Source organism: Vicia villosa, linkage group LG1 (assembly GCF_029867415.1).
Source record: "Vicia villosa cultivar HV-30 ecotype Madison, WI linkage group LG1, Vvil1.0, whole genome shotgun sequence".
NCBI lineage: Eukaryota > Viridiplantae > Streptophyta > Magnoliopsida > Fabales > Fabaceae > Vicia > Vicia villosa.
This window is the reverse complement of record NC_081180.1, coordinates 188,617,568-188,689,656: the sequence shown is the minus strand read 5'-3', so window position 1 is coordinate 188,689,656 and position 72,089 is coordinate 188,617,568. Positions and strand designations below refer to the sequence as shown.

Genomic DNA, 72,089 nt, shown 5'->3' with positions numbered 1-72,089 from the left:
ATAACTATTGTTGTAGGTAAACTCAACCAAAGGTAAATAACTATCCCAAGCACCACCTTTTTCTAATACACAAGCTCGTAGCAAATCCTCTAACGATTGAATCGTCCTCTCCGTCTGACCATCTGTCTGCGGATGATAAGCAGAACTCAACCTCAACTTAGTACCCAAGGCTTCCTGCAATCCTGTCCAGAACTTAGAAGTAAATCTCAGATCTCTATCCGATACAATACTAGCCGGAACACCATGCAAACTCACTATCTTCTCAACATACAACTGAGCCAACTTCACCATCGGATAATCCATTGTTATTGGAATAAAGTGAGCAGATTTCGTCAACCGATCTACAATAACCCAGATAGATTCACAATTCTTGCTCGTTCTAGGTAAACCAGATACAAAGTCCATAGAAATTCCATCCCACTTCCAATCCGGAACAAACAACGGTTCCATCAATCCAGACGGTTTCTGATGCTCAATTTTCGACTTTTGACAAATTAAGCAAGCATAAACAAACTCAGCAATTTCCTTCTTCATTCCAGGCCACCAAAATAATTTCTTCAAATCATGATACATCTTAGTAGCACCAGGATGAATGCTCAACCCACTCTGGTGTCCTTCTTCCAGAATACTCTTCCTGATCTCAGCAACATCGGGTACACACACTCGGTCTCCAAACCTTATAACACCATTCTCGTCAATTCGGAATTCACCTCCTCGACCTTGGTTATTCAATGTAAACTTGTCTACCAAGCCAATGTCAGATTTCTGTCTGTTTCTAATTTCTTCAAGGATACTATTAGTCAACTTTAACATCCCCAACTTGACGCTATTAGAAGTACTTTCGCATACCAAACTCAAATCTCAGAATTGCTCAATTAAATCCAATTCTCGCACCATTAGCATAGACATATGCAAAGACTTCCTGCTCAATGCATCAGCAACAACATTTGCTTTACCGGGATGGTAATTCAAACCGAAATCATAGTCCTTCAGAAATTCTAACCATCTTCTCTGCCTCATATTGAGTTCTTTCTGATCGAAGAGATACTTCAGACTCTTATGATCGCTGAATACCTCAAATCGAGAACCATAGAGATAATGTCTCCACAACTTCAACACAAACACCACAGCCGCCAATTCCAAATCATGAGTCGGATAATTCTTCTCATGAATTTTCAACTGTCTTGAAGCATAGGCCACTACCTGCTTATCTTGCATCAAAACACCACCTAAACCCATTAGTGAAGCATCACAGTACACGTTAAAAGACTTCGCTGGATTAGGCAAAATTAAGATCGGAGCACTTGTCAATCTTTTCTTCAACTCTTGAAAACCTTTTTCACATTCTGAATCCCATACAAATACTTGTCCTTTTCTTGTTAACTTAGTCATTGGTAATGCCAACTTCGAAAATCCTTCAATGAACTTTCTATAGTGTCGCTACCGCGAAAAATGGATCAGAGTCGCCACTAATATATTCATCCCATCGCGGGAAAGGAATATCAGAAACCTAACTCAGAACAAGAACAAGGTCTTTCGACCAGAGAACAGGGCACGGGAGTCGGTTACGCAAGGGGAAGGTGCTAGCACCCCTCACGCCCATCGTACTCGATGGTATCCACCTATGTTTGTTTCTATCTAAAGGGTGTCTAATGTCTAAACCTAAATGCAAATGAATGCAAAAGAAATACGGGGGAAAAGAAAGAATTATTTACAAGTGTGCTTGCTTAGGCCCCGCGACCCAATGCCTACGTATCCCATTAAAGGAATCAGAGCGACCGTAGTTCGGCTCCATAGTTTCCATTTGTTTTGTGTTTTTTAGTCGAACAGCGGTTAAGGTCACAATCCACGATGCTCGACCTTTGGAGACTTATACGCCTACTTTTGGAAAGGACTTAACTTGTTCTTAGGTGCCTAACAAGGCAAAAGAAAATGAACTTGGGTTTGTGTTTTTTATGTAACTACATGATGAACAAAACCAAATACAAGGTTTCGCACCACTTCGTCACTTTGTTTTAATTCGAGCCTTTATTAAGTGTTTTAAAATTATTTGGTGCCCACCCCCTTCGTGATGTTCTCCACTCCTAAGTTCAATTAACTCAACATGAGTGCTCATCCCTCACAAGGAATTTTTGAAATGGTTGAGGAATCAATGAGGTTTTTCGGACATGGCAGTCGCTCGCCTTTTATTCTTTTGATTCATTATCACACGACTATGTTCTTTCTTTATTTTCACCATCATTTTTCTTTTTATTGCTATATTCTTTTCTTTCATCACTTTTTTTCATTTTTTCATTTTTTTGTATTTATTTTTTTTGACTAAGTCGTGTGACCTCGCGTTGTCTTTGATTCGTTGGAAGTGATTGCGACTGCCTCATTCCATGATTGATGAAGGATCACCATTGTGGTATCGTCATCTCTTGTCCTCTTGGTAGGTGAAGGATAACTATCACAGTTTTAACTTTCCTCAACCTTTTGAAGGATAACCATTGTTGTATCCTTAGATGCATATCATTTGTGAGTTTTGAACACTTGATCAAGTTAAATGAACACTACCCTGCCCTAGGGTCAAAAATAAGGGTTTTTCTGATCAGAAAGGAAACTCCTACTTCAAGGCTCAAAGGGGTTTAACGAGGGTCTATCTCCCTTATATCTCCGGTGTTTGTGGATTTGAAACAATGCCTGTACATCATCAGCAGGGTTTTATTCAAAAACACATGATTAGGGATTTTGCATTTTTTTTCATCATTCTCCCTCCGCTCGTTGCCTAAGCAAGATATTAGTAAAGTTGGTATCGTAATGCCAAAACTTTTTTTTTGAGTGAAAACGAATGGATTACTTCAAGACAAACATAAACAATGTATTATGATTTTCATTCGAAAATTAACAAGTTTTTACATGCTAGCAATGCTTAAACAATGGAATGTTACCAATGAGAATGCAATAAAGACTAAAGGAATGCCCTTGTTGAGGAGACTTGACTCCGTATGGACTTATTGCTCTTGAATGCTCTTTTGCAGTTTTGATACCCCATTGAGACTTCAGTATAAGCACAAACCCCTTGGAGTGAATGTGGTTGTTCTAAAATCAGCGAGGACTTGAATTCTGCCTTTGAATGTCCTACTACCTTCAGTTGAATGGCTAGGTGCCCTAGCATGGTAGCCACTTAGCATTATCATATGTTCCTTCCACACATTTTAGATTACTTCCCAGAAGAAAATTCCAACAAAGGCGTACAAGAGTGGTGCAATTTGCCTTACTTTGGGGATTCGAGCAATGCAAATGATGCAATACTCAAGATAGACAATGTCTTGCTTATCCCTCGGTCGGGAGCCCCAAATATAGATGCTAGAACGGTAATCACCATCATGACCTACAGAATATTGCATTATCATCGAACTCAAGAGAACCATCTGTGGTGAGGAAGACCCAAAACACCAACTGAAATGCCAACAATCAGGGATATAACTGAGCACAAGGTATTGAAATTACATCGGTTCATTTCTCATATTCTTTCTTTCTTTATTGACGACCAAAGGCCACTGAGAAGAAAATTCCGGGAAGAGATGACACATGACATGAAGCAAAAGCTTGAGAATGAGAAATGCCTCTACAAAACACTCTTGATTATCACATGGCAACATATTCTGACGAAGTCATAAGAATTTGTAGTGCTTTAAGGGATTCGAGCAATGCAAATGGTGCAGTGCTCAAGACCAGAATATGTCTTGCTTATCCCTCGGTCGGGAGCCCCAAGCAACTTCCACATATGTACAAGAGATGATTACCACTTTGGCTTCAATATCCAAATCATTTGGCGTGAGAGTAAGTCACCCTTGCATTTTTTTTTTATATCAGGCACTAGGTACAAACACACAATGTCTAACTCAACGGAGTCACGACCTTTTATGATTTTCAACCTTTTCTCCAAGAGGTGGAACCTTTTTTCATTTCAATGATCGAAAACTTGAAGACTTCAATTTCTAAATTATTCTCATGATGTGTTTCCTCCTTACCAAGAATAGGAATCTCAACATTATTTCAGACATTCTGATTCGTAAGACCTTCTCATGGGTGAGATTAACATTTCCATCTGGCCTTTAAGGACCTTGCCTCAATTCTTCTTGTCTAAGAGAGAAACCTTGGATAGTCTCCATACACTGATTCATGTTAATCCCCATTTCTGTCCTCATCTCAGTCAGAAACCTCACGGAGTTGTTCCATTATTAACTTTCAAGCACGTAGCGGTGAGAAGTCAATTTTGTTGTTGAAATTAGAATCTGATGTAGAAAGGGCCCCCATAAGCTTCTGATAGAACCATGAAATGCATGATAGCATGAATGCATGTTTCATTTCTAAGGGATCCTAAAGTCTTTTCATCAACTTTTTTCTTTTACTTTCCTTTTTTTTTTTTGCATATAGTATCTTTTCTTTTTTTCTTTTCCATCTTTTCTACTTTTTTTGGTTTCCTCTTTTTTTGGAAATAGACCTTAGGATCCCCCACAAATGAGGTGGATAAAGCAATGATGTTATGCAATGCAAAAGCATGGGATCAAGGTCCATATGATCTTAGTAACCATTGTACAATCCTCTGAATAACTGATGTAGTTCAGATGTCATGAGATCAAAGGTCCGACACCTTTTTGAATACCAGGAGAACCAATAGTCACCAACAGAATATGAATAGTCACCAACGGTACCTGTCATGTATATCCCACCCCACTCACATGTGAATCTAGGTCAAGGTAGGTCAAAAGGTCTCCAGCGTTAGCAACTCTCCTGAAACACCATCATTGTTGCAAATACATGCCAACAATGGTATCCCATTCGAGTCTCGACTGGTCGTGGGTCTCATGATCGCAATCAACAGAACCTGACATTCTGTTGGCGTCATGACTATCCACTCTATCCTAGGTATCCTATGTGTCAACTCTGGCCTGGGTATTGGGCCTTTTACCTCATATAACATCCCACCCAACCTGCAAAACAAAGCAGAAAAATATGTGGCCCCCACGGGGACCCATAATATAGTCCAGATGCATGATATGCAAGCGGAAAATAAACATGATATGCAAGCATATATACAACATGTAAACAAATAAACAAACAAACAAAGAAACACCCAATAAACAAACAAACAAAGGCTAGGATCGACTCGCTAAGAACGGACCAGCACAGGTCTAGCAACGTCGCCAGCTGTCGCTACCGCGAAAAATGGATCAGAGTCGCCACTAATATATTCATCCCATCGCGGGAAAGGAATATCAGAAACCTAACTCAGAACAAGAACAAGGTCTTTCGACCAGAGAACAGGGCACGGGAGTCGGTTACGCAAGGGGAAGGTGCTAGCACCCCTCACGCCCATCGTACTCGATGGTATCCACCTATGTTTGTTTCTATCTAAATGGTGTCTAATGTCTAAACCTAAATGCAAATGAATGCAAAAGAAATACGGGGGAAAAGAAAGAATTATTTACAAGTGTGCTTGCTTAGGCCCCGCGACCCAATGCCTACGTATCCCATTAAAGGAATCAGAGCGACCGTAGTTCGGCTCCATAGTTTCCATTTGTTTTGTGTTTTTTAGTTGAACAGCGGTTAAGGTCACAATCCACGATGCTCGACCTTTGGAGACTTATACGCCTACTTTTGGAAAGGACTTAACTTGTTCTTAGGTGCCTAACAAGGCAAAAGAAAATGAACTTGGGTTTGTGTTTTTTATGTAACTACATGATGAACAAAACCCAATACAAGGTTTCGCACCACTTCGTCACTTTGTTTTAATTCGAGCCTTTATTAAGTGTTTTAAATGTTTTTGGTTGAGTATTTTTTAAGGGAATTTACTTTGCGATTTGAATCACATAAAAATGTATAATGATCGAGAAGCAGATTAGGGAATGAATCCCACTCACTTCCATCCCATTATATAATGTTCAAGAAACAGATTAGGGAATGAATCCCACTCATTTCTATCCCATTAATTAATGTTCGAGAAACAGATTAGGGAATGAATCCCACTCATTTCTCTCCCATTAAGTAGCGACCGAGAAACAGATTAAGGAATGAATCCCACTCATTTCTATGCCACTAAGTGATTGAGAAACAGATTAGGGAATGAATCCCACTCATTTCTCTATCACTTTCTTAATGTGATTCGCATCTTTATTTATTAGTGTTTTAATGTTGAAAAAGAAAAAGAATGAACAAGGGGACTAACCTATTCTCTAATCTAAGTTATTCTAAGCTACAAGACTAATGTTAACATGGTGACTAAATTCTAAAAGGAGCATTAAAATGGTATTAACAAAATAGGCCAAAATTATGGCCAAAAACAAGTAACAAAATCACACAACAATTATACAAAAAAATAGCATGAAAATGATACAAAAACAATTCAAGCATTAGCACAAAGTTAACCTAAAAAATACTACTATTTTTATGAGTTTTTTATTGTCAACAAGGGAAATCTAATTCAAGTCTAAATTGTACTAAAAATCTATTACCTAAAACTAACATCTTTATGTCATTTTTTTATGGGAAAATTCTAAAGTAAAATAATCCTAAAATCACCTAATTAAAACTAACAAATTTTATGATTGATTTTTATGTCTTTCATTATCTAAAAGAAAGTAGAAAAAAAACTAAGTAAAAATTAAAATCTACCAATTTTATGTGAACCAGGGGGGTTTAATCAGAATAGTGGTGCTGAGAGCAAAGGGGGCGCAGGCCCAGAGATAGAAGTCCAGAGTGGAATTTTTGTTAGAAAGGCTTTCAGCCAAAAAGAGTGGTAATGGGCCTTAGGGGAGGTGCACGAAGTAAATTCGTATGGCCCATGATCTGATCCAATGATTATTGTTTTACTCTGGTGAATTTTGTGGAATCAGTTTTAGTCAAACTTTATACCATTAATTCTAATTAATATCAAATTGAAACCTAATTAACCACATTCAACTTTATAAACTGAACCTAATTAATTTCCTATATTCAATTAACCTAAAGTTTAAAATAAAAATAAGTTAAAAAGGAATAGAAAAGAAAGATTTAGGGTTCACCTGGTTATGACGCATTGGCTTCCAAACACAAACTTCATCTCCTTCCTTCAGACTCAGAAGCGCGACGGCGTAGATAACCTCCTCCGGCGAAATACTCCGTCCGATTCCACCGCCGCAAGCTAAAACGCTCTCACCTCTCGAGTTCAAACCCTCTCTCTATTTCAGTTATTCGCACATTATCTCTCTTCTCGTCTCTTATCTCTCCGATCCAACAAAATCACCGCGAATCGCTTACAACAGCCGAACAACAAATGCGAGAAAGGATAAGGAAGATTACTCGGAACGAAGACCGAAGATGGAGTCACAGAATACCAGAGAAAGGAGATTCCACTTGAGACATTGGCGAAATAAACGCAATTGAATACCAGAGAAAATTCCAGGTATGAACGTCTCCTTAGCCTTTAAACTCGATCTCTTCTTTCTTCTCTTCTTGCTTTTGTATTTTGTTCTTTATGATGCAGAGTTTGTGAATTTCTTGCAGGATTCGAGATGAACAATCGATGGAAGGCTATTGAGGGTCGATTGAAGATGAAGAGGTGACGGTTCAGGATTGGAAGAGGACTGAACTGAAGGAGAATTGAATCATGAATTCCATGGAGAAAGAATGAAGTTTTTCTGGTTTTCCTTTCCTGGTGATTGAATGGAGATGATGAAGGTGAGGAGTGGTGTTTGATTGTTCATAGGTGAAGAAGAATGGCTTAAGGTTTGTGGTGATTTTCTGTTAGGGTGAATGGTTGAAGATGAAGATGAAGATGATGAAGGAGTGAAGATTGGAAGAAGATGAGGAGAAGATGAGGAGAAGATGATGATGGGTGAAGAATGAAGAATGGTGGAGAGTGGTTCAGAGATGAAGATTGTTATGAATGAATGGAGGAGTGAAGTGAAGATGAAGGAAAAAATGGAGAATGGAGGAGTGAAGTGAAGATGAAGGAAAAAATGGAGAATGGAGGAGAGGTTCTGAATGATGGTGATTCTGATTTATAGAAGCTCCTCAGGTTAGTTACTCTTCTGATTTTTCTGAATTTCAGTTATAGAATCAGTTTGAGTCTGGTTAGAATTCTGTTTCTTACAGTTATGTGAGCTGGCCTAGTTAGTTATAGGTTGTTTGAATCTGTTAGGAATGGTTAGTAACTATACTAGGTTGTTAGAGGTTGTTAGAAGTTTGTTAGGATCTGTTATGAACTGATTTTTTTGGTAGTTAGAAGTTGGGTGTCGTTATGTAAAAGAATTTGAAACTCGAACGGATGGTATATTGGTCTGAATGAATTTACTTTCTATGCAGAGCTGATTTGTGACTTTCCATCATTTTTCTTAGTATGGCTCCCAGAAGACAAACCTCCTCGAAGAATTAAAGGACTAGATGCAAGGTCACTGCTATTCACGTCCATTGATGGATGCCGTAATTTTCTTCCAGCAGAATCATCAAGCATCCGCAATTTAACCGAGCGCCTGTCCCGAGCATGATACAAGTCCATTCTATGTTTCTCGACAGCACCAATGTCCTCCTTTATGAACTGGAGATCGGTTTGCACCTCCTTCAACTCATCAACTTTTTGCTTGCGTAAACAGAATGCAAGAAATCTAACAATATTTGCATATTTCTCTAAGCTTCTTCTTGTTCCATTTTTTTTTGGTTCTATCCTGGAAATTCTATTTCTATTGTGTGATTCATGTGATTTGCTAGGCTGAGCTGATTATCTTTCTGAACCGAATATGCTACCGTTAGAGGATACATTTTCATTCTTTTATGACCTGATGCGGGTTTTCTCGTACTATGCAGAACTTGGAAGATAACATCTACAAATGTTGGATTGTCACTGTTTGCTGCTGACTGATCTTAAATTGGCGAGTGTAGGAAGATGAAATGGCATGCTGGTTTGAATGGACTTCCCTTGGCAGGGATGGAATTATGCCGGGATGCTTCGACATGTTGCAGCTGACTTGAAGCTGTTAGAAGCAGCTAGGTATATTTCTGTTTTTTTTTGTCTGTTAATAGCTAGTTAAAACAGCTAGGGAATGCTAATTTGAATGGATGTTGATGAATGGGGCTGTTTGGGTTTAGTGGAATTGTGCAGGTTTTTTTTTTAACTATGCAGGATTTACAATTAGTTCCTTTTTCTTTTTACTGATGCTGAACTTGAATGTGGCAGGGGTATATGGTGCTGATGTTGAACTTGAATGTGGCAGGGGTATTTGGACATGAAGAAGGATGGACACCAAGTGGGGAACAATGTAGACCTTTTTGAAGTGGTCTTAGGAAAATCATTAGCTTTCTTGTTTCTTTATAATATTTCTGGTTATTGACTTGGAACGGCTTGGGCTTAGAAATTCAATTCATTGAGATGTAATTTGGATAATGTGGATATCAGTTGAATCGAATGATGTAATGAATTTGTGTTTTGAAATTGGTTTTTGAACTTTGTAAAGGGTTTTCTCTTGATGAATTATGTAGAACCCTTGAACTTGGACATTTTGTAATGAATATTTTGAATGGGTGTATGAATTGGAATTTGATAGTATGATACAAACACTTGAATGATGATTGTTGTTTACATGACTTAGGCTTAAAATTTGAATGATAATGAGCAGAAAAATGTATGGATCTTGAACGAATGGTTGAATGAATAGAATTGCACCAATGCTTAACAATTTTTTTTGATGAGTAATCATGCACGCCTTAGTCTTGTAACGGGAATACCAAGCAGTTCCGATTACTCTCTTTTTTATTTATCTACGCAAATCCTTTTCAAGTTTTAATGAATAATCCCAAGTCCACTTAATAAACCTTCACTTCCAAATCTCAACGACAAGTCTTGAATCATTAATTCTCGAAATCTTAATTAACCTGCAATAAATGAACAGGTTAACCTCTCTTGCCATTGCCCTTGTATTTCAAACCACCACAACAGTAATGCCTTGAGGAATTCTTGAAGAAGATAAGAATTGAAGCGCATAAGAACATATCGACATAAAATCCGATGAATCTCAGTCGAATTAATGATTGCAGACACTACATATAAAAACCATATTCCTCTTTCCCTTGGTGAATCTTCATAGAGGAAAACCTTGTAGCTTTAGGAGAAAGAAACCCACAATGACCATATAAAACCCTAGCTTCCAAGATCCTTGATCCAATGCAAAGTTATTGATTAATGATGCATGATGTTATGTTGATGCCCTAATGGAGGATGCATATGAAATGAGAAGTACAAGCCAGTTAGGAATAAATATGTGGGCAAATTTTGGGGTGCAACAGCTGCCCCTATTTAATCATCTTAAACCTGAAGGTGAGATTGGCATTAGCCTTTCGAACATTCGAGGTAGAAGAAGATTAAATACTAAAGTACCAGAAAATTTGCACTCTGAGTAACAAATGGATGCCATTTTTCCTTTTTTGGATGCCTCCACTAAACAAGCTTTAGCAAGTAACTGTATGATATTCCCGTAGGATTTCCTCGAAGGAAAGAAGAAGCATTGTAATGCCTATTTGCAACAGGCAGGTGCAAGAGATTGGTTTGCCAGGACCCTATAGGGGAGTGTATGACAAACGTCCACAACTCGAAGGTCGGGACACTCACGACTAAAAGTCGGAAACTCAGAGCTCACAACTCGATGGTTGGAAAACTCAAGACTAAAAGTCAGAAACTCAGAATTCACAACACGAGGGTTGGAAAACTGGCGACTCGAAGGTCGGAAAGCAAAGGATTCACAACTCGAGGGTTGAAAAGCTGACGACTCGAGGGTCGGAAAGCAAAGGATTCACAACTCGAGGGTTGAAAAGCTGACGACTCGAGGGTCGGAAAGCAAAGGATTCACAACTCGAGGGTTGAAAAGCTGACGACTCGAGGGTCAGGAAGCAAAGGATTCTCAACACGAGGGTTGAAAAGCTGACGACTCGAGGGTCGGAAAGCAAAGGATTCACAACTCGAGGGTTGAAAAGCTGACGACTCGAGGGTCGGAAAGCAAAGGATTCACAACTCGAGGGTTGAAAAGCTGACGACTCGAGGGTCAGGAAGCAAAGGATTCTCAACACGAGGGTTGAAAAGCTGACGACTCGAGAGTCGGAAAGCAAAGGATTCACAACACAAGGGTTGGAAAACTCACTAGATCTGAAGGGGTATGCCGATAACCACCGGACTTGAATGGGGAGGACTAATCAAAATTAGACCTGACCGAAGGATGCCCATAATCACGGGACTTGAAAGGGATGCCAATAATCATTGGACTTGACCGAAGACCAGCAGGGGATAGACTCTATTGGGGATGTTATTAAACACTGGGTTTGCAAGGAAACATTGATGCTCGCGAAGCATAAGAACTACATGGATCCCACAGGCCGAAAGGCGAGGTGTAATTCTACAAGAGTGACAACCATTCGAATTGCCACACACCAAGTATGGATCATCCAAACGATTGAACTTGACAAACGGGGAATAACCACAGATAATGATCTTGACGGAAAAAGACATCGTATCCAATCCACTCTAGAGAGAGAATGTGAGACTTCTTCTGGGAATATATTACCTTGTGCTTTTGGAGCACATACAAACTTGGCTTATGCATTGATGCATGTTTGAATTTTTCCATGGCGTAAGGTTCCATATTCATGGAAATGCTACGCATTTTTATAGATGCGATGTGAATGCAATGAAACTATATGCAAAACGCCAAATAAAGGCATTAGTGTGATAGAGAAGCAAAATCATTGGGGTCCCTTCAGGGAATATTCCATTATCTTTTTAATCGACTTTCATCTTTGACCTCGGGAGAGGTAAACACAAGGGAGAATCCCCTTAGTGTTATGAACTCTGTGGGGGTGCCAATAGACATTGGACTTTAACTTGCAAGATATACTTCTTTGTTGACTTGAAGAGTAATTTTTGACTTCTCACCATGTGCCATTGCTTGGAGAATTTTCAGCTTGAGGAGATTCCCTCTTTCCACCATGGTGGGGATTAGAAATCCAGATAAGGAACCACGGTTTGGAGAATTGGAACAACTCTGAGGAGAAATAAACTCTTATACTTGGGGAGAGAAAGAATTCTCAGGAGAAATAAACTCCTATGCTCGGGGAGAGACTTTTCAAGGAAAACTGAACTCCTATGCTTGAGGAGTGGAATTAACTCTCAGGGGAAATAAACTCCTATGCTTGGGGAGAGAGTAACTTGTTGGGGAAAAGCATTATGATGCTTATCAACTCCGTGATGGTCAACTGCACTTTACAAGTGAATGACGATTCCTTCAATACAAACCAAAAGGATCATGCCCCAGGCTGCCTGACCTACGAAGATATTTGTCTCGAAAGGATCCTTACACCATGCTTACTTGAGGTAATTCTGCCCCAGCATATTCGATTATTTGAAATATTCTTTCTCTTGATCAACAGATCCTCGAAGAGATTTTTTTTGAATCTCGACGTAACTGTCCCAGATTGAGTGAGCTTGAGAGATTCCTCGACGTCACTACCTCAGATTGATTGAAATCAAGAGAGAGATTCCTCGACTTGATTAACCCTGATTGGTCGAATTTGAGATGTCAAACCTTGACTTGCTTGCCCCAGATAGGATGAACTCACGAGAGAGATTCTTCGTCGTGACTGCCCCTGATTATGTACATCTTATCATGATCCTCAAGTCTACTTTCTTTGAAGTCAACCAAACTGTGGAAGCACCTTTATCATGCTCAATGGAGTCTTCAAACTCTTCCCCTCGGGGTACTTAATCGAAATGCATCTACTCCACCGAGTACTCAAACTTCCCCCCTCAGGGTAGTCAACCAAAGAAGGTATAAACTGATTATGCTCAATGGAGTCTTCAGGCAACATGCCCCTTGATATATTAGTCTCTGGAATGATTTCTTTTTACTCTAAGGAGTTCTCAAGTCCTTTTACTTTGACATGATCAAGATCTTCATGGATTCTCATCATACAAACTTCCTTGATGTTTAAGCAAATGTTTTGTATGCAAAAGAATGTTAATTATAAGAATGATAATTCTAATGCAAAGCCTATGCTAGTCTTGAAGTTTAAAAGCTTTTTATGCAATGAGGTGGCCACCTCTTGTGAATGAAATGTAAAGCGGACATACAATACCAACATAGATATGTGTTACGCTTCATTGGGAGTCAGTAAACACTATCTCATGGGAGTGCGTCTTCGAAATAAACCCTACTTCAATTAGGACTTTTAAGGGTTGTAACTTGGCATGGTTCAAGGTTTTCAGAAACAAAGGATTTTTAGGCTCAAAATTATTTGGTGCCCACCCCCTTCGTGATGTTCTCCACTCCTAAGTTCAATTAACTCAACATGAGTGCTCATCCCTCACAAGGAATTTTTGAAATGGTTGAGGAATCAATGAGGTTTTTCGGACATGGCAGTCGCTCGCCTTTTATTCTTTTGATTCATTATCACACGACTATGTTCTTTCTTTATTTTCACCATCATTTTTCTTTTTATTGCTATATTCTTTTCTTTCATCACTTTTTTTCATTTTTTCATTTTTTTGTATTTATTTTTTTTGACTAAGTCGTGTGACCTCGCGTTGTCTTTGATTCGTTGGAAGTGATTGCGACTGCCTCATTCCATGATTGATGAAGGATCACCATTGTGGTATCGTCATCTCTTGTGCTCTTGGTAGGTGAAGGATAACTATCACAGTTTTAACTTTCCTCAACCTTTTGAAGGATAACCATTGTTGTATCCTTAGATGCATATCATTTGTGAGTTTTGAACACTTGATCAAGTTAAATGAACACTACCCTGCCCTAGGGTCAAAAATAAGGGTTTTTCTGATCAGAAAGGAAACTCCTACTTCAAGGCTCAAAGGGGTTTAACGAGGGTCTATCTCCCTTATATCTCCGGTGTTTGTGGATTTGAAACAATGCCTGTACATCATCAGCAGGGTTTTATTCAAAAACACATGATTAGGGATTTTGCATTTTTTTTCATCATTCTCCCTCCGCTCGTTGCCTAAGCAAGATATTAGTAAAGTTGGTATCGTAATGCCAAAACTTTTTTTTGAGTGAAAACGAATGGATTACTTCAAGACAAACATAAACAATGTATTATGATTTTCATTCGAAAATTAACAAGTTTTTACATGCTAGCAATGCTTAAACAATGGAATGTTACCAATGAGAATGCAATAAAGACTAAAGGAATGCCCTTGTTGAGGAGACTTGACTCCGTATGGACTTATTGCTCTTGAATGCTCTTTTGCAGTTTTGATACCCCATTGAGACTTCAGTATAAGCACAAACCCCTTGGAGTGAATGTGGTTGTTCTAAAATCAGCGAGGACTTGAATTCTGCCTTTGAATGTCCTACTACCTTCAGTTGAATGGCTAGGTGCCCTAGCATGGCAGCCACTTAGCATTATCATATGTTCCTTCCACACATTTTAGATTACTTCCCAGAAGAAAATTCCAACAAAGGCGTACAAGAGTGGTGCAATTTGCCTTACTTTGGGGATTCGAGCAATGCAAATGATGCAATACTCAAGATAGACAATGTCTTGCTTATCCCTCGGTCGGGAGCCCCAAATATAGATGCTAGAACGGTAATCACCATCATGACCTACAGAATATTGCATTATCATCGAACTCAAGAGAACCATCTGTGGTGAGGAAGACCCAAAACACCAACTGAAATGCCAACAATCAGGGATATAACTGAGCACAAGGTATTGAAATTACATCGGTTCATTTCTCATATTCTTTCTTTCTTTATTGACGACCAAAGGCCACTGAGAAGAAAATTCCGGGAAGAGATGACACATGACATGAAGCAAAAGCTTGAGAATGAGAAATGCCTCTACAAAACACTCTTGATTATCACATGGCAACATATTCTGACGAAGTCATAAGAATTTGTAGTGCTTTAAGGGATTCGAGCAATGCAAATGGTGCAGTGCTCAAGACCAGAATATGTCTTGCTTATCCCTCGGTCGGGAGCCCCAAGCAACTTCCACATATGTACAAGAGATGATTACCACTTTGGCTTCAATATCCAAATCATTTGGCGTGAGAGTAAGTCACCCTTGCATTTTTTTTTTATATCAGGCACTAGGTACAAACACACAATGTCTAACTCAACGGAGTCACGACCTTTTATGATTTTCAACCTTTTCTCCAAGAGGTGGAACCTTTTTTCATTTCAATGATCGAAAACTTGAAGACTTCAATTTCTAAATTATTCTCATGATGTGTTTCCTCCTTACCAAGAATAGGAATCTCAACATTATTTCAGACATTCTGATTCGTAAGACCTTCTCATGGGTGAGATTAACATTTCCATCTGGCCTTTAAGGAACTTGCCTCAATTCTTCTTGTCTAAGAGAGAAACCTTGGATAGTCTCCATACACTGATTCATGTTAATCCCCATTTCTGTCCTCATCTCAGTCAGAAACCTCACGGAGTTGTTCCATTATTAACTTTCAAGCACGTAGCGGTGAGAAGTCAATTTTGTTGTTGAAATTAGAATCTGATGTAGAAAGGGCCCCCATAAGCTTCTGATAGAACCATGAAATGCATGATAGCATGAATGCATGTTTCATTTCTAAGGGATCCTAAAGTCTTTTCATCAACTTTTTTCTTTTACTTTCCTTTTTTTTTTTGCATATAGTATCTTTTCTTTTTTTCTTTTCCATCTTTTCTACTTTTTTTGGTTTCCTCTTTTTTTGGAAATAGACCTTAGGATCCCCCACAAATGAGGTGGATAAAGCAATGATGTTATGCAATGCAAAAGCATGGGATCAAGGTCCATATGATCTTAGTAACCATTGTACAATCCTCTGAATAACTGATGTAGTTCAGATGTCATGAGATCAAAGGTCCGACACCTTTTTGAATACCAGGAGAACCAATAGTCACCAACAGAATATGAATAGTCACCAACGGTACCTGTCATGTATATCCCACCCCACTCACAGGTGAATCTAGGTCAAGGTAGGTCAAAAGGTCTCCAGCGTTAGCAACTCTCCTGAAACACCATCATTGTTGCAAATACATGCCAACAATGGTATCCCATTCGAGTCTCGACTGGTCGTGGGTCTCATGATCGCAATCAACAGAACCTGACATTCTGTTGGCGTCATGACTATCCACTCTATCCTAGGTATCCTATGTGTCAACTCTGGCCTGGGTATTGGGCCTTTTACCTCATATAACATCCCACCCAACCTGCAAAACAAAGCAGAAAAATATGTGGCCCCCACGGGGACCCATAATATAGTCCAGATGCATGATATGCAAGCGGAAAATAAACATGATATGCAAGCATATATACAACATGTAAACAAATAAACAAACAAACAAAGAAACACCCAATAAACAAACAAACAAAGGCTAGGATCAACTCGCTAAGAACGGACCAGCACAGGTCTAGTAACATCCCCAGCAGAGTCGCCAGCTGTCGCTACCGCGAAAAATGGATCAGAGTCGCCACTAATATATTCATCCCATCGCGGGAAAGGAATATCAGAAACCTAACTCAGAACAAGAACAAGGTCTTTCGACCAGAGAACAGGGCACGGGAGTCGGTTACGCAAGGGGAAGGTGCTAGCACCCCTCACGCCCATCGTACTCGATGGTATCCACCTATGTTTGTTTCTATCTAAAGGGTGTCTAATGTCTAAACCTAAATGCAAATGAATGCAAAAGAAATACGGGGGAAAAGAAAGAATTATTTACAAGTGTGCTTGCTTAGGCCCCGCGACCCAATGCCTACGTATCCCATTAAAGGAATCAGAGCGACCGTAGTTCGGCTCCATAGTTTCCATTTGTTTTGTGTTTTTTAGTCGAACAGCGGTTAAGGTCACAATCCACGATGCTCGACCTTTGGAGACTTATACGCCTACTTTTGGAAAGGACTTAACTTGTTCTTAGGTGCCTAACAAGGCAAAAGAAAATGAACTTGGGTTTGTGTTTTTTATGTAACTACATGATGAACAAAACCCAATACAAGGTTTCGCACCACTTCGTCACTTTGTTTTAATTCGAGCCTTTATTAAGTGTTTTAAATGTTTTTGGTTGAGTATTTTTTAAGGGAATTTACTTTGCGATTTGAATCACATAAAAATGTATAATGATCGAGAAGCAGATTAGGGAATGAATCCCACTCACTTCCATCCCATTATATAATGTTCAAGAAACATATTAGGGAATGAATCCCACTCATTTCTATCCCATTAATTAATGTTCGAGAAACAGATTAGGGAATGAATCCCACTCATTTCTCTCCCATTAAGTAGCGACCGAGAAACAGATTAGGGAATGAATCCCACTCATTTCTATGCCACTAAGTGATTGAGAAACAGATTAGGGAATGAATCCCACTCATTTCTCTATCACTTTCTTAATGTGATTCGCATCTTTATTTATTAGTGTTTTAATGTTGAAAAAGAAAAAGAATGAACAAGGGGACTAACCTATTCTCTAATCTAAGTTATTCTAAGCTACAAGACTAATGTTAACATGGTGACTAAATTCTAAAAGGAGCATTAAAATGGTATTAACAAAATAGGCCAAAATTATGGCCAAAAACAAGTAACAAAATCACACAACAATTATACAAAAAAATAGCATGAAAATGATACAAAAACAATTCAAGCATTAGCACAAAGTTAACCTAAAAAATACTACTATTTTTATGAGTTTTTTATTGTCAACAAGGGAAATCTAATTCAAGTCTAAATTGTACTAAAAATCTATTACCTAAAACTAACATCTTTATGTCATTTTTTTATGGGAAAATTCTAAAGTAAAATAATCCTAAAATCACCTAATTAAAACTAACAAATTTTATGATTGATTTTTATGTCTTTCATTATCTAAAAGAAAGTAGAAAAAAAACTAAGTAAAAATTAAAATCTACCAATTTTATGTGAACCAGGGGGGTTTAATCAGAATAGTGGTGCTGAGAGCAAAGGGGGCGCAGGCCCAGAGATAGAAGTCCATAGTGGAATTTTTGTTAGAAAGGCTTTCAGCCAAAAAGAGTGGTAATGGGCCTTAGGGGAGGTGCACGAAGTAAATTCGTATGGCCCATGATCTGATCCAATGATTATTGTTTTACTCTGGTGAATTTTGTGGAATCAGTTTTAGTCAAACTTTATACCATTAATTCTAATTAATATCAAATTGAAACCTAATTAACCACATTCAACTTTATAAACTGAACCTAATTAATTTCCTATATTCAATTAACCTAAAGTTTAAAATAAAAATAAGTTAAAAAGGAATAGAAAAGAAAGATTTAGGGTTCACCTGGTTATGACGCATTGGCTTCCAAACACAAACTTCATCTCCTTCCTTCAGACTCAGAAGCGCGACGGCGTAGATAACCTCCTCCGGCGAAATACTCCGTCCGATTCCACCGCCGCAAGCTAAAACGCTCTCACCTCTCGAGTTCAAACCCTCTCTCTATTTCAGTTATTCGCACATTATCTCTCTTCTCGTCTCTTATCTCTCCGATCCAACAAAATCACCGCGAATCGCTTACAACAGCCGAACAACAAATGCGAGAAAGGATAAGGAAGATTACTCGGAACGAAGACCGAAGATGGAGTCACAGAATACCAGAGAAAGGAGATTCCACTTGAGACATTGGCGAAATAAACGCAATTGAATACCAGAGAAAATTCCAGGTATGAACGTCTCCTTAGCCTTTAAACTCGATCTCTTCTTTCTTCTCTTCTTGCTTTTGTATTTTGTTCTTTATGATGCAGAGTTTGTGAATTTCTTGCAGGATTCGAGATGAACAATCGATGGAAGGCTATTGAGGGTCGATTGAAGATGAAGAGGTGACGGTTCAGGATTGGAAGAGGACTGAACTGAAGGAGAATTGAATCATGAATTCCATGGAGAAAGAATGAAGTTTTTCTGGTTTTCCTTTCCTGGTGATTGAATGGAGATGATGAAGGTGAGGAGTGGTGTTTGATTGTTCATAGGTGAAGAAGAATGGCTTAAGGTTTGTGGTGATTTTCTGTTAGGGTGAATGGTTGAAGATGAAGATGAAGATGATGAAGGAGTGAAGATTGGAAGAAGATGAGGAGAAGATGAGGAGAAGATGATGATGGGTGAAGAATGAAGAATGGTGGAGAGTGGTTCAGAGATGAAGATTGTTATGAATGAATGGAGGAGTGAAGTGAAGATGAAGGAAAAAATGGAGAATGGAGGAGTGAAGTGAAGATGAAGGAAAAAATGGAGAATGGAGGAGAGGTTCTGAATGATGGTGATTCTGATTTATAGAAGCTCCTCAGGTTAGTTACTCTTCTGATTTTTCTGAATTTCAGTTATAGAATCAGTTTGAGTCTGGTTAGAATTCTGTTTCTTACAGTTATGTGAGCTGGCCTAGTTAGTTATAGGTTGTTTGAATCTGTTAGGAATGGTTAGTAACTATACTAGGTTGTTAGAGGTTGTTAGAAGTTAGTTAGGATCTATTATGAACTGATTTTTTTGGTAGTTAGAAGTTGGGTGTCGTTATGTAAAAGAATTTGAAACTCGAACGGATGGTATATTGGTCTGAATGAATTTACTTTCTATGCAGAGCTGATTTGTGACTTTCCATCATTTTTCTTAGTATGGCTCCCAGAAGACAAACCTCCTCGAAGAATTAAAGGACTAGATGCGAGGTCACTGCTATTCACGTCCATTGATGGATGCCGTAATTTTCTTCCAGCAGAATCATCAAGCATCCGCAATTTAACCGAGCGCCTGTCCCGAGCATGATACAAGTCCATTCTATGTTTCTCGACAGCACCAATGTCCTCCTTTATGAACTGGAGATCGGTTTGCACCTCCTTCAACTCATCAACTTTTTGCTTGCGTAAACAGAATGCAAGAAATCTAACAATATTTGCATATTTCTCTAAGCTTCTTCTTGTTCCATTTTTTTTTGGTTCTATCCTGGAAATTCTATTTCTATTGTGTGATTCATGTGATTTGCTAGGCTGAGCTGATTATCTTTCTGAACCGAATATGCTACCGTTAGAGGATACATTTTCATTCTTTTATGACCTGATGCGGGTTTTCTCGTACTATGCAGAACTTGGAAGATAACATCTACAAATGTTGGATTGTCACTGTTTGCTGCTGACTGATCTTAAATTGGCGAGTGTAGGAAGATGAAATGGCATGCTGGTTTGAATGGACTTCCCTTGGCAGGGATGGAATTATGCCGGGATGCTTCGACATGTTGCAGCTGACTTGAAGCTGTTAGAAGCAGCTAGGTATATTTCTGTTTTTTTTTGTCTGTTAATAGCTAGTTAAAACAGCTAGGGAATGCTAATTTGAATGGATGTTGATGAATGGGGCTGTTTGGGTTTAGTGGAATTGTGCAGGTTTTTTTTTAACTATGCAGGATTTACAATTAGTTCCTTTTTCTTTTTACTGATGCTGAACTTGAATGTGGCAGGGGTATATGGTGCTGATGTTGAACTTGAATGTGGCAGGGGTATTTGGACATGAAGAAGGATGGACACCAAGTGGGGAACAATGTAGACCTTTTTGAAGTGGTCTTAGGAAAATCATTAGCTTTCTTGTTTCTTTATAATATTTCTGGTTATTGACTTGGAACGGCTTGGGCTTAGAAATTCAATTCATTGAGATGTAATTTGGATAATGTGGATATCAGTTGAATCGAATGATGTAATGAATTTGTGTTTTGAAATTGGTTTTTGAACTTTGTAAAGGGTTTTCTCTTGATGAATTATGTAGAACCCTTGAACTTGGACATTTTGTAATGAATATTTTGAATGGGTGTATGAATTGGAATTTGATAGTATGATACAAACACTTGAATGATGATTGTTGTTTACATGACTTAGGCTTAAAATTTGAATGATAATGAGCAGAAAAATGTATGGATCTTGAACGAATGGTTGAATGAATAGAATTGCACCAATGCTTAACAATTTTTTTTGATGAGTAATCATGCACGCCTTAGTCTTGTAACGGGAATACCAAGCAGTTCCGATTACTCTCTTTTTTATTTATCTACGCAAATCCTTTTCAAGTTTTAATGAATAATCCCAAGTCCACTTAATAAACCTTCACTTCCAAATCTCAACGACAAGTCTTGAATCATTAATTCTCGAAATCTTAATTAACCTGCAATAAATGAACAGGTTAACCTCTCTTGCCATTGCCCTTGTATTTCAAACCACCACAACAGTAATGCCTTGAGGAATTCTTGAAGAAGATAAGAATTGAAGCGCATAAGAACATATCGACATAAAATCCGATGAATCTCAGTCGAATTAATGATTGCAGACACTACATATAAAAACCATATTCCTCTTGCCCTTGGTGAATCTTCATAGAGGAAAACCTTGTAGCTTTAGGAGAAAGAAACCCACAATGACCATATAAAACCCTAGCTTCCAAGATCCTTGATCCAATGCAAAGTTATTGATTAATGATGCATGATGTTATGTTGATGCCCTAATGGAGGATGCATATGAAATGAGAAGTACAAGCCAGTTAGGAATAAATATGTGGGCAAATTTTGGGGTGCAACATATAGTAACCTGCCAGACCAAGAAAACTACGAATCTCTAAAGCATTCTTCGGCGTCTCCCACTGAGATACTGCTTCTACCTTCATAGGATCCACTGCGATACCGTTCTTCGAAATTACGTGGCCAAGAAAACTTACTTCCTTCAACCAGAATTCACATTTAGATAATTTCGCATACAACTTCTTCTCCTTCAATAATTCCAACACCACTCTTAAATGATCTGCATGTTCTTCATCACTCTTCGAGTAAATCAGAATGTCGTCAATGAACACTACCACGAACTTGTCAAGATACGGGTGAAATATCCTGTTCATATACTCCATGAAAACACCAGGTGCATTAGTAACACCAAATGGCATAACAGAATATTCATAATGTCCATACCTCGTTCGGAATGCCGTCTTCTGAATATCTTCCGCCTTCACACGAATTTGGTGATATCCAGACCTCAGATCAATCTTGCTAAACACACAAGCTCCAACCAACTGGTCCATCAAATCATCAATCCTCGGCAAAGAATATCGATTTTTGATTGTCACTTTGTTCAGTTGTCTATAATAAACACATAGCCTCATTGAACCTTCTTTCTTCTTAACCAACAGTAGCGGCGCACCCCACGGTGACACACTGGGACGAATAAACCTCTTCTCCAACAATTCTTCTAACTGTTTCTTCAGTTCAGCCAATTCCGATGCCGACATGCGGTACGGTGCCATCGACACAGGATTAGTTCCAGGAATCAATTCTATAGCGAACTCCACTTCTCTTTCAGGTGGCAACTCACTGACATCTTCTGGAAACACTTCTGGATATTCATTCACTACCCGTAGCTCACCAGTGTTATCTCCCCCTTTTACTTCCATTGAAGAGCACAACATAAATACCACTGCTCCATCATTGACAGCTAAATTCATCTGTTTGACTGACATAGTCAAATCCTCAACACTAACCTCTTCAGGAAAGATAACTGTCTTCGTAAAACAATTGATATGAACTCGGTTAAATTGCAACCAGTTCATCCCTAAAATGACGTCAAGTCCTTCAAGGGGAAGGCACACTAAGTCCATTCCAAACTTCCTACCAAATATGTCAACAGGACAGTTCAAACAAGCAGAAGAAGTAGTTACTGAATCCGACGCAGGAGTGTCAATAATCATACTTCCATGAATAACAGATATTTCTAATCCCAATCGTTTAGCACAATCCATTGAAATGAACGAATGAGTCGCTCCAGTATCTATAATAGCAACTAAAGGTGTGTCATGGATAAAACACGTACCTTTAATTAGACGATCTTCTGAAGTAGTCTCTGACCCAGACAAGGCAAAGACTTTTCCACCAACCTGATCCTTCTTCGGTTTAGTGTAGTGCGGACTGATGTGACCCTCTTCGCCGCAATTGTAGCAAGTCACAATCTTCATCCTACAATCTGAAGCAATATGACCCGCCTTACCACACTTGAAGCATTTCTTCTCTCCGCCCTTGCACTCATTCCTTCTATGCCCAGTCTTTCCACAGTTGTAGCACCTAACGGGAGCACCAGAATCTCCCCCACTAGGCCTCTTCCAATCTCCAGTTCTAGGATTTCCTCTACCATATGGCTTACCTCTATCCATAGGCTTCTTACCTTTCTTGTCAACCAACTCGCGAGAGTGAGATGACTTCAGCTTAATGTTATCCTCCTCGAAGATCCTACTACAGTCCACCAAATCGACAATTCGCCGAATTCTCTGGTACCTAATTCCTTGCTTGATCTCATCACGAAGACCATTCTCAAACTTGATGCACTTTGAGAATTCACTAGCCTCGTCATTGTTGTAGTGAACGTAGTACTTCGCCAACTCGACAAATTTCGAAGCATACTCTGGTACCGTCATATTACCCTGAGTCAGCTCCAAAAATTCAATCTCTTTCCTTCCTCGAACATCTTCAGGAAAATACCTCCTCAGAAACTCCCTCTTGAACACAGCCTAGGAGATAGCTACACCATCAGCATCCAATTCAGCCCTGGTAGCCATCCACCAGTCATCAGCTTCTTCGGACAACATATGAGTACCATACCTCACTTTCAGGTTCTTAGCATAATCGATGACTCTGAAAATCCTCTCGATCTCCTTAAGCCATTTCAGAGCACCTTCAGGATCATGTGTGCCCTTGAACAACGGAGGATTGTTCCGCTGGAAACTGTTCAGCTGCCTGTCAGCACCAATACCAGCTCCATTGACATTCTCTCCCAGTACCCCAGCAATCATGCCCAGAGCCTCAGCAATTGCATCGTCATTTCTTCCTCCTCTTCCGGCCATTGTTCTGCTAAATATTAAACAATATTCATTAGAACAAGAAGTATCGATAGTGTCAACCTTACACTATTCGCATACGAGGGATTAACTGACACTAAGACTCTGACTCAAACGACCGACTATGCTCTGATACCACTATTGTAACACCCTTCTAGACCCCGCGGCAATTTTAATAATTAATCAGAGTAAAAACATATGCACAAGGGTGCCACAATTATTCAAAACAATTAAATCAACTAAGGTCAAAGTCATGCTTTATTAGGAAACGATTCACCAAAACACAATCATGTATAACACAGCGGAATACGAAACATCATCAAATACAACCAAAATGGGATCATAATCCAACACCAAATAAATTAGATAATTTCATAAAAACTCTATAACTATTGTTCCCCAGTGTTACAGATCAGAGCATGACCGACACGACCCAACATAAACGGATAAACTCTACGAGTCATCCTCACCGAGCACTAATGCCGCTACTCTTCAATCTGAAAATGACAAAATGTAAGGGTGAGTCTCATTCTCAATTAGTAAATATTATGCAATTCATAAGCAACAAGCATCATAATATACCGTTCAACCAATTATACATATTCAGATTCACATCCATTATTAATTCACACAATAATAGATTACAACACATATTACAGAAATCCATACAATCATATTATGACAAAATGCATATGACACAACTGACACTATGCATGTGCTACCAATAAACCGTGGAATCAATCCACCTAACCGATCTACGCCTCATCGAGATACGGCCCACAGACACAATTTCCACACAATGGGAAATATGTCCACCAACGATCCAAACATCACCGGGATCCAACATCAATGCACATGAATGAATGAAACACATATAACATACTTAAAACACACTAAATCACGATGAGCAACTCATCTCAACACCACATCACCGAACAAGTATGTACATGTTTTCAACATCATTCAAATAGTCATGCATCCTTCACAATCATAATAACAAATCACACCAATTCATCATCACATCAAACACATTGTCACACCTATCTCATATGCACACAATGTTCAATTCTCATCAAGTAATTAAATCTAGTTTTTAAGGAAATAAAGTCGGATAATACCAATATTCATCATCCATCTTATAAAACACTTAATTACTTGCACAACGCCCAAAACGGCACTAAGAAATGATTCACGGATCAAAAGATACGTTATTTTGAAGTTTGGAAAAATTCACACACAGCAAGGTTCGCTCAGCGGAGCAAGGCAGAAGCGAAACCCTTCCAACCCCCGCTCAGCGGACCTCAAGCGACGTCAAACAGAAGCGAACTACGTTGGGACCTCCGCTCAGCGGACCCCCTTCCGCTCAGCGGACCTGCGATTTCAGCAAACCCCAAGTCTGCGACAGACCCTGCGATTTCACTCCCCTTTCACCCAAAAACGATTCCAGACATCACATACAGGCATACGATTATCATATATTCAATTACACACCTCAAAAACATCATTTAACGCATTATTAACCAAATAGTTCACACAATCATCATCAAATCAATCCAAATTAGAACACCCTAACCTAACAATCCCAATGTCTAATTGAACCAAACCATACAGCAATCTACCTATCACCTAAGATCACATAAGAGATACTAAAAGGAAGAGTCCCCCCTTACCTCGATGAATCTCTTGAATGCTCTCCTTCCGGTTTCACGTTCTTGCCCCTTTCTCTTCTCTTCTTTTCACGTGTTCTTCTTTTCTCCCCAAATGGTTCCTTTCTTTCTTACTTTATGAAAATAAAATAAAATAAAATATCACAACTTAGTAAAAGGCCTAACCAATATAGCACCCCTCTTTTACTAACATCACACCATAAGCCCAATATCTCATATTCCATCATTTTCCGATTAAAATACTAAATTCCAATTATTTAATTTAAATCTTAATTAAATTAATAAACTGAAATTATGGGGTGTTACAGGAAGCAATAGAGTGTATCTATCAGCAACATCCAGACATATCAAGGAATATAGCCAACATCTCAATAAGATTTTCTTCAGACTTTCATTCTGATGTTGAGATGATGGATGCCATAGTCAGTACCTATAGAGGAGATTCCCTCATTTAGGTTTCTGGAACAGACTCAGTTACGGCATTAAACTAAATTAGTCAGATTCTTCTGAGCCATCTGACTTCCTTGATTCTAAATAATACTACCCTTTCTAGATAACAACTAGGGCAGTCAACATTCGTGACCATATTTCACTATGGTTGAGACACAGTATTCAACTCCAACAACAGCTCTATGGTTATGAATGAAAATCCACATATCTGGTTCCTTTTATCAGAAGAAGATACCAGATATAAGCTTATCTTGATTTAAACATAAAGGTTCAGACAGGAATACCTTCATGAGTCTTCTTTAGCACTGATCTTTTACTTCTAAACTCCCATAAATTAAGATTTGGAGTAAAAGTACATGTTGATCATGTCCAGATCAACTTAAAATCAGATGTCTCCTCTTCCAGATCAGGAGTAGGTTCCAAACCAATGTACTCACACTGCATTAGTTTAGCACCAGAACATCTGCTCTTGAACTGGTAGCTGCATACCAGTACTAATGTCCCAACATCCAATAGTGAAGGATAGAAAAACACTTAGAAAGGGGGGGTTTGAATAAGTGTAGCTTTAAAACTTGTAAGATAAAAACAATTTGCACAATGATTTTTATCCTGGTTCGTTGTTAAATAAACTACTCCAATCCACCCCTTGGAGTGATTTACCTCACCTGAGGATTTAATCCACTAATCACACAAGATTACAATGGTTTTCCTCTTAGATAACCTATAAGTCTTCTAGAGTATTCTGATCACAACCTAATCACTCTAGGAACACACTACTTAGATACCCTCTAAGACTTTCTAGAGAATCCGATCACAACTTGATCTCCTCTAGTTCTTACAACTTAATGTAAACAAATTCTTATAAGAGTTACAATGCTTCTTAATAAGCTATTATCACAACTGTGATTTTTCTCTTAAGTTTAAGCTTAATCTCACTAAGATATTACAACAGCAATGTAGTGAGGTTGAAGATGAAGTTTGAGAGCTTTTTAAATTTGGCAGCGTTTCTGTAAGTTTGCGCAAAGTGTTGTATTCAGCTTCTCTTCAGAACTTCTATATATAGGCGCTTGAGAAGATGACCGTTTGGAGCATTTAATGCTTTGCGTGATCCGTACAGCATTGCATTTAATGTTTCACTCTTTTGTCAACTACCTCGAGCCTTGCTTTCGCTGTGTCTACTGACGTTGCCTTTAATAGCTTCTAACGTTCCTTTTGTCAGTCAGCGTAGTCTGCCATCTTGTACTTGCTTCTGATTTGATGTTTGTGTAAAAAACGTTTGAATATCATCAGAGTCAAACAGCTTGGTGCAGAGCATCTTCTTGTCTTCTGACCTTGAAGTGCTTCTTAGCGTGATACCATGAGAACTTCAGTGCTTCTGCTTCTGATCTCAAGTTCTTCTGATGCTTCCATAGACCATTTTCTGATTCGGCTTGACCATCTTCTGATGTCTTGCCAGAGCATGTTCTGATGTTGCATGCTGAACCTTCTAAGTCAGTGCTTCTTGCGCTGATTTTGTGCATACTCTTTATGTGATTCCTGAAATGGAAATTGCGTAGGATTAGAGTACCACATTATCTCATACAAAATTCATATGCATTATAATCATCAAAACTAAGAATATTGATCAGAACAAATCTTGTTCTAACAATCTCCCCCTTTTTTATGATGACAAAAACATATATAAATGATATGAATTTGCAATCAGAATATCAGACGGCTAAAGACAATTACACAGTTATAGCATAAGCATATAAACATAGTGTGGGAATATGTCTCCCCCTGAGATTAACAATCTCCCCCTGAGATAAATAATCTCCCCCTGAAATAAATACTGGAAGAAATTTATAAACAAAGAACTTCCCTGAGTATTTTCCATTTCAGTTGAGACGATCACATATGCTTAGATCTTCAGAACATTCATAGCTTCTGCTTCTTGCTTCCAAAGGACAGCTTCAGAGCTTTGAATTTCTTCTTGAATCATTGCATGCTAGATTGTATCAGAACATTGTTGAATGTACCAGAGCATCATCAGAGCATCTCTACATCTTGAAATGTTGCGGAACAAACTAAACGACAAAAGTCAAAGCATGAATGAATCAGAACATAAGATATGTACCAGAACATATAGTATGTATCAGAGCATGTTAAGAATGTTTCATGTGTTAGAGCATATTCTGCCACGAGAATATCAGAACATTCTTCCTTCTTGCTTCTGATCTTGAAGCTTCACAGCACTCAGCTTGCTTCAATTTCAGAACATTCTTCCTTCTTGCTTCTGATCTTGAAGCTTCACAGCACTCAGCTTGCTTCAATTTCAGAACATTCTTCCTTCTTGCTTCTGATCTTGAAGCTTCACAGCACTCAGCTTGCTTCAATTTTCATGAGCTTGTTTCTATATAGAATTGCTTTTCCTCATGCCTTTGCTTCTCATGTTGAGTTTTTCATAAAGTCTTCAATCCTGCAAAACACTCAAATACATAGAACTTGCAAATTCTGTTAGAAATGTGGAGACTTACTCCCAGCAACTGATAATATAAATCAGATCATTTATCACATTTTCACCCCCTTTTTGTCATAACATCAAAAAACACAAAAGATTCAGATGAAAAACAAACAATATGAGAGAAAGATAAAGGATTTCATTCATAGGAAATAATCAGAAGATACATGGGATGAGAAGATAGATGCATAAAGCAGATGCAAAAAGAAAGAGACAACTAAGACACAACAGACTACGGCTGGCCTAGTTTGGAAACTATCTTCGCCAGAAGGTCTTGAATCCCAGCATTGCTTCTCCATAAATGAGCAAAACTCATTGTTGGTATCTTCTTGCTTGTCCATGCGAGAAGCGAGTTCAGCTTGATTCTTTTGAATAGCCTCTAAGGTCTTCACCAGAAGAGAGGGTTCTCCAAAAGAAGCTTCACAACTTCTGTTCAGAGGGACAACATTCTCAACAGCAGCATCTATGGTGAGATCATCATCATAATTTTCCTCAACAGGAATATTCCCAACAGGATGATCTTCAGCATCAGCTTCTTCCCTAGAAGCATCTTCTTCATACTCAGGAGCAGGAAGATCAGAATCTCCATTCTCAAGGGCTTGAAGAATGGCAGCAAGATTCCTTGGTGGAGTAGGACCTTCAACTTCTGGAGGATAAAGAACTTCTGGAATGACCATATTTAGGGACTTCTCAGAAGGATTCTCCCTCAGAAGGTCAAACAACCACTTGAAGTCTCCAGTCAGAACTGGATACTTAGGTCTCCAAACCACAATGTCCCTGCAAGGATTGCCGTCCAATTCATCAACATACATCTTCTCCTCAAGAACTCTCCTGTTTCTGATGGGATGATAGTATACACCATCATCAACTTCTAGACAATGTCCAGCAGCACCAGGTGCAGCAACCACAAGTCTCCTCTGGACTTCCATAGCTTCAGCCTGAAAATCCTGTCGAAAGCTTCTCCAAAGATTTTGAGTAGAAACATCATCAAGGTCGTTAAAGAAGGCATCTCGCAAGATATCCAGTCTACAGACAAAGTCATGTTTGAACAGCTCAAGGTAGATATGAGGTTCAGGTTCAGGAGGGTTGAAGGTGAATCTGTAGTCAGGGTAAAGAAGGAAGTATGGGTTGGATTCTCTAGAAGGTAGGGGATGGGATAGAGAAGGTGTAGGTTCTGTGGTTGATGAGGATGGGATATCTGTGGGAAGGATTGATGAGGATGGATTATCAGAAGGTGTTGGGGGACAGACATTTAGAGGTAGTGGATTAAGAATAGCAGGAGAAGAAGGTGGTTGGACAACTTATGGGATGATAAGGGGATTTTGAGGTTCAGAAGGAGAAGGTTGGATAGAGGGTTGAGGTTCAGAAGAAGGAGGTGAGTATACTTGCCTGGAGAAATTGCCAGTTCTTTCAGCACGGAAAGAATCCCTGATGCGCTTCTCTTGATATTCCTTGGAGTTTACTTTGACATGATCAAAAGTAATCTTCTGCTACTTAGCTTGCTTAGCTTCTTCTTCTAAAGCTTTTCTCTTCAGCCTTGCATCTTTCTTCTTCTTTTCCTTCTACTGCAGTTCAGCCAAAGAAGGAAGAACTCTTCCTCGAATTCAAGCAGGATCAACAGAAGATTGAGCTTTTACAAAAGCTCCCAAATACCGCTTAATAGCCTTGTTAAGTTCTTCTTTAAACAAGGAAGCGAAACCTTCAACCGGAACCCTTATGGTCAGAATATCTGGAAATATTACTGGAACAGAAATTACCTTCTCAATGAGTTCCAACCTTTGTAGATCAAAACCATTTATAACATGCCCTTGAATGACACCAAAGAACTTGGACGTTCCAATAGTTCTCAGGGAATCCAGCAAGTCACTTTCTATCAGAATGTCTGAGATCATTCTGGGGAAGGGAACAACATTTCTTGTGATGTTAGGATACTTGTTGCGTTCTTCATCTCTTGACTCTTCAATATAAGTCTTCAAATTCTGAAAAAGAATATGGGAGATGTTGACCTCAATTCCTCTTCCAATGCAGAAGAGGGTAAATTTATGATCTGGACTAATGTATGTTGAGGAAAACGATCTCCGTCTATGATGGAGAGATCCTAGAATAATCTCAGCCCAAACTTGGTAGAACGGCTTCAACAAACCAGTTTGATGAGATGAAATACCAGTAACATTAGATATTTGTCTCTCAACTGTGAACCAACAAACTCTGCCAGGAAGAGGACCTGTGCTTCCTTCTTCATCATCCAGATTGTACAACTTCCTGATCAACTTCTCAGTTATCACAACTTCATGCCCTAACGCGGAGGAGATGATTGCAGTTGGGGTAACCGTTGCATGAGCCCAAAAATCTTTCACTAATGCAGGATAAATTGGTCCAACCAATCTATCAAGGTAGTTTGACCAGCCTTGTGCCATTGTCTTAGCATCAGTGTTGAAACCATGTAATCTTAGATTTTCAAAATCTACAGAAGATTCACATAGAACTTCCATTTCAGATGAAGGAATGCAACAGGTCTTCAAGGGAGCATAACCATGCTTGCGAAAAACAAGATGAGCAGAAGACATTTCTTCTTGACTTGAGGAACTTGAAGAAGGATTCATGGAAATATAATGGGATTCGGTTACGAACTAGGGTTTATGCAATGAAAGAAAGAGAGGAACGAATGCAGAGAGAGAAAGTAAAAATATGAAATGAGAGTGAAGGTGGGTATATAAAAAGGTGGATTTTTTTTAAAAATGCAATGTGTTTTAAACGAAATGATTACAGAAAAACATGACATCAATTTGCATGTAATGAGATATGACGTTAGGAGAGATAAAGTGAGAAATTGACATGATTTTCACAGTTACCTAGGGCGGCGTCTCTTCAACTGTACGCATGCTTGTCAAAAAATAGTGAACACGTGTTCATTTTCTGGAAAACTAGTGACAGCTGTTTCACTTTAAAAGAGATTCTGAATCAACTTAGATAATGAAACATTAGTAATAACAGAATCAGAACTTCTAACTGATCACTATCAGAACTTCTTGTAGAAACATAATCCTAACACATTTCAGAACTTAACCATATGTAAGAACGTCTCATCTTCTCATTCTGGGCATAAATCCATACTGATATTCTTCAGAATGAACTTAAACCTATCTTCAGCAAGGGGTTTTGTAAAGATATCAGCCCATTGATGGTCTTTATCCACAAAGTTTAAAGAAAGAACACCGTTCTGAACATAGTCCCTAATGAAATGATGTTTAATCTCAATATGTTTACCTATGGAATGCAAGATAGGATTATTAGATAAACATATGGAAGAAGTATTATCACAGAAGATAGGAATGTTACTCTCATATATTTGATAATATTCTAGCTGACTCTTCATCCAGAGCATTTGTGTGCTACAACCAGCAGCAGCAACATATTCTGCTTCTGTTGTTGAGAGGGCAATGGTAGCTTGCTTCTTGCTGTACCAGGAGATTAGGTGACTTCCAAGAAATTGACAACTTCCAGAAGTACTCCTCCTTTCAATTATATCTCCAGCATAGTCAGCATCACAAAATCCTACTAAGTTGTATTCTTTAGATTTTCTGTAGACTAAACCAATATTAGTAGTACCTTTCAGATACCTCAAAATTCTCTTAACAGCAGTTAAGTGAGATTCTCTAGGATCTGATTGGAATCTGGCGGACAAACATACATTGAATAAAATGTGAGGTCTAGAAGCAGTTAAATATAGAAGAGATCCAATCATACCCCTGTACAACTTCTGATCTACCTTCTTTCTTACCTCATCCTTACCTAGGACACACGTTGGATGCATAGGAATTTTGGCTTCTTTGCTTTCAGAAAGATTAAACTTCTTCAGAAGTTCCTTCACGTACTTCGTTTGATGAACATATGTTCCATCAGAAGTTTGATTAATTTGAATCCCAAGAAAATACTTGAGTTCTCCCATCATACTCATTTCAAATTCAGCCTGCATAGACTTAGCAAACTCCTTCCCAAGTGTAGCATTAGATGTTCCAAAAATAATATCATCAACATAAATTTGACAAATTAAAATGTCCTTCTTAGATGTTTTACAAAAGAGAGTCGTGTCCACTTGTCCTCTAGTGAAACCATTGTTCAGAAGGAAAGAACTTAGTCTTTCATACCAATCTCTAGGAGCTTGCTTCAACCCATACAATGATTTCTTTAGTTTGAAAACATGTTTTGGAGACTTGGAGTCTTCAAAACCAGGAGGTTGGTGGACATAGACTTCCTCATCTGTATAGCCATTTAAGAAGGCACTCTTAACATCCATCTGATACAGAGTGATGTTATGTTGAGTGGCAAAAGAAATTAATAAGCGAATAGATTCTAACCTGGCCACTAGTGCAAAGGTTTCTGTATAGTCAATACCTTCTTGCTGACTATAACCTTGAGCCACCAATCTGGCTTTGTTTTTTACCACTTCTCCCTTCTCACTTAGCTTGTTTCTGAAAACCCACTTTGTACCAATGATGTTGAATCCTTTTGGTCTAGGAACAAGATCCCATACATCATTCCTTGTAAACTGATTTAGTTCTTCTTGCATGGCAATTATCCAGTCTGGATCTTCTAGAGCTTGATCAACAGAAGTTGGCTCGATCAAAGAAACAAGACCTAATTGACATTTTGCATTGTTCTTAAGGAATGCTCTTGTTCTGATATGATCATCTTTCTTTCCAAGAATCACATCTTCTGAGTGAGCTGAGGTGAGTCTAGAAGATCTTCTGGATGTTGGCTCTTCAGAAATTCTGAGATTCTCTAAAGAAGTAGTAACTTTATGTTCTGATCCTTTGCTTCTGAGACTTTCAGCTTCTGAAACATTGCTTCTTGGTTCTTCAGCTTCTGATATATCAATATCTATATCTGCAAAATTCTCAAACTGCTTTGGCTTTTCAAGACCAAGCTTATCATCAAATCTAATATTGATTGATTCTTCTACAACCAATGTTTCAGTATTGTATACTCTGTAGCCTTTAGAGCGTTCAAAATATCCAAGAAGGAAACATTTTTGTGCCTTAGAATCAAACTTACCAAGATAATATTTAGTATTCAGAATGAAACAAACACATCCAAAAGGATGAAAATATGAAATGTTGGGTTTTCTGTTCTTCTACAATTCATAAGGAGTCTTATTTAGAATAGGTCTTATTGAGATTCTATTCTGAATATAACATGCAGTATTTATTGCTTCTGCCCAGAAGTGCTTAGCCATATTGGTTTCATTGATCATGGTTCTGGCCATTTCTTGTAGAGTCCTATTCTTTCGCTCTACAACTCCATTTTGCTGTGGAGTTATAGTGCAAGAGAAATCATGGGCAATACCATTTTCTTTGAAGAACTCCTCAAAGAATCTGTTCTCAAATTCGCCACCATGATCACTTCTGACCTTTATGATTTTGCACTCCTTCTCAGATTGAATCTGAGTGCAGAATTCAAAGAACACTGATTGAGACTCATCCTTGTGTTTTAAGAACTTTACCCATGTCCAGCGGCTATAATCATCTACGATGACTAATCCATATTTCTTCCCTCTGACAGATGTTGTTTTGACTGGTCCAAACAGATCAATGTGTAGAAGTTATAACGGCCTAGAGGAAGAGACAACATTCTTAGACTTGAATGCATGTTTGGAGAACTTGCTCTTCTGACATGCTTCACAAAGAGCATCTGATTTGTATTTTACATTTGGGAGTCCTCTGACTAGATTTAGTTTGTTAATCTGAGAAATCTTTCTCAAACTAGCATGTCCTAATCTTCTGTGCTAGAACCCATTGCTCTTCAGAAATAGACATAAGGCAAGTCACCTTCTGCTTCTCAAGATCAGAAAGATCAATCTTATAAATGTTGTTCTTTCTCTTGCCTGTAAACAGGATTGAGCCATCCTTCTGACTTACAGCCTTGCAAGACTTTTGATTGAAGATTATGTCATAACCATGGTCACTTAATTGACTTATGGACAATAAGTTATGCGCTAATCCTTCTACAAGAAGTACATTAGTTATGGAAGGAGAGTTATCAATGCTTATGGTTCCAGAGCCAATTATCATGCCCTTCTGATCTCCTCCAAACTTGACTTCTCCACCAGACTTAAGCACCAGGTCTTGGAACATAGACCTTCTTCCCGTCATGTGTCGCGAGCACCCAGAGTCCAGGTACCATGACATTTTATGCTTTGTCTTCTTTGCTGCCAAGGATATCTGCAACAGAAATTATCTTCTCCTTAGGTACCCACAACTTCTTGGGTCCTTTCTTGTTAGTTTTCCTCAAGTTCTGATTGAACTTGGGTTTAGCATAATAAACAACAGGAGGAACAGCATGATATTCTTTAGGTTTGGCAGCATGATATTTTCTAGGTTGTGTCACATGCTTCTTAGTGTGTGTAGCATGAAAGCTTTTGGCATGTGAAGTGAGCCTAATATCATGTGAGTGGCCATATTTGAACTGATCATACAATGGCTTGTATGTGATTTTCATATCATCTACAGGTTCAAATTTGTGTGGGGTATCACCCTCATAGCCAACGCCAATCCTTTTGTTTCCAGAAACACCAGATATCATAGAAGCAAGATGACTTCTGCCAATACTTCTAGATAAAAACTTTCTGAAGCTCGAGTCATATTCTTTCAGAATATGATTGAGGCTAGGAATGGATTTTTCTGATTCAGAAGGAAATCCAATATCTTTGGATAATTTAAAAACTTTTTCCTTCAGTTCAGAATTTTCCACTTCCAGCTTCTTAGTTTCAGAATCAAATAGCTTCTTCAGCTTTTTGTATTTGATACTAAGATGAGCCTTGAGTTCCAGAAGTTCTGTTAAACTGGAAACTAACTCTTCTCTAGATAGTTCAGAAAATACCTCTTCAGAATCTGATTCTGATGTAGATTCTGATCCATCATCCACTGTGGCTATCAGTGCAAGGTTTGCCTGCTCGCCTTCAGAGTCTGATTCTGATTCTGATTTTGAATCATCCCATGTTGCCATAAGACCTTTCTTCTTATGAAACTTCTTCTTGGGATTCTCCTTCTGAAGTTTTGGACATTCATTCTTGAAGTGTCCAGGCTCATTGCACTCATAACAAATGACCTTCTTCTTGTCAGATCTTCTGCTTCCAGAAGATTCTCCTCTTTCAGGCTTCTTTGAGCTTCTGAAGTCTTTGGACTTCCTTTGCTTGCTCTTCCAGAGTTGGTTTACCCTTCTGGAGATCATAGACAGTTCATCTTCTTCTTCTGATTCTGATTCTTTAGAATCTTCTTCTTCAGCCTGAAAAGCGTTAGTGCATTCTTTATAATTAGATTTTAATGCAATAGACTTACCTTTCTTCCGAGGTTCATTAGCATCCAGCTCAATTTCATGACTCCTCAGAGCAATGTCAATTCTTCAAGAGAGACTTCATTCAGATTCTTGGCAATTTTGAAAGCCGTCACCATAGGACCCCATCTTCTTGGCAAGCTTCTGATGATCTTCTTGACATGATCAGCCCTGGTGTAGCCTTTGTCCAAAACTCTTAATCTAGCAGTTAGTGTTTGAAATCTTGAGAACATCTTCTCAATATTTTCATCATCCTCCATCTTGAAGGCTTCATATTTCTGGATCAACGCAAGAGCTTTAGTCTCCTTGACTTGGGCATTTCCCTCATGAGTCATTTTCAATGAATCATATATGTCATAGGCAGTTTCCCTATTAGATATCTTCTCATATTCAGCATGACAGATAGCATTCAGCAAAACAGTCCTACACTTGTGATGATATTTGAATTTCTTCTTTTGATCATCATTCATCTCTTGTCTTGTAAGCTTTACACCACTAGCTTTCACTGGATGTTTGTAACCATCCATCAGAAGATCCCATAAGTCACCATCTAGGCCAAGAAAGTAACTTTCAAGTTTATCTTTCCAATATTCAAAGTTTTCACCATCAAATATTGGTGGTCTAGTATAACCATTGTTACCATTTCCATTATGTAGCTCAGCAGAGCCAGATGTAGATGTATGTGTTGGATCTTCACCAGCCATCTTGACTTAAGCGTTTTTCTCTTCCTGAATCTTTTCTAAACACGGTTAAGTGCTTGCACCTTAGAACCGGCGCTCGGATGCCAATTCAAGGATAGAAAAACACTTACAAAGGGGGGGGGGGGTTGAATAAGTGTAGCTTTAAAACTTGTAAGATAAAAACAATTTGCATAATGATTTTTATCCTGGTTCGTTGTTAACTAAACTACTCCAGTCTATCCCCTTGGAGTGATTTACCTCACCTAAGGATTTAATCCACAAATCACACAAGATTACAATGATTTTCCACTTAGATAACCTCTAAGTCTTCTAGAGTATTCTGATCACAACCTGATCACTCTAGGAACACACTGCTTAGACACCCTCTAAGACTTTCTAGAGAATCCGATCACAACTTGATCTCCTCTAGTTCTTACAACTTAATGTAAACAAATTCTTATAAGAGTTACAATGCTTCTTAATAAGCTATTATCACAACTGTGATTTTTCTCTTAGGTTTAAGCTTAATCTCACTAAGATATTACAACAGCAATGTAGTGAGGTTGAAGATGAAGTTTGAGAGCTTTTTGAATTTGACAGCGTTTTTGTAAGTTTGCGCAAAGTGTTGTATTCAGCTTCTCTTCAGAACTTCTATATATAGGATCTTGAGAATATGACCGTTGGGAGCATTTAATGCTTTGCGTGATCCGTACAGCATTGCATTTAATGTTTCACTCTTTTGTCAACTACCTTGAGCCTTGCTTTCGCTGTGTCTACTGACGTTGCCTTTAATAGCTTCTAACGTTCCTTTTGTCATTCAGCGTAGCCTGCCATCTTGTACTTGCTTCTGATCTGATGTTTGTGTAAACAACGTTTGAATATCATCAGAGTCAAACAGCTTGGTGCAGAGCATCTTCTTGTCTTATGACCTTGAAGTGCTTCTTAGCGTGGTACCATGAGAACTTCAGTGCTTCTGCTTCTGATCTCAAGTTCTTCTGATGCTTCCATAGACCATGTTCTGATTCTGCTTGACCATCTTCTGATGTCTTTCCAGAGCATGTTCTGATGTTGCATGTTGAACCTTCTGAGTCAGTGCTTCTTGCGCTGATTTTGTGCATACTCTTTATGTGATTCCAGAAATGGAAATTGCGTAGGATTAGAGTACCACATTATCTCATACAAAATTCATATATATTTTTATCATCAATACTAAGAATATTGATCAGAACAAATCTTGTTCTAACAAATAGGACATCTGTTCCTCCTTCTAGGAACGCTCCAGCCTTGAAATTCTTCAAGGTTCACACTTGCAGATGAATATGAATATCATTGATTAGTTGATATTCAAAAGCTCTAATAAACCATGCCATTATGAGTGGACTTGAGAGATTACTCAAGTATCTTTGAGACTTTAATTATAGTTGTAAATTTCTGTCATACATTCTGTTGAATATAAATAACCCTAGAATCTTTCTTATACAATTAGGGTTGCTCCGAGACTATGCAGCGGAAAATAGCCATACTTCAAAAGAATTCACACAATGCTTACTCTAAATATCAATTGTAACCATGACATCCAAGGATTGACTGGAACTTAACCCTGCACAATGCTTGCTTCTGCATCAAGCAACAGACTAGACCTAACCAACTTCCTGACCTGATAAACTCACATAGATACAGAGGTTATGTTATCAATATCTTCACTCCCACATGAAGGTTTTGATATGTTTCTTCTCTGTACATAGATAGGCTGAACAGTTCAATTCAAATTCTTCACTCCCGCATGAAGCCTTTTGATTTGGCTCTTCTTGTTCCAGCATCAACAGCTCTGGTCAGGTTGGTCTAATCCTTCACATATAGGCCAATCCTCCACTTCAAGGGACCATATAATATGAACACTCCTTGTTCAAACAATATTCTACCTTGTACACAACCAGAAAGTATCCCCCATGGATCTCATCCAGAAACAGACAGGATGCCTGCTCTGATACCAATTAAAATTCTGGTATGACTGAGTCAAGATGTCATACAAGGATGTCTTGACATTTGATCTGACATTATAAAATATACAAGGTAGGAGTACAAATAATAGTGTAGAAAAGCATTAAAAAACCAACAGAATTGTTCACCCAGTTCGGTTCAACCAACCTACTCTGAGGGCTACCAAGCAAGGGATGAAGTCCACTATCAGCAGTATCAATTCAAAGCTAAACTCCCCTGTTTACAACTTCTTACTTAATCACTACCCAATTACCCTTCTACCTAAGTTATCCCTAGATATGAGAAACCACTCTCACTCCCAATCATAGCAATGATGTCTAGCAGTCAACAACTCAGCCACTGCATTGACGGCCTAATTTCCAACATTCTAAGCACACAAATAAATACAACTTGAAGTTGCTTCAAATCTTCCTCCAAGAACAATACTCCTCTTGCCTTCAGGCTTCGAGGATCAAAATGGTAACCTTCCCACAGACCGGGAGGTTTACCTTACAGACTTAGCCCTTAAAAACTACACTATCAAAATTACGGCTGGTACAAAACTTAGGTTACAAAGCTTCTATTTATAACTTATTCCCAACTGGACTTGGGCTTATAATCACAGCTATATTTGCTGTTACAAATCAGCATAAATCTTCTGCTAAAAGAAAGGTCTTTAATCATAAATTTCCTAAATTGTCTCCACAATTAGAAACTACACAATCTTCAATATTTTTACTTGATTCTTTTGACCTCTAAATCGTAACAAACTGACATAACAAACTGTTGCTAAAATTACTCCACAATATAAGCCTCAAGATATTCTCCACAAATATCTCCATAAAATATGCTCCAAGATATTCTCCACAAATATCTCCATAAAATATGCTCCAAGTAACAACAATAAGTTGTTGCACTTTTGCAACAGATTCTCCTATAAAATCTTTCCACATTTAGTTTCCTAAATGTTTTCCTTAGATATAGCTCCTCATAGGATCCAATGTTTTAGGAATATTTTGTTTTTTTTATAATAGAATCCAAACTGTCAGCTCAAACACGATGTCATTTACGATGTCACGACATCTTCTTCGACATGTTGTTCCAGATGTTGAAACATTTCAACACAGCATGTTTCTCCATTAAATAGAACTTCAACCTGCTTTCTCTTACAAGTTATAAATCTATTTAACCTATTGCTGCTAAATTAGTTTTACTAAACATAAAGCCAATCCTCAAAAGCACTAACAGGTAAGCTTCTGATGATTTTCTTTACGTGATCAGCCGTAGAGTATCCTTTACCCAGAACTTTCAAACCAGCGACAAAAATTTGAAACCTTGAGAACATTGTCTCAACTGTTTCATCTTCTTCCATTTTGAAGGCTTCATATGTTTGAATGAGTGCAAGGCCTTTGGTTTCTTTGACTTGAGTGTTGCCTTCATGCGACAATCTCAGAAAGTCAAAAATATCTTTAGCAGAATCTCTGTTTGTGATCTTATCATACTCTGTGTATGAAATAGCACTTAGAAGTTTAGTTATGGCCTTGTGATGAGTTCTGAACTCCTTCTTCTGTTCATCAGTCATACTTTTTCTCTCGATCTTCATACCACTTTCGTTAACCAAATGTTTGTAACCATCTGTTACTATATCCCAAAGATCGGCGTCGTGAGCTAGAAACAAACTCTTGATTCTATCTTTTCATTAATCGAATTTCTCTCCATTAAACATTAGTGGTCTTCCACTGATTTTGTCTCTATCGTCATAGTTATCACTGTTGTTGTTATTTTTTACTGGTTCCACCAGTGTTTTTCATTTAGGATCTTTTTCTGACACGGTTAAGTGTATGCACCCAGAACCGGCGCTCTGATGCCAATTGAAGGATAGAAAAACACAATAAGGGGGGTTGGACTGGATTTTTAAACAAATAAACACTTAATAACATATTTGGTTATCCTGATTCGTTTGAACTCAAACTACTCTAGTCCACCCGCCAAGGTGATTTTCCTCTCTCTTACGAGGACTTAATCCACTAAATCAAACTTGATTACAATTTTCACAATGACAAACGTCAATGTCTTCTTGAGAATCAAACTACAACCTGGTTTGCTCAAGAAACAACAATACACCAAAAAACTCAATTAAGTGTGTTTACGAATATGCTTCTAATAAGCTGTATCACAATTGTGATGTATACATTAAGATTAAGATTAAGATTACAATTGTAGTAAATAACAAATAATGAATTATCATTTGGAACTTTTTCTATTTGCTTGCCTGAAAGATGGGTGCTAATTCTTCAACAAATACTCCTTTATATAGGAGAGCATTTTTGAATTGTTGGAAGGCATGTTTTTTTGATTTGGAAACTATGAATTGCATATTTAATTTTTTTTCCATTTGAGAAGATTATGTCTCTTGAATATAATTTCCAACCGTTTAAAACAGATCTTGCATTTAATTCTTTATAACAGAATTGTTTCATCAGAGTATTACTCCACATTGGTGCTTGAAGAGCTTTATGTATCAGAGTTATTCAGAATTTCTTGTTCTTGTAGACTTCCTTCAGAGTCTTCAGATCTTCTTATTCTTGTAAATCATTGTTCAGAACATCTTCTTGTTATAAGCTTCTCCCAATGCACCCTTCTGCTTCTGATTGATCGCTTATGTCGCTCATTGTTACTTCTTGAGATGCTTCAGAACTTCTGCAAAATAAAACAAACCATTAGAGAGTATTTTTGTTCTTATTAAATTTATGTGTTTGTTATCATGAAAACTAATTCAACATTGTAGAACCAAACTATCTTCTAACAGTAGTTTCATTTATTTTTTGTTGTTTTTGTTTTGTTCTTTTCCTTAGGTGTCTGGTTTTGGGTTGTGTCTTTCTTTTATAGAGTCATTTCTTTTCTGGGTTGGGCATTTAGTTGCATAGTTTAAGTTAGTGTCGTGTCAAGGGTTTGAAGTTCTTATTATTCTCTCTTTTATGTCCTTGCGTGTCGTGTCTATCTAGTGTGTGTGTGTGTGTGTGTGTGTGTGTGTGTGTTGGTAACTTTTGAGGGGGAGCTGTTCTGAAAGTTCTATATTATGCTAACCGCTAGTGCTTGGTTTTCCGCAACTGTATTTCAAATGACAGGTTTATTGGTTGTTTTAGAAAAAATGTGCCAAAGGGGGGAGATTGTTGTTTCTCTAAAAGTTGGAATGCAATTTGTTAAAACAAACTCAGCAGGATCATGTTGAAGAGAATGTAGTTTACTGATTTCAACATGGCAAACAAAATGTGTAACACCCTTCTAAACCCCGCAACATTTATATAACAATTTCAAAGTAAACATGAAAACAAGGGTGCCACAACTCAATAAAACAATTTATTATAACTCACTTGTCATGCTTCACTAATGAACAATCATCAACTTAATAAAATCATGTTTCTACACAGCGGGATATTCATCATACGGATAAGCATAACATCATCTATGCAATATCCCATAAAATCAATACAATAACAACCTAATAGAGTATCATCATAGACTCTAAACTGGTGTTCCCCCAGTGTTACAATAACAAAGCATGACACCAAGCGCTATACTAAAACGCACTGACTCATGAGCTAATCCTCACCAAGTCGAAAGCCGCTAACCTCAATCTGAAATAACAACATGTAAGGGTGAGTCTCATCACAATCAACAAATATTATTTCATCATAAATAATAACACGTCATAGTTATATCATTCACCCAATCTTATTATATTCAGACAATTCAACAAAACACGCAACCAACACATCATCAATTCATAACACTGAAACATGTTCAATCATGTTATGAAATCATGCATATGAATGAACTGACACTATGCATGTGGTACCAAACATCATCAATGGGAATAACCCACCGACCGATCCAACATCATCAAGATACGGCCCTGCCAGCACAAATTCCGCACAATGGGAATTATGCCCTTCACTGAATCCACAACATCGTCTGGATTCAGCCCCCAACACATGAATTATGAATGAATGAAAACATATATGAAACATACTTATACCATCGTCAACTCTATGAGTAACATCATCCAATACTCAAACCATCATCATCATCATCATCAAAGTAAGTTTATATACGTTAGCATCATTCAAATACAATAAATCATCATCATCATTAAGAACATACATGTATCTACATCAATCCTCATCATCATCATTCATAAGGAGCATACATGCATTCACATCATCCAAACAAAACAATCATCATTATACAATTCTCAACAATCATCACATTATATAATCATGTTATCAAACACATCTTATATTGTCACATTTCATCATATATGTCAACAATACATCATCCATCAAACTAACAAAATATTCACATCTTACTCATATCCTTGCATAGAGTATCTTATAAACTTCACCATCCAATTAAACAAATCATCATACGACTCACATTTTAAACATAGCATGTATCGTCATATCTCATAGTATATGTCCACAACACATCATTCATCAAAACAAGAAAATCATGGTTTAAAATACTCAAAATTTACACCTCATTTCATCATTTAAACACATAGGTTATTTTATGAAGTTCATCATATTCAAAACGGCACTCAAAACAGGCCAACAGTTCAAAAGATACATCATTTTCAAGTTTGGAAAATTTCTGCACAATAAGGTCCGCTCAGCGGACCACTAGCGACTCGTGACATAAGCGAACTACCTTCAGACCTCCGCTCAGCGGACCACTAGCGAACTTTCTAGGTCGGGTCCTCCGCTTAGCGGACCCCGCTCAGCGGACCCCCCTCCGCTTAGTGGACGTGCGATTTGGCAGATTCTCAGGTCTGCGACAGACCCTGCAATCTCACACATTCTAAGTCCAAAATCGATTCTAAACATCATATACAGCCAAATAATCATCAATTGCATCATCATACATCATTATACATCAAAACAATATATTATTAACCAATAATCTATGCAATTTCATCAATTATAACATCTCTAAACCTAACATATAATCCAATTGACCTAGACAATATTCCTAATCAATGTTATCATCCAAAACAAGATAATAAATGTTAACCAGAGATTCCCCCTTACCTTAACCAATAGTTCTTGATTGGTCTCTCCTTCTACTGCTCCTCTTTCACGTTCTTCGTGTTCCAAATCCTCCAGTTCTTTCATGTTCTCCTTTTTCCAAACTTTTTTCACGTTCCCTTCCTTTCTTCCCAATTCCTTATTATTTTATAAAATAACCTGTAATTAGAATAGGGCCTTTACTAACATAACACCCCCCCTCCCTCATTCCTTAAAATCACACATGGCCCAACACCATAAACCATTCTTTTCCAATTAAATTCCACAAACCACCAATAATTCTAATTATTAATTAAATTTTCAATTAAATTAGAAATTAAAATATACGGGGGTTACAAAATGTCTCAACATGTCTCATTTGACATCTTAACAGCATGAGCTCATATTTCAAGGAGATCACGTTTTTAATTGCTACAGTATCTTATGGTTAGCTACAGAATATTCTGGAATAAACAATTAGCTGATGTTTTATCCAAGATTGACTCAAATCAAGAGATTTCCACACTTTTTATAATTATATATAATTTAGGAAAGTTTGGATTGAAAACCTAGTTTCTTGGAGAACAAGTAGCAGATTTTGGGCATCCTGTTTGCCGCATTTTTGAAGCCCAGTCACGTTGAGTTTAATCCTATAAATAGAAGGGATGTAACCTATTCTTATTTGGAACTGGTATTTGTATTTATAGGGTTCTAGGAATCCTTATTTTGGTTGTAGTTCCGCTTTTCATTCACAAACTTGTAGGTGTTGAATGTTTGATCTCCAAATCTTTTAAGCACGGAGAGTATGTGTCAATTTTCATAAGCTGTGAAGTATTGAGAATTGTGTGTTTTGGAAGAGTATCTTCCGTGTTTTGTTTATTGTGCAGTTTGTCAAAGGGGTTCTGTGATTAAAGGGATTTGAGGAGGGCCTCATACCTCGGGGGTCTTAGGTAGAAGTCATAGGAAGGGTAGTGATTAAGTGAGAAGTGTGAATGGGGAGTTTTACTTCGAATTAATACTATCAAATATTGGTTTCGTCCCTGGCTTGGTAGCCCCCAGAGTAGGAAGGTTGTTTTTGAAATGGGTCAACATACCGTTGTGTTCATTACTTTCTGCACTATTTTATCTATTGTCATATACTTGATCATAACTGTTATAATTCTCAAATATTGTGTCGTGACATCTCATTCGACATCTTATATCTGATACCATAATTCCAATCATTCTGCATAAGCACACCTCCGAAACCCATCTTAGAAGCATCACAATACACCACAAAAGATTCTCCTGGATTTGGTAATGTCAACACTGGATCTGACGTCAATATTTTCTTCAATTCGGTAAAACTTTATTCACATTGGATGTCCCACACAAAAGCCTTACCCTTAATGTGATCTTAGCCAACGGAAGTGCCAACTTAGAAAATCCTTCAATAAACCTTCTATAGTACCAAGCTAATCCCAAAAAGCTTCTAATCTCGGTAGCCGATTTTGGAGTTTCCCACTACAACACAGCATCTACTTTAGATGGATCCACAGCAATACCATCACCTGAAATAACATGACTAAGAAAACTTACCTCCTTTAGCCAAAATTCACACTTGGATAGCTTCGCATATAATTTACTTTCTTTCAACACTTGAAACACTATTTTTAAATGCTCTGCATGTTCCTCCCCTGACTTAGAATAAATCAGAATGTCATCAATGATTACTACTACAAACCGATCCAGATAGGTTTGAAAGATACGATTCATATACTCCATAAATATTTCTGGCGCATTAGTAACACCGAAAGGCCCCAAATACTCAAAATGTCCATATCGTGTTATGAAAGCCGTCTTTTGGCTATCTTCATTTTTCATTTTAATCTGATCGAAACCCGGCCTCAAATCAATCTTACTGAATACACTAACACCCATCAATTGACCCATCAATTCATCTATTCTCGGAAGTGGATACTTGTTCTTAATCGTCACTTTATTCAACTGTCTATAGTCAACACATAACCTCATACTTACATCATTCTTCTTTATTAACAGAACTTGATCTCCCCATGGTGATACACTTGGTCTCACAAATTTCTTCTCAAGCAAGTCTTCCAATTGCTTCCTTAACTCTGCCAATTCAGATGCCAACATCATGTACAGTGCCATAGAAACTGGTCTGGTACCAGGTACAAGATCAGTTGCAAATTCAACTTCTCTTTTAGGCGGTACATCCGAAATTTAATCAGGGAAAACTTCATGGAACTCTCACACTACTTGCAATTCCTCAATTATAGCTTGATTCTCAATAGACAACGACGTTGTAGTTTCTCTAAGATTGGCATGCATTTTGGTAAAACCAACCTGGTTGAAACGTGTTTAATATAAAACAATATCATTAATTTTTCAACATGTTGAACAAGATGTCGCGATATTACAGGGATGATATCGTGTTTGCTGAGGCGTGAGAGCTGGAGCTGATCTATCAAGTATATCAATTGTTTTATTAGCTACATAATATTGTGGAATATTTACTTAGCTTATGTGCACTCAAGATCGAATCAATCAGATATATTTGTTGGTTTTCACAATCTCTACAATTGGAGACAATATAGGAAAGATTGGATGGAAAACCTATTTTCTTGGAGATCAAGCAACAGACTTACTGCAGCCTCCTTGTTGCGGTTTTAGGCCCTACTCAGTCAATACTAATTCTATAAATAGACTGGCCTAAATCTAGTTTTAAGTGGAATTAATATTTGTATTTTTAGGGTTCCAAGAATCCTTATTTTAGTTGTGATGTAGGTTCCATGTGGGTGCATTCGCAAACCTGTAGGTGTTGAATGTTGTGTAATCTCCGAAGCTGTTAAGTAACGAGAGTAGTGTTGTTCTCATAAGCTTTTAAGCATTGGGAATTATATGTCTTGGAAGAGTGTCTTCCACGGTTTATTATTTGTGTTGTTTGTCACGGGTTGTGACGGTGGGGATTTGAGGAGGGCCTCATACCTAGGTGAGTCTTAGGTAGAAGTCATAGGAAGGGTAGTGATTAAGTGAGAAGTTGTAAACAGGGGAGTTTAGCTTCGAATTGATACTATTATATATTGATTTAATCCCTCGCTTGGTATCCCCCATAGTAGGAAGGTTGTTCTCCGAACTGGGTAAACGATTCCTTGTGTTCTTTATCGTTTTGCACTATTTTTGTTACTGCTGCTATCTTGTTCTATATTCCTTATGAACAGATATTTGTGTCGTGACATCTCATTCGACATCACATATCTGATACAAAAATTTCAGACGCCATCAGTGATAACACCTGAACTTCTTATTTCACCAACTATCGTAGCTGTCTAGCAGATAACAAATCAACTCCCCCCTCTTCAGGGTAGAAGACCTCACCGACTTATCATAACAATTAATATGAACACGGTTATGCTCTAACCAGGTCATACCTAAAATCACATACAACCCTCTTAACGGAAAAAAAAAACCTAAATCAACAATAAAGTCTCTGTCGTAGATCGATAAAAGACACTTTAAGCACACAAGAGAAGTAGTCACTGATGCCTTAGCTGGAGTATTGACGACCATCTCTCCATTCATATAGGACAACACAAGACCCAATCTTTCAACACAACCAGCAGTAATAAAATAATGAGTAGCACCAGTATCAATAATAGTAATTAAAGGTATATTATTAATGAAACATGTACCTCTGATAAGTCTGTCATCATTGCCTATCTGAGTACCAGCCAAAGCAATCACCTTTCTGTAGTGCGGAAATCTAAGATCAAAGCCATTAGATTGACTTGACTCATCATTTCAGTGAAAGTCGCCACCGCACTTTATTGTTTCCAAAGAAAATAGGAAAAGAGCGAAATAAACCCAAAAAGAAGTTTTTGAAACAAAAAAAACAAAAAGAGATCTTAGGTAGGGGAAGGTTTTAAGCACCCCTCATATATGTGGTACTCTACAGGAACCTTTTTGAAAATTTGTGTATATAGAAGATATCATGTGCAAAAGAAAGGTTTGTTTGATTTTTTAAAATAAGCTCGACAAGACATTACATCTTGTGTCTACATACCTCCTCGATGCAATGGAGAAGTCAGAGCTAATGTAGTTCAACTTAAAAGGGAAGGTTTTTAAAAGGAATAAACACTTTATCATCATAGGAGAGAATACTCAGCCATTGATATTAAACATGATAACAGATGGATTCTTTGCGTCACAAATGAAAGAAGAGATTCAACTTGGATAAAAATCAACGAGTATGCCACTAGCTCTCTCAAGTGGAAAAGATTCCATCATATCAATCAATATCAATATCGTGGGGTATCGCAACTCACTACAACAATTAATCGTGTCTAAACTTTGAAAGAAATGCCAATAAAGGCAAAAGATATTTTTAAAGAAAGATTTTTAAAAGGAGTTTTCACACATAAGAAGGTTTTGAAAAAAAGGGAGAAGATTTTGAAAATCTAAGAAGGGGAGGAGATTAAGGGACTATCCTAAAGCAAAAAATAAAAGATAAGGAAAAGAACGACCTAACCAAAATAAGAAGCCAACACTTGACATTAAGAGTCAAGGTAGATTTCCCATCCTTTGGACTACCAACACTAAACCAACACATTACCACTTGGGGATCCAGATGAACTTGATTATCTTTAGCACCACTTGCACTAAGCCTTTGGATTACAATATAAACTCTTGACAAAAATTGGGCAGAGTAACGGTTGTGTACAGATTAATTCCTTATCACAATGCCTTGGAATTAACCATCAAGGACTTTCGAGGAAATACCTGCATACACAAACAGCAAATAACCCAATGCCTTGGAGTAAACTCCAAGGACTTCCAGACAGAATAACAACAGGATAATAAGGTCCAGAGGTGCTAAGTCTAAACGTTCTAGATCTCCAAAATGCTCGGGATGGTAAGCAATAGTCCATAAAGAGCCTTAAGTATTTTTTTATCGTTTTTTAGCAGTTCATTAGTGTTTTAGCACAAAAATAAAATATGGTCTAAATGGACAAATGGAAAATGGCGGAATCATAAACACTCGTCCAAATGTACAAAAGGGAAATAGTGGAAACATAAACATGATGAATGATAAATGAGAAAATAAAAGCATAAAGCGAGAAACATAAAGAGCGATAAAATAAAGTGCGGAAATTAAAGTCAAATGTTAATTGTTAGCAAGATGACCATCTTGAAATTGTCAAGTATATCATTGATTTTGGAAATGTTAGCAATATGACCATCTTGAAACTTGTCAAGTATATCATCGATTTTGAAGATCGATGGTGAGTGAATGATGATCTCGGGTTTAAATTCAATGAAAGTTCATCAGAACCTTGATAAAATTAAAGCTATTACACGATAAAATTCCACATGTCTTAAACCAACCGCATACAATCTCTGCAATATTTGATCTTTTTTCTATTCAGGACAATGAATGTTGCGCTATGTTAAGTAGATCGTCAAGTAACTTATATAGAAGTTACCCTACAACGAGGCCGATCAACAATTTTAGTGCTAATGCGTGCTAGAAAACGATATGTAGATCGTTCTCCAGAAGAATTACCGCACAAAAAGAAAAGAGGTAACAGTCTCATCTTCATCAAGAATCCAAAAGAATTCCAATGATATTGAAGATTTTTATCGACCAAAACAAAAAGAAATAAAAGAAGGAATCACGTTAAAGGTTCCTTCCATCTTCAAGTTCAATCACTTAATATTGTGGATTAGGATTCTCATCCCATCGACGCCCTAAGTCCATTGACTTTGAAGAGGAATTAGACCTCTAAACTTGTGATTTAAAGAAAATATCAAAAGAGTGGAGTAGGAGAAGAGTTAGAACCAAAAACGAGTTTACAAAGGAAAAAACCCACATTCTGTCAGCGTGAAATTAATTTCATCAGGAGGGAAATCGATTTAAATGCTACAATTTTAAAAAAAAAACAGGTCACGCACAACATGAAGTTGATTTCAGCCTTAAGAAAATGGATTTCACATGTGTATTTTTCAGCAAAAACAACATTTAAAGGAGAAAAACTTGTTCAAACATAAAACCAAACACCTTGTGATCTTGGATACAATTATGCACGAAAATACCATCAAATCACCATTAAATATCACCAAAGTAACACCATAGATGTAGCACACATAATCATTAAAAGATCACATCTTGAAGGATGGAATGGATCTAGAGATTTACCAATTCTTGCACACACTTTGAATCAACTTCACGAATCAACACCAACAAGCTTTTATCTACCAAGAAAGGATGAAAAAAAAGTGTATGGATGAAGGTTTAGCTCAAAGATTAGTGAGATTCAATGTGAATCTCACTAAATTTTTATGGAAGAAGAGCTTTGAGTGATTTGGGAAAGGATGAGAAGAGAAATTGCAAGAGTTCTTTTAGCTGTCCAGGCTTGTGAAATGAAGAGGGGGAGGCCTCTATTTATAGAATTGGAAGTGAGGGTAGTGGCAAATTGGTAATGAAAATTCTATTAACTCACACCTGATGTCGTACTATATGTTATGACATCCACAATCACATAGAATAAAACTTTAAAACAGAAGTGCATAAAAACAGTAAATAACAAAGCAAATTGTTCACCCAGTTCGGTATACAACAATACCTACTCTGGGGGCTACCAAGCCAGGGAGGAAATCCAATATAAGCAAAATTAATTCAGAGTTAAACTCCCCCGTTTACAACTCCTCACTTAAGACCTACCCAATGCAATTCCAATCTAATCCTAGACCTGAGTATCTCCACTCACTACCCCTCAATCACACCAGTGATTACAAAGAGACATTAATCAAATAAGAGAGAAGACACACTTTAAAACACACCTTGATCTGCTTAAAAGCTTCAATCAAGAAACACGCACTCGTGTTTAAAAGCTTAGAGTGACAAAATACAAAAACAACTTATTCCAATACAATCATCAAAAGACAATTGCTTGGAGTATAAGAGACTAAAAACACAGACACAGAACTATGGTTCTTCACAAATAAAAATTCTCTCTCTGCGTTCCAAATTAGGATTGCAGTCTTCTTATATGCAGCTCTTGGGCCTCGGGCTTTCCAAGAACTAAATAAGGGTTAACCAAGTTAACCTAATTTACACGTCTTCAGGTTGTTACAGAATGTGCTGCTAACAAAATCTTCTAGGAGAAATATTCAGCACACAATAAAATATTTCCTAAATTGGAGATTGAGAGAAATTAGGAAACATAATAACAAAACATAACAGCTCCTGCTGACAGACATGGATGTCATGACATCGGTTATGATATTCACTAATAAAACTTGTATTATCTTAAACAAATGCAGCCTGCATAACACCATATTAAACATGTCATGACATTGGTCAAGACATTAAACACCCAGGTATGTTTTACCACAAATGCAGCCAACATGAAAACACTAACAATCTCCCCCTTTGGAAAATTGTTTGCTAAAACAACCAGTCACACCATATCAGAGAAATACTTGCTGCAGAAAACACGCAACCATACACAATCAGAGCTAATACAGTACATCATCACACCACACAAACAACACACACTACTACTACCATTAGTATGCATACATCAAACCACAGCTAATGCTACTTCTACACAGCAATCATCAAAGTACATAAGCAGCTTTCATAATAGAAATAAAGTGTTATACTACACACAATCATATCAAACAGATCAACACAAGGTAAGCATCCGAATTGTTGATCACACATACTTATTATTATGGGTTCTGAGGTGACAGTACTACTCCCCCTATTTGGCCACAAAAGTTGCCAAAGCAAGCAATCCCCTTCTGTCTCCCTTTTTTTTAATACCAAAACAATTTATGATTCCGCATATATGCAGACTTCTAACTTGCTTTGCAAGTTTTCAAACTGTGTTGCATCCAGAACTTCTTTCTTAGTGCCATCATCAGACATGTTGTTAACTTCCACAACATTAGCACCTTTACTAGACACACTTGTACCACCATCTCCTTTATCAGCATCAATACTACAGCCTTCAGTGTCAGTGTCATTGATGTTGTCAGGAACATTATTGGGGACATTGTCATCATCTTTAGGATTATCTTCAGTCTCCTTGGTTAAGTCCTCTATTTGCACATTTAGAGAAGACCCTGCTTTGGAAGAGAAGGGAGATGATTGTTGAGACACCTCAATGAAATGAGTGAATTTTGAGCAATACTCTATGGAGGAAGAATAATTTGAGATCACACGATAGTTGTTGAAGAAGGATGGTAACTGAAGAATCCTTTTGTGAACATGGGAAACCTTCACCTCTAAGCCCTTTGTGAAAGTATTAACAAATTCTAGAACAGTGGCCGTATCCTTCATTATAATATTTTTGTCCTTCACAAACTCTTTGATATAGAGATGCCGAGTGAAGTTGCAGGGCATAGTTATGACATCCTCCTTGACATTATACTTAGATAATCCTTGTTGTATCCAACTTAATTTATACTAGTCTAAGCCTTTTGTGTGAATCATACCCTTCATCATATTTACACCTTTATTTGTGATAGGAAAAATCATGCTCTCCTTGTTTTCTTGATTTCGCAGATTGATTTGTGAAGCATTTGCTTTTTCCATCCAGATTTTTGATGCTTAGTCTATTGCTAGAGGCTCCTCTCTTAGAAGAAATTGACGACCAATAAATAGCTCCCTTGGGACCATGTTCCATACAATACTCGCCTTGAACAGCTGGAATTCTCTTTTCATATCTCTAGTCCAGATGTCATTAAGGGCATTCATCATTGTTTTCTCTAGATCAAGGTTGTGAGCATTCCAGGAAGTTGCAAATGATTTCCTTGTTCTTCTAACAACTTCTGGGATTTGGTTCCTAACAATAATCTCCCTATGGAGACCATTTTGGACTTTGAAGGATGAGAATTTATCAATTCCAGAGGCTTCGTTTATCTTAGTGCACACAGTTGATTGTTCAGCATATTCTGATGTTAAGACATCTGTTTTGACATTTTCATATTCCACTGAGATAGTAGTCTCGCCTTCTTTTACATCAACCCACTTTGTTGTCGTGTTCTTGCTTATAGCAGGAATGCACTTTTCTTTTTTGTGACCGTCATCTTGTCTAGGTTTCCTTCTTCTAGAGCTTCTTGTTTTCCTTATAGCCTCCTCCTCTTTTATGCCACAACTTGAGTGTTTAGTTTCAACACATGACTTCAGCTGAGGTGGCTTTATCTTGGCCAGATTTTTCTGTTGAGGGATCTTTCTTCTGGTAGGTGTATGAATTTCAGGACATGTGAACCTTAAGTGACCTATCTTACCACATTGATGGCATCTCTTGGCTGAGACAGGTGTGTGTTTTTCTGGATGTTGAAGGTCTTGATTGAACTTCTTTCTCTTCTTCTTGTTAGGAATGATTCTCATCTCTGACTTACTGATATTTGTGTCTTGAGTACTTCCCATTGTTGTCTTATTGTTTGATCTTGTGTTTTGCAGTTTCCTCTCTATATCAACAATGTTTATAATGAGACTTAATCTTTCTTCTTGTAATAGTGCATAAGCATTTTTATACATTGTCAATCTTTTGCTCAGTTCTTCATATGTTAGACATGTCTCAGAATATCCAGCCGCAAGTTCACTAACGGTGAGTTCTTCAACATAAGACTCATCATCAGACTCATCCCCTTCTTCAATCTGGTTCTTTATTCTGGGAACGAGAACCTCTAGTTTGATAGTTCTTTCTTGATGATTATCCTCAATTTTTTCTTTGGCCACGGGACAACTAGACGGAAACTTGAAGGTTTTAGGCTCCCATAGGTAACAATTATTTTTAGATCTGACTCCCTTCATGATTTCTTCATTTTCTTCATTGGTGACAATACACTTTTATTTAGTGAACCTGACATCGAACCCTTCATCACACAGTTGGCTGATACTTATAAGATTTGCAGTCAGTCTTTGTACAAGTAAGATACTATTCAGATTAGGAGAACCAGGACATTCTGACTTGCCAACACCTTTGACTTCTCCTATTTCTCCATCACCAAGAGTCCCATAACTGGTTCCATCAAATTTGATGTCTACTAGTAAGTTCTTTCTTCCAATCATATGATTTGAGCAACCACTGTCAAGGTACCAGTCTTCCTTGGCAGGCATTCTTAGAGAAGTGTGTGCTACTAGAGCAACATTCTTAGCCACCCGAAGTTGCTTCCTGTTAAGAGAATCATGTTTAGGTTTGGCTTGATGTGTTTGGTTTGGATATCCAACTAGTCTGAAACAGAATGGCTTTATGTGACCAAATCTTCTAAAGTGGTGACACCTCCATCTTTGGAATTTCTTCTTTGTATGGCTCCTTCTTTTGTTTCCTCGATGTTGTGACATTGGTGCTGTCATCTGGTTTTTCATGCAAGCTTCAGGTTTTGATCTCCTGGTCCCAGAAGTGAATTCCGCTTTAGCCACAAATCCTGCCCCAAACATATCTCGTGCTTCCTGCCCAAACGCCAGAATTTCTTCCAGAGTGTCAGTTCCATTATTCAGCATTCTGAAGGATTTAGTCATTTGATCAAGTTTATAGTTCAACATGCTCATTTCACTATTTAGAGAGTCTATGGTTGCAAGATGTTTATTCTTCTCAGTTTCCAGCTCCCTAACGGTTATCTTTTGCTTCTCCACTTGTTTGCAGACTTCATCATTCTTGATACACAGCTTCTTGTATGAGACAGCAAGCCCATCAAAGGTTAGCTCATTGTAATACGGTGAACTGACTTTATTGAAATGTCGCGGTAAGCAAGAGTCACCACCGACTTTTATTTTATCCAATTAGAAAGGCAAAAAGAACAGGAAAGACCTTTGAAAGAGATTGAGTTCGGGGGGTAAGTTATACAAAGGGAAGGCACAAGCATCCTTTGTATCCATGGTTATCCATGGGCTCTTAATTGCTTAGCTCACTTTGTTTTCAAAAATGTTTGGAAAAGTGTCGTGTGTGAATAGGAAAAAAGGTTTTGATAAGGACTTTAGCTTGTAAATAAGCGTAGCCTTTTTGAAAAGATTCTCTAAAAAGAAGTGGGAAAATATTTTGAAATTTGAATAGTGAGTAAGCAATTAAGAGAACCTACCCTAAGTTTAATGTCTTTCTGTTCTTTAAGATTTTCATTTGAAAGGGCTATCCATGCCATAAGGAGGGTAGGTAGTCTTTTCATTGGATGTTCGGGTCATCGAGGGTCATCATTCGCCTTAAGGCTATCCATACCATAGAAGGGTAGGAAGTCTTTAGGGAAGGATATAATAGTCATTTAGGCAACATGTAAGGACACCTTAGCAATCGAAGGGACTATCATCATTTATCGAGGCAACATCGAGGGATGAGATCATTTTATTCGTATGTAACTCGAAGGGACTATGATCTTTTATCGAAGGGACTATGATGATTTGAATTCGTAGGCGACATGTGCTAAGGTATCCCTACGCTCGAAGGGACTTGACTATTTTGATCGAAAGGCAGCAATAAGAGGAGTTACCTTAAAGGTGGGTGTGTGTAGCAATCATGTGGTTAATTCGAATATTTATCTTGCATTAGTGATCTATGTCAATTTATCTTGCCACTCCCTATTTACTAACCACGCAATAAATATCGGGCAGGAATTAAAGTGCGGAAAGGAAAGACCTACGCTATCACAAGTTTAGGGATGGGGATTTACAATAAACACCTGTAGGGGGTATGCGGAAAGTAAAGACGAAAAATTAAAAAAAAAAACCTAATTAACTATTACATTCCCAAAAATATTTATAAACTTGAATCGTCGTCCAAACTTCGATAACCTGAAAATCAAGGATGAAAGTAACACAGGATTAGTGTATGAAGGATCTATTTATCATGTTCTCGATTAATCAATTAAATCCTAAAAAATTAACTTTGATGTTTTAACTTAATTATTTAATAGATAAAAGAAACATATGCAAAATATTTAATTTTTTAAATGTTAAAAAAACAATTTTTGATTAAAAACCAGTTTTCGATTAAAAATTAATAATTATAAAAAAAAATAACATTCTTAATGAATATGAAAATTTAGAGAAAATTATTAATAAAAATAAAAAGGAAGAGAAAGTGAATAAAAAAAATAAAATTCATGTAATTAAAAATAAAAAATTTGAGAAAACTTAGCTCTGATCCTGTGTGTTGCCTTCCTGAGGGAGTACCATGGAGCTTCGCTTCTGGAGGCGCTGGATTTGCAATCGGAAGGATCTAGTGGCTGTGAGATGAGGATCCATTATGGTCGTTCCTGGGGGCAGCCGCATGTAATTTTGTGGGGAATCCTTGTAAAAAATTCAGAGCGTCGCCTAGGGGTTTCGAACCCAGGTACCTTGCATTACCAACACTTCACCTTACCATGTGTGTTGCCATTGATCAATAAATAAAAATATAAGATATAAATGTTAAATTCCAAAAGGCAGTCAAACCGGGCCTAGTGTGTCAAAGGAGAACCAATCAGGAGGAGAGAGAAATGGTGTTTTGTTGACCAGCCAATAGGCATCACAAGCGTGGAGAGGGAGAGAGTAGAAGTGTTGACTGGCGAATAAAAAACATCCACGCGTGGTCAAACTTTCCACGCCACTATTCATCATCTCCTACCTATGTACCTGCGGGAATACCTGCGGAATTTGCATTGGAATTTCCTGCGGATTTTCCATGGTTTCGTAGCTTCTTCTTTTAACAATTGAAACCTGCAAAATAACATGAAAACAAAAACAAAAGGCACTCTTGTCCACTAATTTGGACCTCGTGAACTCAATGGAACCATTTATTTGCCATGAAACCACCTGTAAACTTGAAAACGAAAGTGAACAAGCTCAATGCCCTAAACATGGTGGATTTCGTTCCAGGCCACTAAGCTTTGATCCAAGAGTCCAAACATCTTCTAATATGTGTCATAAACTCAATTAAACCATTAGTTTGGATCAGAATACAAGTACATGCAAAAAATGAAAACTCAAAATATGGAAGAATATGCAAATCGTGGAACACATGTTTTAAGCATTATGGGACTTATCCTATTTTGCATTCTCACCTTATATTACCTCCACAATCGATTGGAACGGTTGTGTTGACCTGGAACTTTTTGAATAAAGAAAACAAGCCTTGCACCTTCCTTTGATATTTTTGTTCTTTGAAACCCTAATGTTTCTCCACCAATTTTCGTCCCCTTGTTACATGAATGATCCAAGTATATATAGTAGGCTGAAATTAGGTCATTAGAATTGGAAGGAATCAATTTGATTTGAAGAAAAAAATTGATTTAATTTTGTATGAAATATTTCCAATTTTGGCTCAATTCTATTTTCCAAACTTTTCACGTTTCTTTTGGATGAATTTGGTCTTGATTTGGTTAATAAGAATTTCCCATGATTTTATTTGAATTGATTTGGATTTTATTTGGTTTTATTTGATTTAATATTGCATTTATATGAATAAATCCAAATATAAACAAAATAAAACCATAAAATATAATCCAAATAGTCTTTGGGCTTATTTTGATCATAAAATCACGTGGGTAATCCATAATCCATGGCCCGTTACTTAAAAACACAAAATTCTTCACTTAGGGTTTCATGCATTTTCTCGAAAATTGCTCAACTTCAACGATGCGTATCTCTCTCAATTTTATCCCTATGAAGGTGTTCTTGATCATTTTAGAAAGCTTAAAGTGTCCTCTAAGTGACCCATTTAGTTTCATCTTCATTGAAGTTTCCATGTTCATGTACACTTCTTTGCAAAAGGATGACTTTTGTTGACTTTTAGAAGGACCTATAATGTCTTGGTCCATATCTCTCAAATGATGCATTTATTGGTCTTAATCCCAACATCAAAGTTGTAGAGAATTGAATTTCCTTGAGAATGAGCTTTGGTTGAGGAATTTTTGATAAAATATGAGAGAGTTATGGCCAGTCAAAGATGGGTTGACTTTCAGTTCAAAACCCTAATTTAGTAACTTGTACTTTTGTTGATTTCTGAGCTTTCTTTGATGAACCATGATCAACCATTGATCAGATGGTGAATGTGACTTCAAAATATTGATGTTGGCCAAAAATCAGGAATTTTGACTGTGATTTGACCATAATTGGCTTTTAGGTCAAACTGGTCGACAATGGATCATCTGAGCAATTAACCGAGCAATCTTATGAATCAGAGCTTGAAACTTGGGATAGGGATCATTTAAATAATATGAGAGGCCATGGGGTCCACTTGAGGTATCAGAAACTAATTTTACTCTGAGAAGATCAAAACCCTAGTTTGAGGGTTGTTGTTTAGGAGAGTATATAGTCAGTCAAATCTTGAGCTTCTGATATTCAAATGAGCTTGAGTATACAAATGTGGTGGGCAAATTTTGGGGTATGACACTCATCATCACTGGAATCATCATCAGATGCATAGATACTTGTTGGAATTGTGACATGTTTTGCAGTTTCCTCTTCTAACTCATTGTCAAAGTCTTCATCAAACCAAGTGACAGACAACCCTTTCGTTTGCTCTTTGAGGTAGGTAGGACATTTAGCTCTAATGTGTCCATATCCTTCACATCCATGACACTGAACCCCTTTACTTTGATTGGGCTTCTCTTCAGCTTTGAATCTTCTTCTAGGATCATAGGTCTTGCTGATGTCATTGGAAGTGTTCTTGACATTGGGTCTGGACTTCTAATCAACCCTTTTAATGAACCTGTTGAATTGTTTTCCAAGAATGGCTATGACTTCTGATAAATTTTCATCACTTCCACCATTGCTTTCTCTTGAACTATCTTTAGTGTTGGACACGAAAGCTATGCTCTTGTTCTTCTTTTCAACAGAATCACAAATACTCATCTCAAAGGTTTGTAGCGAACCAATGAGTTCATCCAGCTTCATGTTGTTGATGTCCTGAGCTTCTTCTATAGCAGTCACCTTCATTGCAAATCTCTTAGGTAGTGATCTGAGGATCTTTCTTACCAACTTTTCTTCAGACATTTTTTCTCCTAAGGCTCTTGAGGTATTTGCAATCTCAAGGATATTCATGTAGAACTCATGAATGGTCTCATCCTCTTTCATCTTGAGATTTTCAAACTTGGTGGTAAGAATTTGAAGTTTAAACATCTTCACCTTGGATGTGCCTTCTTGAGTTTTTTTGAGAATATTCCAAACTTTTTTAGCCAGATCACAGTGCTGCACAATTCTGAATATGTTCTTGTCAATTCCATTTAACAAGGCATTTAGTGCCTTGGAATTGCCTAAAGCTAGCTCTTCCTCAGTTTTGCTCCATTTTTCTTCAGGAATTAGAACAAAGGTTCCATCTTCCATTACCTTCTCAGGATGTTTCCATCCGTTTTCCACGGCTCTCCAGGCCTTGTTGTCCACCGACTTTATGACAGCTACCATACGAGGTTTCCAGTAGTCATAGTTAGAGCCATCCAGAATGGGTGGTCTATTCCCAAACACTAACGATTCCTTCTCCATAGTACCAGAATTTTGTTGTCCCTAGATCTCACCTAGATGTAAACAGGTAGGGTGCCTGCTATGATGCCAATTGAAAATTCTAGTAACTCACACGCGATTTCATACTGGATGTTATGACATCCACAATCACACAGAATAAAACTTTAAAATAGAGGTGCATAAAAGCAGTAAAGAACACATCAAATTGTTCACCCAATTCGGTATATAACAATACCTACTATGGGGCTACCAAGCCAGGGAGGGAATCCAATATAAGCAGAATTAATTCAGACTTAAACTCCCCCGTTTACAACTCCTCACTTAAGACCTACCCAATGCAATTCCAATCTAATCCTAGACCTGAGTATCTCAACTCACTCCCCCTCAATCACAGCAGTGATTACAAACAGACATTAATCAAATAAGAGAGAAGACACACTTCAAAACACACATTGATCTGCTTAAAACCTTCAATCAAGAGACACACACTCGTGCTTAAAAGCTTAGAGTGACAAAATATAAAAACAACCTATTCCAATACAATCATCGAAAGACAGATGCTTGGAGTACAAGAGACTAAAAACACAGACACAGAACTACGGATCTTCACAAATAAAAATTCTCTCTCTGCATTCCAAATTAGGATTGCATTCTTCTTATATGCAGCTCTTGGGCCTCGGGCTTTCTAAGAACCAAATTAGGGTTAACCAAGTTAACCTAATTTACACGTCATCAGGTTGTTACAGAATGTGCTGCTGACGAAATCTTCTAGGAGAAATATTCAGCACACAATAAAATGTTTCTTAAATTGGAGATTGAGAGAAACCAGGAAACATAATAATAAAACATAACAGCTCCTACTAACAGACATGAATGTCATGACATCGGTCATGACATTCACTAATAAAACATGTATTAGCTTAAACAAATGCAGCCTGCATAACACCATGTAAAACATGTCATGACATTGGTCAAGACATTAAACACCCAGGTATGTTTTACCACAAATGCAGCCAACATGAAAACACTAACGGGTAATTGTCCCTTGGAGATTAATTTGAATTAAATCGGAAAGGAAATGTGATTAAAGTGAGGTTAATGAAGGGAATTATGGTAATGAGTTGGAATTCGGTGGGAAATAAAAATGATCAAGTAAATGAAATTGGTGTTAAGATGAGAGTGATATCCATACCTCCTTCGCTTGGATGTTGAGACATTTGATGTGACATCGTAGAGCTAGTCTCGGAATGACCGGAGTCCCGAGATGGCTTGTCTTCTTCATTCAGCCCTAGGCTGCTCATGTTAGATATCATTGTTTCTTCTCGAACAGTTTCTTCCCGGGAGATGAGCCCACTGTTATGTACTCGGATAAATTCTTGAACTTTATTCAGCTCACATTGTAGGGATCTAATATCTTCTTCCATTTTAGTGATAGTCCTTAGTTGTTCTTCCTTCTCAACATTGGTGCAACATAGCTCTCTGAATGATGCAAATAGATCATCATATGCTGAATTATTCTAATTATCTGCCTGCATGCTAGTTAAGGCATTCACATGCTTGGCTAATTCATCTTCGAAGTCACTGTCAGAGCCTTTCTCAGACCAGGTCACAGATAGACCTTTCTTCTGTCTATTGAAGTATGTTAGACATTCAGGTTTGATGTGTCCAAAACCTCCACATTCATAGCAATGTATACCTTTTTCATAAGTGGGCTTCTCTTCAGACTTACTCTATCCATTATCATGAGAGTTGTGAATGTCAGATGAGTTGTTTTGGACATTTGATCTTGGATTTTTGCCCATCTGCTTCGTTACTCAATTGAATTCTCTCCCAAGTAGAAATATTGCATCAGATAACCCTTACTCTGAGTCCAGGTCACATTCTTTCAATCTAACTTCAGTGTCAGTAGCAAAGGCTATGTTTTTGTTCTTCTTTTTCGATCTATCATTAATGCTTAATTCAAACGTCTGAAGAGATCCTATTAGATCATTCAGCTTCATTTGATTGATGTCTTGATCTTCATCAATAGCCTTCACCTTCATGTCAAACCTTTTGGGAAGAGACCTGAGCATTTTCCTCACTAGTTTTTCTTCAGGAATCTTTCCTCCCAGTGCACTCGAAGCATTATCTATCTCCAGAACATTCATATGAAACTCATGAATACTTTCATATTATTTCATCCTTAGATTCTCAAAATGAGAGGTTAACAGCTGAAGTCTTGACATCTTCACTTTAGAGGTGCCTTCATGTGTTGTTCTAAGGATCTCCTATACATCTTTGGCCACTTCACATGTGTTCACCAGCCTAAAGAAGTTCCTGTCAACTCCATTGAATATGGCATTTAAAGCCTTAGAATTGGCAAGTGCGAGTTCGTCTTCTACTTGGTTCCAATCTACCTCTGGCTTTAACACATTCGTGGGTTGATTATCTTCTCCCATAATAACATGATGTGTCTACCCTTTCATAACTGCTTTCCAAACCTTGATATCTATAGATTTCAAGAAGGCCACCATACGAGGTTTCCAATAATCATAATTGCTTCCATCCAGAACAGGTGGTCTGTTCATAAATCCAACTTCCTTGTCCATCGTACCAGAAAGTAACCTCCCTAGATCTCACTCAGATGCAGAGTAGAGTGCCTGCTCTAATACCAATTGAAATTGTGGTATCAGATATAAGATGTCGAATTAGATGTCACGAAACTATAACTGAGTAATGAACACAGATAGCAACAGAAATAATAAACATGCAGAAAGAAAAAAACACAACGATATGTTTACCCACTTCGGAACAATCCTTCCTACTTTGGGGGCTATCAAGCCAGGATGAAATCAATATCTGATAGTATCAATTCGAAGTTAAGCAGTCCCAGTTTACCATTCTCACTTAATCACTACCCTTCCTATGATTTCTACCTAAGTCTCACCTAGGTATGAGGCCGTCCTCAAATCCCTTCCAGTCACAATCTTGTGACCAAATAAAAATCAAATAAAAATAATCAAACTACTCCTCGATGCTTCAAAGCTTACGAGGATGAAAATACTCTCCTTGCTTAAAAGCTTTGGAGATCAAAAAACATTCAACACCTACAGGTTTATGAAAGTACACAGTGGAACACACAGAAAAATAAGGATTCCTAAACCCTAAAATAAACGATATCAGTTCCACACCTAAATTAGGTTATAGCCCTTCTATTTATAGATATGTCGATTTCTGGACTGGACTTCAAATCGCAACAGAGAGGCTACCAAAAATTCTGCTACTTGTTCTCCAAGAATTTAGGTCTTCAATCCAATCTTTTCTAAAACGTCCCCAATAATAGACAACATGGAAATATTTTGATTGAAACCATCTTGGCAAAAATATCACCTAAATTATTTCTTCGAATATTCTGAGTTGAAATAAAGATTCTTGTAGAAAATAAAACAGCCTGATCCAAGTGCCAGATCAGCTTTCTGCAACCAGGATGTCATGACATCTTCTTCAACATGTTGAATTCTGAATGCTAAGTCATATAGCATCTCTTCCAACATGATCTTCCTTAGAGAGTTTTAGCAAAATATATGCCAACAATCAAAGAGCCTTTAGATGACATTATGATTTACTCTAAGTCGGAGGTAGATCATGTAGAGCATTTGAGAGCGGTATTGTAGATTTTGAAAGAGAATAAGTTATATGAAAAGCTATCCAAATGTGAGTTTTGGATGGAAAAGGTTAGTTTTCTTGGGCATGTCATTTCAGGTAGTGGCGTTGATGTAGATCCATCCAAAGTAAATGCAGTGTTATAGTGGGAAACTCTGATATCAATAATTGAAATTAGAAGCTTTTTGGGATTGGCTAGTTACTATAGGAGATTTATCGATGGTTTTTCTAAGTTAGCAATTCCATTAATGCAGCTGACTTGTAAAGGTAAAGCGTTTGTGTGTGATGTTAAATGTGATGAAAGTTTCACCGAACTGAAGGAGAGATTGACGACGGCTCCGATTTTGATATTACCTAATCCTGGAGAACCTTTTGTGGTGTATTGTGATGCTTCTAAATTGGGTTTAGGTGGTGTGCTCATGTAAAATCCTATCTGCCATGTTTGAATCTGCTTAAGTCATTGATATTCTTCGTGTAACACCCCAATTCTATCCGGTAATTATAAGCGAATATCACAGTGCATTTAAAAATCTTTCAACATACAATGGGATGTCACATTTCGACTTAAACAACAAGCCACTCGTATTTCATTTAACATAGATACATAGCATTCGGAAACATAACTTTATTCAACGTGAACACAACTTCAACTTAACATTTAAAATCAACTTAGAAACATCTTTTATTCAACTTAAAATAAATGTCAGCTTATAATACAACCTGAACAATAACGACTATCCCCCCGAATGCTACGTATTAGAGACAGACTCTCTTGACTTAACATAAAGACTTCATAAAGATAACCTCGAACATCCACAGATAATTTTGAGTACCTGCCCATTTCCCATGGTAGGGGAAATATCAGCAAAGGGGTGAGATATCTTACAATATAAAGGAATGCATGATAAATAATATAGGAGATATAGATCATACATAATTTCGCCACGTCTCATCGCATAACATCTTACAACAATTTTCATCATAAATAACTTTTCAACATAATACAACTTTCAAAACGGAAACTATGTCATTGATCAATTAGAACAATATATTCAGATTCACAATTATAATATCATTACGTCACAACAACATCTCATCATCTCAATAATCCAAACACAATTCAAATGCAATTCAAATGTGACTCAACTTATGCAAATGCATGTGGTACCATTTGGAGTAAAATTCTCGTCTCAAACATTGTCACTTGGGCCATCGTCGTTGCCATTTTCAGGCTAATAGTCGTTGCCATCTTTCGGGCTAATAGTTGTTTCCATCTTTCAGGCTAATAGTCGTTGCCATTTTCAGGCTATAAGATACTTATGCAATGGATGCGACACATGATGCACATCCACAAAACACACATTTACAACACATCACAACATGTCACTATATCATCTAAACATCATCATCTCAATGCCAAGGTTCTATGTCAATAACCATATCATTACTATCATAGTAATATCATCACGTCACTATTTCATGTCATTATACAACATTAATTCATTTCACAATACATCACAATACAACTTATCAACATTGACCATAGGGTCTACAACAACAACAACAACAAATTCCACATACTAGCAACAACGACAACAATTTCATCATACTATAAAAACTATACACTAATTCATCATATTAACAACAAACATCAATAATTCATCTAATTAGCAACAAAATCAACACATTCAACATATTAAAAATAACATCACATTACACGAATCAGGTAACATTATATCACGGTATATTCAACTTCCTAATGAAAACATATTTATTGTTAATTTATCACAAGGCATCATTATCGGCTCACACATATCAAAAATGTACGAATAATTGCATATAGCATACAACATCATTATCAACTTACACGTATCAAACACTTACAAAAGTATAAATCCTATTAAATAATTCTTCTAATGTCTCTCAATCCATGTCTTTACGGTATACAAACAAACATAAAACATTCATCTTCGTAAAACATCATTAAATTGGAAAATACAAACCAATAAAAGGTTTCAAAAAGATATCCAAAGGTTTTCAAGTCATATTCATCATAAAGACATCAATTAGAGCTTTACGGAGGTTCAAACGGCATTTAAAAAGGAGTTACGGATCAAAAGATACATCTTTTCAAAGTTACAAAAAGTTTTACACAACAGGGTCCGCTTAGCGACCCTCCAGCGAGCTTATGGAAAATCAAATTCAATAACCTAGCTTGAAGCGAGCTAATACAGACTAAAAACAGTAACTTTCAGTTTTCGCAACTCCGCTTAGCAGGCTCGCGTATTTTTAAATTTTCACTAAGTATCCGCTTTGCAAGCCAGGGGCCGCTTAGCGGACGCACGATTATGCAGAAAAATAACAGAGCGAACATACCTGCATAATCCCACTTCCACCACAACAAACCCTTCTCAAACAGGAATTATAAGCATATAACAATACCAGCTAACATCATACATCAACAATAATCATTCAAAACATGTTTTCAACCATAATTTCATGGAAATCTATCACAAACCCTAACAATACAAAAAATATGAAATTGAAATGTTAAAGGTTGAACACAAATCACAACATCATCCATTCATCTAAATCCCTAATAATACATCCAATTCGTAGCAAACCATTTATCAATTTCAACATTCATCAACATTGCAATTCTTCACACATTTTTGGATTTCAATTATGAAACCTAATCTCTACCATACTCATCATCATGTCAACCCTTAGAGAATAAGAACCCCACCCTTACCTTAGCAAAAGCTTCATCTTTTCCAATGGACTTCTTCCTCTTTATGCCCTAGCTTTCCTCTCTTCTTTTTCTTCTTTCCCTTCTTTCTCTTCTTTCACCAAAATGAGTTATGAGGCTAAATCTCTAAAACCCTAACTCTTACTATCTCACTAATGGGCTTAACCCATAATCCATCTATTGTGTCATGTTTCTACCAATTAGGCCCAATACTACTAACTTCATTATATTATATATCCAATAAATCACAAAACACACTATACATAATTAAATAGTCACATAACATAAACGAATATTATTTCGAATAATATTCCACAAGTACAATCAATCCATAAAGCAAATAATACCAACTCGCAATTGTATTTCTCCGACTAATCCGACAATAACTTAACTGCTCCAACCGACACATTAATCCATTTACGCCTTTAGAATTATACCGATAAATCCGGACTTCGACTAATTCCAACGAATAAATCCTTGATCAATTTAATTAAATAATTAATTAAATTTGGGGGGTTACACTTCGCAACGCATACTTTCCAAATAGTGATGAAGTTCTGTTTGATGATGATTGTGAAGCTTTTACTTTTACTTATTAATCTGTTTCTCGTTTGTCTTTCTGTCATTGTTTCTTGTATTTTCTTCCTGATCATTAATGAAGTTCCTTTCTTTTAACTGCATCTTTTTTATTATTGACAAAAAGGGGGAGAACGTAGAATATTTTGAATTCATAGAAGTTTACCTGGACTAATGCCTCAAACATTATTATTTAATATATTTGTTAAATCATTTATTAAGAACAGGAAACTTCTGGATAAGGACACTTATAAGCTTCATCCGAACTTCAAATTCAAGGAGACATAATTAGGGAAGTATTCCTTCTCTATTGAATATTAAATTCAGGGGGAGTTTCTAACTCAGGGGTAGTTTCTAAAAATCATTTATGCTATTTACTTATTCAAAATATATGAGTTTTTGTCATCATCAAAAAGGGAGATATTGTTAGAACAAAGTTTGGTTCTACATCTTTGAAATAGTTTTGATGATAACAAACACATAATTTGAATAAGAACATATATGCTCCCTAATCATTTACTTATGTTACAGAAGTCTGATGCTTACCCAGATCAAAGAATAAGAAATAAATTCTGAAAGAAGCACAAGAACAAGAAGTATTTGCCACTTGATCTCCGTTCTAAGAAGATCATGTTCTAAACGTCACTACAACAAGCTCTCCAAGATCAAAGTAGTGCGGTTGTCGATTGCTCAGGTTTTGATTGTGATTTCTCAGAAGCAGAAGTTCTGATCAAGCTCTGATAATAAAAACGCTTCTTGCACCAAACGCTGACGTAATGCTCTAATATAAATATTTTGATACTTAGTTCTGTTACAAGTCATTTAATTCAAGATCTTCTAGTAACAACTGGAACTTTAATTCTACGGACATAATCCTTATTTTTGGAAAGAACATAAAAAGAATTATATCAACCTTCCAAAAACGAAGAAGTGTGTCTCTCAACGGATCCAAAGCTTCACTATATATTGAAGACACTACTGAAGTTTGAAACAAGAATTCTCATGCACAAACAATTACGAAGAGCTCTCAAATTATTATTCTTTCTTTCTTTTATTTTATTTTTTGCATTGTTCTTAAATATTGTGTATACATACAGTTGTGATATAGCTTTCTAGAAGCAATTCTTAAAGACTTTCTAGTTGTAAGTTTATAATTGTTGTTCCTTGAGAAACCGGCTTGTGGTTTGGGTCTCAAGAAGACATTGACGGTTGTCATTGTGAAAATTGTAATCAAGTTTGATTTAGTGGATTAAGTCCTCGTAAGAGAGAGGCAAAATCACCATGGCGGGTGTATTGGAGTAGTTTGAGTTCAAACGAACTAGAATAACCAAATGTCTTATTAAGTTTTTATTTGTTTAAAAACTCAATCCAACCCCCCTTATTGTGTTTTTCTATCCTTCAGAGATTTGAGGTTTAGTTCTGATTTTTGGAAGAGTCTGCAAGAAGCATTGGGTTCTAAGCTTATATTGATTTCAGCGTATCACCCTCAAACGGATGGTCAGACGGAGAGAACTATTCAGTCGTTGGAAGATTTGTTGAGAGCATGTGTTCTTGAGCAGGGAGGTTTGTGGGATACTTACCTTCCTCTGATAGAATTTACTAATAAAAACAGTTTCCGTTCTAGTATTGGAATAGCACCTTTTGAAGCATCGTATGGTCCGAGGTGTAAAACATCTCTACGTTGGCATGAATCTGGAGAAAGCGTAGTACTTGAACCTGAGATTGTGCGAGATACTATGGAAAAAGTGCAGTTAATCCGAAAAAAGATGAAGGCTTTGCAGACCATACAGAAGAGTTACTATGACAAGAGAAGGAAAAATTTGGAATTTCAAGCAAGAGACCATGTATTCTTAAGAGTCACGTCGGTGACCGGCGTTGGACGCGCATTGAAGTCGAAGAAGCTCACTCCTCGGTTTATTGGTCTGTATCAAATTTCAGACAGAGTTGGAAAAGTTACTTACAGGGTGGCCTTACCACTTATTATTGCGGATTTGCATGATGTAATTCAAGTGTCACAACTCCGGAAGTATATTTCACATCCATCACATGTGATTCATATGGATAATGTGCAAGTACGGGATAATCTGACTATGGAAACAATGTCCATACGAATAAAATGTCGTGAGATGAAAACACTAAGAGGCAAAGAAATTGCTTTGGTGAAAGTAGTTTGGACAAAAGATGTCGGAGAAAGCACTACGTGGGAATTAGAGAGCAAGATGCGGGAGTCTTATCCCGAGTTATTTGCATGAGGTAAACTTCGAGGACGAAAATATTCTAAGTAGGGGAGAGTTGTAACGCCCAATTATTTAATTAATTATTTTATGGTATATTTGCGAATTATTTGATAAAATTATGAGTTATATAGGACTATGTTTTTTTGTTAGAAGTTAATTAATTATTAATAATAATATAATGAGAATATGAACATTTGGGCCTATTATGATGTTAGTTTTAGTATTAGTGGGAGTGTGAGCTTAAAGACGTTAGTAGAATTAGAAATTAGTGAGAATAATAAAATAAGAGAAATTAGGAAAAAGATGGGAATTTTTGGGAATTTTGGAAGAACATAGAAACAGAGAAGAGCAGAGGGCTAAGGAAATCTCATTGAAAGTTTAGAGTAACCTTCAATCTAAGGTATGGGTGGGATTCTTACACTATAAGAGATTGTATGATGATGGGTGTGGTTGAGGTTAGGTTCCATAATTTGTATCCATGTATGTATAAAAATTGAATTTTGATGTGTTTATGATGTTACGAATGATGTGTTTATAGATATGAACAATTACATGATGCTCGTGTTAGACTTGAAAAATTGTGTCTTATAATGATTTTCTAGTATGTAAAAGATGGATTTTTGGGGTTTTAAGGGAAAAATCTCATAGCAGAAAAATTTAAGAATTTTGACTCTAGTTCAGTGATGTAACTGGTTACATGGTTTGAGGTAACCAGTTACATCATAATAAAAAGGGGGGTTTTGGCTATTGTAATTGATGTAACCGGTTACAAGATTTGAGGTAAATTATTACATAGTTCAAATTTTTCGTAACAGAGACAAAGTAGGTGATGTAACCGGTTACATCATTTGAGGTAACCAGTTACCTTACTGAAGCTAACAGATTTTTTTCAAACTTTGAAAATTTATAACTTTTTACTCGGGTGTCTGTTTGACGCGTCGTTTGAACTTCCAAAAAGGTAATCTTATTTTCTATCCAATAAAATTAATTTAGGAATCTTTTGAAAATATTTCTGAAATGCATATTTTCCGGTATTTTGTGATGATGCGAAGTATGAATGTTGTTGTATGATGATGTTTCCAAAATGATGTGATTATAGATTGTATATTATTGCGATGAAGATGATGTTGTTGTTTCCACTAATTATTAGCGACTGAGATGGAGGTTATTCCTCGTTGATGTTTAGTTCATGTTGTTGCATATTAAGATGTCGCTTTATTGAGTCACGTACATTGCATTTTTACGATGGCCTGGATTGACAAACACGTTGGGTTGGATTGGCAAAACTGCAAAGAAGGCTTATGCCTTGTTGGTGCCTCTAATAATTAGCGAATTGTGAATGGGGCTTATGCCCTGTTGGTACCACATGCATTTGCTCAGTTTCAGTTGCATTGCATTTTCATAATGATGGTATGATGATGATTTGGTTGTTAATGAATTATGATGCACTGTCGGTTGAATAAACGATACTATTGTTTTGTGAAGTGGTGAATTATGTATGATCTATATCTCCTATATTTATTATCATGTATTTTCTTGTATTGTACGATATCTCACCCCTTCTGTTTGAATGTTACCCAATGTTGGTAACATGCAGGTAATCAGGAATGAAGGCTAATTATCTTCGATAGTTTGAGTTGGTGTCGTCGCTTTGATATGTAACACTCGGGGGATGAACGCTAATTGTTTTGTTATTTATATTGTTGTTGGATTTTTAAATTTATCATTGAAGTATCTTTACAGCTCGATGTTGATTATGTTGGATTAAGAGATTATGATGCTTTTGAGTTGAATTGTGTTGGATTCTGCTGCTTTAATTAAAGTTATTTTTAAGACTAATTATGTTGTGTTCGGTTCAGCCGAATTAATAGTGTTATGTCTCTGTTTTAATTGCGATTAATTGTTCATGTTTGTGAAGAAAATGTGACATCCTATATTTGCGATTAATAGTGTTATACTATGATCTTATTATTATTCGACGGGGTAAATTGGGGTGTTACATTTCACACATATGTCGTATACTAAGGAACAAACCACATTAGACAACCTGGCCGGATGGACCGATCTACTCTGATACCACCAATGTAACACCTTTCTACCCAATATGTATTTCGTGAGTAATTTTAAATCAATTTAATAAAATACAAGCATCGACAAGAGTGTCACATCGTGTTATTAACGGAAATACCATAATCACATCATCTACACACAACATTAGTAAGAAATCAATTCACATCACAATATCATCAAAACATCTTTTCAACCAATCATCATGCAAGTTTGCAAACTATGGACTTCAACATCACTGACTTATGTATGTGGTACCAAAACATCATTGATGACATTAAGTCATCTACATCCAAAGATCCCCACCAATAGGATCGGTTCTCTCTTGGAACCAGAGCACATCTTATAACGCACACAATTCGTACAATGGGATGGATGCCACCACTAGATTGGAGTCCTACAAATCACCACTAGATCATAGTCCTACAAATCACCACTAGACCGGAGTCCTAACATATGCCATGAATGTGTAATGCGCAATAAAAAATAAAACATGAACAATGCTAGTAAAAAATGCATCATCATTCATGTAATAATTATAATATCATCACACACTTCATAATACATATCTCTTCATCATAATAACATTAATTCATCATAGGAAACATATGTCATATTCCATCAAGACATAATCACATCAATTCATCATAAGAAGCATACATCGTGTTACATCAACACATAAAAGTCTAGAGGCCAATTACGGGCACCCGTAATAGGCATTACAGCCATAATGAATCCCAGAAAATCCTATTTTTTCGTGATTTTATGCGATTTTTCTTGTTTTTCAGCCTTTCAACAAACCACAAACCCCTAGTTTTGACCCCCAACAACACCAAAACATATCATATTATATGGTACTTGAATAAAGGGAAATAGACACATCACAAATCATCATTCTCACCATAGATCATCATTTATCATCATCAAACAAAACCCCAAATACATACCTACCAACACCTAAACCCATACCAATTATAATGATAAGGATAACCCCAATATTTACCCATCAATCCAACTTAATTATATATGATAGTTTCATGAATTAACATCAAACAAACACAAATTATCATTTTTTATCACAATTGATCATGTTCATCAAATCCCACACAAACCCCATTAAACCCTACATATCTCTAAACCCCATATCAATTATAATGAAAGGATCACTTATCCGCTGTCGCGCACAGATCAAAAACGAGTGTTTTGTAAACTGTAGTAACGACAACTCGGATATCGTCTCACAAGGATTCTTAGTTATTACTAACCAATTGGAAATCAAATTAGGGGGTTTGTTTTGGTATTCGATTGAGAAAAAGTGATTATGAAATAAGCTGTTGTGAAATAAGTGATTATGAAATAAGTCAACCTACCGATTCAGTTCCTACTATCATCGATTATTATAATTTTAATACCCTAAGCGGATTGTCCATTCCTATTTGGATACAAACTCAATGACAAGCGTTGTGAGGTTTGCAAGACGTATGATCCTATTGTCTGAATTAAGCAAATGGGATAAATTCTCATGAATTAAGCAAACATGATCGATCAGACACAAAAACGAAACGAATTAAGCAAACCTAACGTGACGTGCCTATGTTAGAATAATACAATCAACAAAATTGAATCAATATATTTCATGCAATTGAATTAAGCATACAAGAACACAAAATATCATTGAAAGAAATTAACATAAAATTAACAATATAATAATCTCAAGTGTTGAAACCTGAATTACAGTAGATTGACTCAAGCGCGATTAGTTCTCCATGAGTTCGTAAAAGCTCCAGAAAATTGTGAAAAGTGAATAACGTGAATTCTCAATTGTACGGCCAAACCTAGG

At 37.2% G+C, this 72,089-nt stretch overlaps 2 protein-coding genes across 2 annotated transcripts; one reads left to right on the top strand and one right to left on the bottom strand.

Moving 5' to 3' along the window:
- Positions 1-53,398: 53,398 nt before the first annotated feature.
- On the bottom strand, positions 53,399-61,416 carry LOC131661450 (uncharacterized). The gene is made up of 6 exons (XM_058930996.1): positions 61,252-61,416; positions 60,842-61,110; positions 60,171-60,457; positions 58,847-58,914; positions 56,165-56,236; positions 53,399-54,220 (listed from the first exon to the last, which is right to left on the bottom strand). Exons 1-6 carry the CDS (start codon positions 61,414-61,416, stop codon positions 53,399-53,401), a joined length of 1,683 nt encoding a protein of 560 aa, XP_058786979.1.
- A 6,265-nt stretch (positions 61,417-67,681) lies between these two features.
- LOC131661440 (uncharacterized) lies at positions 67,682-68,197 on the top strand. Its single transcript, XM_058930984.1, has one exon. It carries the CDS (start codon positions 67,682-67,684, stop codon positions 68,195-68,197), a length of 516 nt encoding a protein of 171 aa, XP_058786967.1.
- The last annotated feature ends 3,892 nt before the right edge of the window (positions 68,198-72,089 follow it).

Excerpts from the sequence above, each read along its gene's own strand:
- LOC131661450 (XM_058930996.1), bottom strand. The coding sequence starts at position 61,416 with ATGGGAGAAGATAATCAACCCACGAATGTGTTAAAGCCAGAGGTAGAT. Across the intron at positions 61,111-61,251 it reads CATGTGAAGTGGCCAAAGAT|ATAGATAATGCTTCGAGTGC; the intron begins GTATAGGAGATC and ends AATGTTCTGGAG. Across the intron at positions 56,237-58,846 it reads GATGGAAACATCCTGAGAAG|GTTTCAATTGTTAAAAGAAG; the intron begins GTAATGGAAGAT and ends GTTATTTTGCAG.
- LOC131661440 (XM_058930984.1), top strand. The coding sequence starts at position 67,682 with ATGGAAAAAGTGCAGTTAATCCGAAAAAAGATGAAGGCTTTGCAGACC.